Here is a 72,089-nt window from a genome sequence, read left to right on the forward strand (position 1 = left end):
AGCACCATGTCGAGCTAGTGCAGTGTGGATATGGGTCAAACAGCCCAGCATTCTGATCGCTATGCCGAGCTGGTACAGTGTGAATATTGGTCAACCATCCCAGAATACTGATCACCATGCTGAGCTGGTACAGTGTGGAAATGGGTCAACCAGCCCAGAATACTGATCACCATGCCGAGCTGGTTCAGTGTGAATAAGCATCAACAAGCCCAGGATATCGCACTGATACCTTCCTTTATTAACAAAGTTCCAATTTTGCCTTTTTTCCCCGAATGTCAGATATCCTTGAATTTTGAATTCCAAGTCTTGGTCAGTCTGCAACCATCTCTCTGTGATTTCTCTCAAATCACATTCATTTATTTCTATTTGTGCTGGCAAATCATCTATCTTGTTGTAGCTGCTGCGTCCATTCAGATAAAGAGCCTTAAGCTTAGACTTTTTTCCCATTACTACTCATTTTGTTTCTAATTTCTGCTGCAATATTTTGCTTATATTTTCTGCTCCTTCCTGTCACACTTTGATTACTGTTCACCTCTTCACTACCCTGCATCTCTGATCTCTCATTTCCTTTTGATTGTTTTTAAAACTTCCCTTGAATTGAAACCCCCCCACCCCCGTCCCCCGCACTAATTAGTTTGAAATCGAATCTACAACCCTAGTTATACGTATGGGCATATGGGCAGGACACTGGTCCCAGCATTGTTCAAATGAACCCCGTCCCAACGGAACAACTCTCTCCTTCCCTAGAACTGGTACCAGAGCACCATGAATCGGAACCCATTTCTTCCACACCAATCTTTGAGCCATGCATTTACCTCTGTAATCTTATTTACCCTGCGCTATTTTCCACGTTGCTCAGGTAGTATTGCGGAGATTATTGACTTTGTGGTTCTGCTTTTTAATTTAGCACGAGCTGCTCATAGTCCCTCAGCGGAACCTCTTTCCGAATCCTTCCTCTGTCGTTGGTACCTACATGGGCTACAATAACTGGATCCTTCCCCTTCCATTCCAAGTTCGTCTGAAGCCAAGAAGAGGTCTCCTCAACCTTGGCACCAGGTAGGCAACGCAGCCTTCAGGACTCTCTATCTTTGCTGCAGAGAACAGTACCTATTCCCCTAACTATCCTAACCCCTATTTGTACATTTGTCTTTTCTTACCCACTTGAATGGCGCTCTGAACCATGGTGCTGTGGTCAGTTCGCTCATCCTCCCTTCAGCCTGTGCCTTCGTCCACACTGGGAGCAGGAGCCTCATAACTATTGGATATGTCTCCTCCAAAGCTAAATTCTAGATCCCCATACTTGCCTCACTCGCAATCACACCCTCCTGTCCCTAACTGCAGTCCAAAGTTGATGTAATTAATATAAGGGGCGCGACTGTCTCCGGAAGCACAGTGTCCAGGTAACTCTAACCCTCCCTGCTGTGTCACATTGTCCGCAACTCGGACTCCAGCTCATCAACTCTGAGCCGAATGTCCTCGAGCAGCCAACACTTGTTACAGATGTGGTCACCGTGGATCGCACTAGTGTCCACCAGCTCCCACATAATACAGCTACAACACATCGCCTCCCCAGCTATCTCTATTCTAATTAATTAATTTGGATGTTAAATACTTTAAATATGAATTTCTTATCTGTACTCATCATCTGTAATCACGTCTCATCATTTAAACCACTTGGCTAATCAAAACAGGCACGGATGAGATACCCACCAATCACCTACCTGTTTTTCTGAGATGACACACCTCAGCTCTGACAGGTGGAGAGAGATAGAAGGGATTCTCTGCCACAGCTTTTTATCTCATGCCGCCGCTGCCCTTCTCATGCAGGTCCACTCTCCATGTGCAGTGATAGCATACGAAAGGATGACTTGATGTTCGCTGGTGTGATCATGGTCCAGGGAAATTGGGAAGATACGCCAGAGAGTTAGAGCTTAGGCGCCCCAAGGTTCTTTTCAGAAAACAACAACAGAGATTCCATTGTCAGCAGGTTTAATGACAATGTCATGGTTGAGAGAATGAAGTGTTGCAGATCACAGGGACATCGATCAGAGAGAGTAAAGGCGACGGGATTCATTTAATCATACCTGCCTCCATATTAACATAAAACTTAACTATTTTATTCCCTCCATGCCTCCTTAGATTAGATTTAGATTAGAGACGCAGCACTGAAACAGGCCCTTCGGCCCACCGAGTCTGTGCCGAACATCAACGACCTATTTATACTAATCCTACACTAATCGCATATTCCTACCAACCATCCCCACCTGTCCCGACATTTCCCTACCACCTACCTGTCCTAGTGACAATTTGTAATGGCCAATTTACCTATCAACCTGCAAGTCTTTTGGCTTGTGGGAGGAAACCGGAGCACCCGGAGGAAACCCACGCAGACACAGGGAGAACTTGCAAACTCCGCTCAGGCAGTACCCGTAATCGAACCCGGGTCCCTGGAGCTGTGAGGCTGCGGTGCTCACCACTGCGCCACTATGCCGCTTTTCCCTGGTTCTGTCTTTGCTAAAAGTAATAATCTCAAGCATTACATGGTTCTGAAGAAATCGCATTAACGTGCAAAGCTGGTGCTCTTTCTCTCTCCACAGATGATACCAGACCTGCTCAGTGTTTCCAGCATTATCTGATTTCAAGTCTGATAATGCTCGCCTTCTGCTGGTGGTTACAGGTGTTTCAGTCAGCCGACCAAAAACAAAAATCACCATCAGCTGGAGAGTCAGCACGATGTAGTCGTTCTCCCGACTGAGTAACAATTGCACACCACTGATGACGAACTAAAATACTTAGAATTAAATTGCAAAAACACATTAATTTCTGATCAGATTCTCCTGCTCTACCGCCATACTCCGGGATAGTGCAGCACAGTAAAACAACATTGTATTGTATCTAGGAATTGGTGTATATTTAGAACTTGAATCATAATATTGGAATTAATATTGACAAAGACACACATTACAGCTAAAACATGGAATCAATGTTTTTATTAATTTTGCATTATTTCCATTGTACATCAACACTTACATTATAAACTGCAGTAATTTGTCCACATCGAGTAGATGGCGGTGGAGGAAGCCGATACAATAAATGCAGATAAAAGAGACAGACCATTTATTCTTCGACAGACGTATTCTAAACATTCTTTAATAGGATATGAACATGTGAAACGGTTACAGAACGAATTTCATACCAACTCTTTATTGATAAGCAATGGATTTAATCTCTGTGTCAGTGTTGGTAATTACATGTGGAGGAATGTATCTCAGTATTTGTACAGACAGAGAAATGATCCGAAATCAATTCTGTTTGGTATTTTAATTAAACAGATTACACACACTTTCAGAGAAAATATGGAGAAAAGCCAAATCCTGTTATTCCAACACCAAGTAATCTGGTGACTGATGAACGCAAAGTGATGCTTATATCGTGAAGTAAAGCACATTCAGCATGTTCACACTGTTGGAAATGTTCATGCCATTGTTTCAGATTTAACACAGAATATTTTCCACCAGTCTGTGATACACCTTTAGACATAATTTGCTGGATTTGAGGCTGACTTTTCAGCTGAAAGGATAAGAGAAACGACTTGAGAGGGTTACAGCAATGCCAACCATCAAATAAACACATCAAATACAGTATATGTTCTCTACTCAGAATATTTCTGTTTCAATAATCCTCCTATTTCAATAGTAAGTACACAGAATGTTCTCTGCGATACTTTAGAATCACTGACTGCTGAAAACACCATTCATTATCATATTAATATAAGAACCAGCCGGGACTGTACACTGTCAGCACAAATAAATGGAACAAATAATACAGCATTGGTCTTACCGGGTTTATGCAGATGTAAGATGTTGAACCGCACAGTCACTGCCCGTCATTGGTGGAATGTCTGCTGCTGTGAACGTGTCACAGTGAACATCCTCATTGTTTTCAGGATTGGAGGGAACCAGCAAAGCTGTTTCAGTGCGGGTCTGGCAGTTGCATACTATGGAGAGAAAGATGATGGATTAATTATTGAACTAAAAGTGAGTTCAGTGCGGGTCATCTGTATAAGTGTCAATGAGGTGATGGGGACTGGAATTTGAATGGTTTCCAGCTCCATTCACAGTGTTGTTATTTTCCCGCTGGGTGATAGCAGATGAAGTGGATCTGCTGAGCCCGAATCAGGGTGTTTAGATTGAGCACCTGAAGGATTTCCAGTGAATGTGTTCATAACAGAGATAACGTCAGGATGTATTTTCTAAAATAAGTCCAGCATTTACTTTTGTTCAGAGATACAGCACTGAAACAGGCCCTTTGGCCCACCATCAACCACCCATTTTCGAGTAATCCTACACTAATCCCATATTTCTACCACATCCCCACTTGTCCCTATATTTCCCTACCACCTGCCCATACTAGGAGCAATTTATAATGGCCAATTTACCGACCAGCCTGCAAGTCTTTTGGCTGTGGGAGGAAACCGGAGCACCCGGAGAAAACCCACGCAGACACAAGGAAAACTTGCAAACGCCACACAGACAGTACCCAGAATTGAACCCGGGTTGTTGGAGCTGTGGCTGCGGTGCTAACCACTGCGCCACTGTGCCGCCCCATTGAGGAGACTAATTTGCTTTAATCACAACATGAATTTAAATCAACCAGCAGTCTGTGAGATCGCCGATTGGAATGAAATTCAAAGTGGAAACAGAGAGATGGTGACTGTGGGAGTTTAACTCACTGAGAGTGGAGAGATCACCGCCGGCACTTGTCAGTGTGAAGAGATCATCAGGAACACTGTCCAGCAACAAGTGACCATCCTGCGTGTCAATGGCTCCAGTCTGAACATCATCATAATCACCGGGGACCAGACCTGAGAGGAAATAATGATTTTCACAAAAATCACATGGTAACACTGAATATTTAGAATGATATTGTTAGACGCCAATCTACTCAGGCTTGCCAGGTTTGACTGTGATCTTCAGCTGGAATGAGATTTGAGGCTGACGAATGGTAGGACCATGTCGTGCCGCGGCAGTTGAGTCATCATAGGCCCGTCATATATTTTAAACGGCAGCCAGCAATCGATTGAAAGACAGGAGCACTGTGGGACATTGGGTGGGAGGACTGACAACTGATCTGTTTGTAAGATGGCAGCAGTCAGAGCAAGGGTGGAGCCCATGTTTTCTCATGTCTCCCTGTACGTGTTCCTCCAAGCGGCAATGGCAGGAGGGAAGCGCTTTTCCCATCGGAACGGGTGGAGGAGGCCGGCTAGGCTGGCAGGCAGGGCCTGGCAGGAGATTGAGGAGGAGTTGAGCAGACGTGAGGTAGTCCCATGTAAGAGGCTTCAGTGCAGGAACAGGATCAATGCCCTGATGTAGTATGGCAAGGTGAGTGCAGTGCCTTACATTAAGCTGACAGCCTTAAATGTCACACAATATGAAAATGAAATTGGAGGAAGGGTGCCCCCACTCATTGGTTCAGATCCTCCTCCATCAGATCCTCCTCCAGCTCAGTGACCACCTCCCTGATATGGCACAATCTTCAGTGACACTGCTGCTCTGACATTTGCAGGAAGCAGAGCCTCTGATGGTAAACCCACTCGTGGGTAGCATCATCTGCACTCAAGAAGCTGCTTGCGTGCTACTGTGCTGCCCTGCTAATCCACACTCTGTTCCAGCCTCACGATTCCTGTCCCTCGCTGGGTGCAGCAGACCAACCCTGGGGACTGCTGTTCTCTCCATCTCTGATGCTCCTCCACAATGGGAGATCTCAAAACAGGAGTGGATGACACCTATTGTAAATTGCTGCACTCACTTCTCAAACCCTTCATTGTTTTCATTTTTTATACCTATCTTATAAGTCAGAGAGGATGCTCATTCTGAATACCTCTGTTGTGATCGCCAAGATCGGTCAGCCTCCAGATTGCCAATACCGTGATTCAATATCTCTCCCCCTCCCTCCAGTGCCACAATGCTTTTCACAGCCAAAACTGACCTTCCTCTGAACTTCCCCTTGGTTATCGATGGCGAGTCTCTGAAACTGTTAGTCTCGCCCGCCTTTCACTAAATTGTGAATAGTTTGGAAAATTGCCATGAATTTCCTGTTTTCTTTGCTCCGTTATCTGCCCAGTGTCTTAAAGTGGAGCCTCCACCCACGAGATCGGTCGACTCGGGGAATATCACCTAACCGTGTAAGGACGTCAGGTTTCCTTTGCACCGCTATCCAGCGGCATTTTCACTCCCAGACTGTGGTCACTGTGCAACAAAATTCTGCCCTCCATTTAAAAGTCACGTGTATCCCATTGAATCACCCATCCAACATACACGCAAATTTCACATTGCACCGCCAAGACAACAGTGTCAGAAAACATCATGAACTGAAAGTTTCATTCCATTATACTACTGGATACAATCGGGATGATTTTGTAGAAATCCAAATTATTTCTCAATTTTTTAAAACTAAACTCACTCAGCAAATCTCCATGTCTTCAGCAGCATCATTTTCGGGCGAGTGAGTTCTGATTGATTTAATTGTTGATTTTAGATATCAGACAGAGTGATGGATTAAAAAACGTGATGGTAACAAGTAAAAATGTACCCACCCCGAATTCTAGAGATGTTCCCTTCAGGATATTCTGATCCAGGATCCGTGTCACCCAAACTGTAACTGGTGTAATATTCAATCTGATTGAGGGACTCAATGGAATCAGTAACTGTTAAACACAAACATGGATGGTTATTGGAGAGATTGATTGGCACGTTCGAATAAATAACATAATACCGTCATCATCTGGTGACAACGTCCTGGGACTTTGTATCTGACGTGATTGTGGAAAATTCATCACAGGGACTGCAGTGGTTCAAGAGCAACTAGGGTTGGACCTTAAATGTTGGCTCATACAGCGAGCCGTTAAAACAATACGCAGTACAGCCGGTCGGTCAGATTTCAGACATCAGAGCAGAGACAATAGTGTAAAACATAGTCAGTGAGCACAGTTTCTTAATCCAAAATCCCTCCACCCTGTCTCTTTCCCTTTCAGAGTCTCAAACGGCAGGTGGTGGGGCTCCAAAACCGAGCCCCACCCCGGATAATGGGGTAGAAAAGTGTGCAAGGAGGGCAATAACGGATTTGAAATTCGAGTCATAGAGTCGCACAGCATAGAAACAGGCCCTTCGGCCCACAGCGTCCATGCCCACCATAATGCCTATCTATACTATTCCCCCTGCCTGCATTAATTCCACATCCCTCTATGCCTTGCTCATTCAAGTACCTGTCCAGATGCCTCTTAAATGTTACTACTGTTACACTCTCCACCACCTCCTCTGGCAGCTCATTCCAGATAAACACTATTCCTTGTGTGAAAAATTTTATCCCCTTTAAACCTCCTCCCTCTCACCTTAAATCAATGCCCTATAGTTTTAGTCACCCTTAACATGGGAAGCAGACTCTGGCCAGTTAACCTATCTATGCCTCTCATCATTTTATATACCTCTATCATGTCCCCTCTCAGTGTCCTTCGGTCCAGGGAAAACAGACCCAGCCTATCCAATCTCTCTTTATTAATCAAGCGCTCCAAGCCAGGCAACAGCTTTGTGAATCTTTTCTGAACCCTCTCTAGCTTAATCACATCTTCCCTGTAGTGCAGCGACCAGAACTGCACACAGTACTCCTAGTGCAGCCTAACCAACGTTATGTGCAACTGTAACATGACGTCCCAACTTTTGTACTCAATGCCTCGGCCGATGAAGGCAAGCATGCCATTCGCCTTCTTCACCACCCTGTCTAACTGTATTGCTACTTTCAGAGAACTATGTACATGCACCCCAAGGTCTCTCTGCTCAACAACACTCCCAGGGCCCTGCCATTCACTGTTTATCTCCTTCCCTGGTTCAACTTTCCAAAATCCATCATTTCGCACTTGCCTGCGTTAAATATACCATTTGCCAATCCCTTGCTCACTTTTCCAGTTGATCTATATCCTGTTGTAGCTTTAGATAACCTTCTTCACTGTCCACTATACCACCAATTTTGGTATCATCTGCAAACTTACTAATCATGCCCCCTGCATTCTCATCCAAGTCACCAATATGTATGACAGACAACAGAAGGCCCAGCACCGATCCCTGCGGCGCACCACTGGTCACAGGCCTCCAATCTGAAGAACAACAATCCACTACCACCCTCTGCCTCCTATCACTAAGCCAATTTTGTATCCAATGTGCTACCACACCCTGGATCCCATGTGTTCGAACCTTCCGGAACAACCTACCATGCAGGACCTTGTCAAAAGCCTTGCTAAGGTCCATGTAGACAACGTCCACCGCCCTGCCCTCGTCAATCCTCTTGGTCACCTCCTCAAAAAACTCAATCAAATTCGTAAGATATGTTTTCCCACGCAGAAAGCCATGCTGACTATCCCTAATCAGACCTTGCCTTTCCAAATGCATATAAATTCTGTCTCTCAGAATCCCTTCCAATAAATTTCTCACCACTGATGTAATGCTCACCGGCCTGTAGTTCCCTGGCTTATTCCTGCTACCCTTCTTAAATAAAGGCACAACATTAGCTCTCCTCCAGTCTTCCGGTACCTCACCCATTGCTAATGATGATACAAAACTCTCTGCCAGGTCCCAGCAATCTCTTCCCATAGCCTCCTAGGATACACCTGGTCAGGCCCCGGAGATTTATCCAACTGAATGTGCTTCAAAACCTCCAACACCTCCTCCCTTGTAATGTTGATATGCTCCAGGATATCGCTGGTCCCTCCCTTGAACGCATTAGCTTCCGTGACGTTCTGCACGGTAAATACAGACGAAAAGTATTCATTTACGACCTACCCCATTTCCCGTGGCTCCACACATCGATTACCACACTGATCCTTAAGGGGACCTACTCTCTCCCTAGCTACCCATTTACTCTTAATATACTTATTGAATCGTTTAGGATTCTCATTTATCTACCAGGGAAATCGTCTTTGTGTGTTTTGTTGTAACCTCAGAAATTTATCTCAATGGTTAAATCGCTCCCTAAATATATCACAGGACAAAGCTTTCATCGATTTTCTAGTGTTGTTGCCCCAGTATCATGAAGTGGAATTTGTAGATATTATGTTAAGCATCAGAATACAAAGTGTCAGAATAAGTTTTTTTGTAGAAACCACTGATTTCAGGTAAGGAGTTCCTGATGGGAACGTGTTTCTGATCCAGAAATCCAGTCACCTCGAGAAATAAAATCTGAGTCAATGTGACTGTCTCCTCCTGAGAGCAGTGATTATTTATGGTCTTGTTTAAATGGAATAAAATTACATGAAAGTTACAAACAAACTGAAATAACGTTCTTTAACCATTCGCGATGGGTGGGAATCTTCCCAAACCCATTGCTCATCTTACTATACACACTGATATAGACACACTCGCACTGTGATAGGCCACCTTCACAGGGTGATAGTGAACGGATTTCTGACAGTGTTCAGTCAGTAAACTGACCATTAAAATGGGGTATTTAAGTGGAAGTGACATTTGTCTAGACAAAATTCGGTATGAAATATAAAACACAGACCTGAACGCCGGATCTGATAGGAATCCTTGCCAGGTGGAATATTCTCAATCTCTTCATAAATTGCTTGGTATAAACCAGCCGGTGAACCCTTGCCACCAGTGACAGAACCTGTCAGATGAAGAGTAGGGAGATTAAAGTTTAGTTGCAAACCACGAGCGTTTAACAGTAAATTATCTGCGAACACATCCAAATCACAGAGATGCCGATAGTAAAGAGACAAAGCCAGGTATTGTGAATGCAGAGTAGTTTTGTTGTGCATATTTTCGGATAAGTCTATGTATCTATTTTTTTTGCATTCTCATATATTTACCTGCAGCAGACTGGGGACAAATTCAATCAAGTTTGTTAGAAACGATCTCCCCCTGACAAAGCCATGCTGAGTTCCCCGATTAATGCCTGCCTGTCCAAGTGGAGATTAATCTTGTTCCTCAGGATTTTTTCCAATAGTTTCCGTACCACTGATGTTAGATTCACCAACCAGTAATTATCTGGTTTATCCCTGCTACCCCTCTTGAATAATGGTACCACATTCACTGTCCTCAGTCCTCTGGTACATCTCCTGTGATCAGACAGGATTTGAAAATCTGTGTCAAAGCCCCTGCTATCTCTTCCCTTGTCTCACGTAACAGTATGTGGCACATCCTCCCAGGGCAGTACTGTGGCGCAGTGGTTAGCACCGCAGCAACCCGGGTTCAATTCTGCGTACTGCCTGCGTGGAGTTTGCAAGTGCTCCCTGTGTCAGCGTGTGATTCCTCTGGGTGCTCCGGTTTCCTCCCACATGCCAAAGAATTTCAGGTTGACAGGTAAATTGGCCATTGTAAATTGCTCCTAGTTTAGGTAGGTGGCTGGGAAATATAGGGACAGGTGGGTATGTGGTAGGAATATGAAATTAGTGTAGGATTAGTATAAATGGGTGGTTGATGGTCGGCACAGACTTGGTGGGCCGAAGGGCCTGTTTCAGTGCTGTATTTCTAAACTAAGCTATCTCATCTGGGCCTGAGGATTTATCCATTTTAAGCCCACTAAAACATCTAATACTTCCTACCTTTCAATGTTAATTTATTCAAGTATATCACAATTCCCTTCCCTGATCTCTACACCAGCATCATCCATCTCCATGGTGAACACAGATGAAAAGTAATAATTTAAAACCTAATCTATGTCATCCGGCTCCACACAGATGGCTACTTTGGTCCCTAATCGGCCCTACTCTTTCCCTGGTTATCCTCTTTCCATGAATATACTTTAAAAACTCCTTGGTATTGTCCTTTATCTTGCTCACAAGTGTTTTTGCATGCCCCCTCTTCGCTCTCCAAAGTCATTTTTTAAGTACGGCCTGTGCTTCCTATACTTTTTTAGGGCTTGCGCTATTTTCAGCGCTCTGAATCTGTCATAAACCTCCTTTTTATTCCTTATCTAATCCCCCATAACCCTTGACATCCAGGGTTCCCTTGGACTTGTTGCTCCTACCCTTCAACTTTACGGGAATATGTTGGCCCTGATCTCTCCTATTTCCTTTTTGAAGGTAAGAGCCCATGGGATCCAGGGCAATTTGGAAAATTGGATCCAAAGTTGGCTTAGTGCCGGAGGCAGAGGGTGACGGTCAAGGGTTATTTTTGCGATTGGAAGCCAGGGACCAGTGGTGTACTGCAGGGATCGGTGCTGGGGCCATTACTGTTTGTAATGTACATTAATGATTTAGACGTGGATATAGGAGGTATGTCAGTAAGACCGCAGATGACACGAACACTACTGGTGTCATAAACAGTGAGGAGGAAAGCCTTAGATTGCAGGACGATATAGATGGGCTGGTAAGATGGGCGAGGGAGTAGCAAATGGACTTTAATCCAAAGAAGTGTGAGGTGATACACTTTGGGAGGACTAACAAGGCAAGGGAGTATACAATGGATGGTAGGACCCTAGGAAGTACAAAGGGTCAGAGGGACCTTGGCGTACTTGTCCATAGATCACTTAAGGCAGCAGCACAGGGAGATAAGTTGGTTAGGAAGGCATATGGGATACTTGTATGTATTAGCCGAGTCATATAATATAAGAGCGGGGAGGTTATGATGGAGCTGTATAAAATTATAGTTAAGCCACAGCTGGAGTACTGTGTACAGTTCTGGTCACCACTCCAAAGGAAGGATGTGATTGCACTGGAGAGAGTGCAGAGGCGATTCACCAGGATGTTGCCTGGGCTGGAGCATTTCAGCAATGAAGAGTGACTGGATTGGCTAGAGTTGTTTTCTTTAGAGCAGAGAAGGCTGAGGTGGGACCTGATTGAGGTATACAAAATTGTGAAGGGCATTGATATGATAGATAGGAAGAAACATGCTCCCTTAGCGGCGGGGTCAGTAACCAGGGGGGATAGATTTCATGTAAGGGGCAGGTGTTTGAGAGGGGTATTGAGGAAGAAACTATTCACAAAGAGGATGATTGGAGACTGGAACACACTGCCAGAAGGGGTGGTAGAGGCAGTACCCCTCACAAAATTTAAGGTATTTAGATGAGCATTTGAAATGGGATAGCATGCAAAGCTAAGGGCCAAGTGCTGGGTAACGGGATTAGAATAGATAGGTGCTTGATGGCTGGCACAGACACGTTGGGCCGAAGGGAGTGTTTCTCTGCTGCATAACTCTATGACTCCATGACCTGATCTCGTGCTTGTGATCGTTTGCAAACTACTTCCAGTCTAGTCAAGTTACAAGGCTCGATCTTTTCAGCTTTATGATTGTCTTGTTACAGAGGCTGTTCTGGCCGGGTCCTTGGCAGAGATAACAGGTCTATGCTGTCCTAGCTATGGACTTTTTCTTATTCAGAGAGAGAAAGAGAGATTTTTCTATAAGAACTCTATATTATTATGAAAAGTGCTTTTTATTAAGAGGTCCATTTCTTATAATAAATCAGGAGTGGGTTAGATGGGTGAAATATGAGTGCAAGCGTTGTTTTGGAATGTCGAATCACCGCTGGTGAATACAGGAGGTCCTATACAAGTATCACTTGTCAAAATAACCGACAGGCCCGGTTAGACAACTCGCGATTGGATGCCCAGAGCCCGAATCTGAAGGGCAGGAATTGATACCCAATGGATGAAGAAAGATGAACAGTGAAATAAATAGCTGAATGCACAGCCCAAAAAATCAAATTATCTTCCTGATCCATTGTTACAATAAGTAAATTCTTCCAGAGTTTCATGTATTATGTGATGAACTCTCACAGTGAATGTGAACACTTCAAATCACTCTCCGTTTTGAATGTCACATTTTATTCATTCTGGAGCACCTTGAATGGAGAAAACCAGCAAAAACGACTGCAATGTATTTCTAACAAGGTCACCTGACAGTCCATAGAAAGCTGCATTGACCGAAAGTCTTGCAAGTATATGACATGAAATCTGCGATTTTCTGTTTGTTCCACGGTAAGATATGAGCCTCACCTCTTCTGATTGACTTTTTCTGTATAACCACCATCAGTGAGACCAACACACAGATTAGCAGGACTCCGAAGCAGACTGCAACTAGGATGGAAGTAGTTTTATATCCCTGTTCTTAATGACAAAAATAAAGAAAGGTTTAGCACAGACACAGTCCATCTTGTGTGATAAAATATTTGCAAGAAGTATTTAATAATTATATCCACTGCTTCCAGGCAATGAGTTGGGCTGAACATTCCCCATTATGTGGTGCACATTGCACCAGAGGAAAGTGTGAAACAATCTAAATTACAGAGACAGTGCACCCATGTTTCTGATCAGTGCAGGACAGTTCAGGTACAGCCAGAAACTGGGATTAGCGGAATTTAAACTGGACCATTTGAAATATGCGGTGAGGCAACAAAATGTTCCAGTCAATGAGAACGTGCACATAGCATCTTCAGAAAATGACAACAATACCAATTCAACTAATACAAACTCTAATGCTAGCTGGACTATTAATAATGGTAAGTACCTGCAGATGTGGATGGGAAAGCAATTGGAGGCACATCGAACCCTATGGAATATATTGTACAAAATGTTCAGGAGGATGAAATTTCAGCACTTTCCATTTAAACGATAAATACTGTTCTTAATTTCCCGAACTAATGAGTCAATTTAACAAAACAAGGTACCCTAACCCCACTCTCCAAACCCTGCCACCCTCACCGGAACAAATCACACTGGCATCTTCCTTGTGATCACAGTCAGATTGAGCCGGCGATGAGGAAGGACAGTCGGCCAGAGAAGATTCGCTTCCAGTGCACTTCACCTCATCCAGCCAGATAACACCGTCACCCTGAGAAAAAGTAGCTCCTCCAGGGGCCAATAGAGCGTGACCACAACCCAGCTGTCTGCAGACAACATTGGCATCGGACAAATCCCAGGAGTCATCACAAACCGTGCCCCAGCTGTTATTGCACAATATCTCCACTCTCCCAGAGCAGTTGGTGTTACCTCCAAACAGGCGCAACCAATGTCCAGAATCTGGCAAAGAGAATCAATTATTATTGTTGATGTAGTATAAGACAGGAGTACAAGTCAGATAGTTGGTATAATAAAGAGGAAGTAGCACCTGGTGAAAGTACATGTTTACAATCATATTCTCGAATGCAGTCCTCTGATCGATGGAGCTGCTCCTCAGTTACTTTTGCTTCTGTTGAGAAGAGAAACATGCTGACTGTATCAGCCACCAATGTTTGAAATGACACTCACAGATTGAGACGTTTGTTGTGTTACCTGAACAAATAACACCAGCATCCTCCCTGTGTTCACAGTTGTGTTTCCCCCACGGTTCTGTTTGACACTGCCAAAGGAACGATTCGTGTGAAATACACTCCATCCCATCGAGCCAAATGGGTCCAGATCCTTCTCCGAATGACAGAGTGTAATAATCGATAGAACTGAGGGGACCGCACTGTAACTGTTTACAGATCACTTCTGCATCAGGTCCATCAAGTGTATCCGAGCACACTGTTCCCCAGGTGCCATTGTAGAACACTTCCACTCTCCCCTCACAGCGATGCTTCCCATTCACCAGCCGCAGCTCTTTGTGCTCTGTCAATGACACAAGAAATATCCAGATAGTTAGATTGATAACTCGTTGTATGTTCATACTGCACAGCTCAACACATGCTGCACCAGTTGTGTTCACTGATTTCCGGTAAGTATTCAAGAAAAGCGATAGAAAAACACCGGCAGCCCATAATGTATTAAAGAATAATCAACACGGATTGAACAACAGAAAGACAAACAACGTTACTGAATTGTTTTCAGACGTTACAGAAATATAACGGGGATAATGCAGTCGACGCAACATGCATGTTTTTTTCAGAAGGCCTCCGACAAGGAACCACATAGTGAGATCATGACTGGGGTCAGAGCATGTGAAGTCAAGAGATCAGTGGAAGAATAGTATAAGACGAGCTACAAAGCACACTGTCGGGTTTAAATGTGGTAACCCAGAATGGCGGAAGGTGGGAAGTCGTGTTCCACAGGTCTGGGGTCACTGCTGCTCAATATTTACAAAAACGATTTTGACTTAGACAAGGGAGACATGATTTCAAAATTTCAGATGACAGCAATTTGGGGATATAGTTAACACTAAGAACAACAAATACGAAATACGGAAGACGTTAGTAAAAGAGCCGAATGGGCAAACAATTGCCAAATGAGTTGAATACAGATAAGTCTAAGGTGGTCAGTGTTGATAGGAAGAATAAAGAGGCAACGTACTTCTTGTAAAATAAGGATTAAAATGATGTATAACAGCAAAGAGACCTCGGGATATAGGGGCACTAATCACTTATAAAGTGACAGAAACCGAAGCTAGTGATCATAAATATAGGATGATCATGAACAAATCTAATAAGATATTCAGGAGAATTATTTTTTTTAGCTCGGAGTGGTTTGAATTTTGAATTCCGAACACATGCAATTGTTGAAGTGATGAGCGTCGATGCCTTCAAGGTAAAGCTGTATAGGTACATGAAGAAGAAAGAAGTAGGCGGATATGCAAAGAGGGTTAGATGCAGTGATATGGGGCGATACTCGTGGGCAGCATAAACACCACATTGACCAGTAAGGCCGAATGGCCAGATTCTGTGCTGTCCATTGTATGTAATTCGATGTCATATCTTCCCTGTGAAGCCATGTGCACAACACTACGGAAAATGGGCACATGGAAGCACCCTTACCTGAACACAAGATCCTCACATCTTCTTTATGAGAACAGTCGTGGTTACCCCACGATGCTGAGGGACATTCCCAGAGAAATGATTCGTTACCGAAACACTTCAGTTCATCCAACCAAACTGGCCCTGAGCCTCGTTCACAAGATGCCGGAAGTGCCAGGTCCAAGGCCTTTCCACAACCCAGCTGTTTGCAAACCACGTCAGCGTCCGCCAGATCCCAGGAATCATCACAGACTGAACCCCATATCCCATTGTAATAAATCTCCACTCGGCCAGTACATGGGCTTCCACCGTCAGACAGCCTTACCTGCACGTGGTCTGTTGGACAACAGTACAGGAGGATTATACTTTCAATAGACATTCACCTCATCACTCAATGCAACTCATTGCACCATCACCAGCTTTAAAACAAGACATGTTAAATGCGCCTGCGACAGGTAAATAAAGCTATAAAACAGAATATCTGTTTACACATGCTTCTTACACAGAATGTAATGAACAGAAATGTTTCAGATATCCTACTACATCTGGCTTTGACATGTTATGTTCTCCAGTTCCCATTTTATGTTTTGAACGCTGTGTACGTTGTTGTACAGGCGATCACTCACACGAATAACAATTAATTTATACCCATGTTTTATTACTGTATATGTTCGTTGTCCATGTATGTTACCCTTATCTGTTATCTTGGTCAGACATTTACTGTCATCTCCTATTGCCTTTATCTTGAATTGCAAGTGACTTGCATTTATCTAGCGCCATTAACGTAATGCAACATCCCAAGGCGCAGTGCAGGAGTGATATCAAAGAAAATTTAACACAGAGCACCAAAGAATATATTAGGTCACATGACCAAAAGCGAAGTCAAAGAGTTTGCTTGTTATGGAGTATCTTGAAGCAGGGAAGAGAGGTTGACAGGCAGAGAGATTTAAGGAAGCAATTCTGGAGCGTGTGACCTTTGCAGCTTAAGGCACGGCCGCCATGGTGCGCAATTGAAATCAGGAATGCTCAAGAAGCCAGAACTGGGAGCTGTCAAACTGGAGCCGATTGCAAAGAGAGGAGCTGCGAGGCCAAGAAGGGATTTGAAAACAAGGATGAGAAATTTAAAACCGCGCATTGCTGGGAAAAGTAGGTCAGTGAGCAGAGGGCAGATGCCTGAGTGGCAATTGGTCGAGACAGCAGAATTTGCAGAGGTTGGAACTAAGGAAGCCAGCCAGGAGTACATTAGAATTATCGAGTCTGGAGGGAAAAGGGCAATCGACAAGAATAGATCACGGCAAATTCGGGTGATGTCATGGAGGTGAAAATAGACAGTGTTAATGAAGATATGGAGATTTGGTAGGAGGCTCACCCCGGGATCAAATGTAACACCAAGATTACAAGCAGTCTGCCTGAGTCACAGACAGTTGGTGTGGCGAGAAATGGAGTTGGCAGCAAGGAAACATGCGATGGGGACTGATGGTTTCTATCTTTTCAATACTGAGTTGGAGGAATTTTCTGCTGATGCAGTACTGAATGTCAGACTGGAATTCTGACAGTGTACAGGCTGTGGAGGGCTCAAGAGAGCTGAATGTGAGGTAGAGTTGGATACAGTGAGATACATGTGGAAACTGAGGCTCAGTTTGTGGATATCACTGAAAGGCAGCATGTAAATGAGAAATGAGGTATCAATGGATAGATCCTTTGGTGACACTGTAGGTGACTTTGCAGGAGCGGGAAGAGAAGACATTGCCGGTAACTTTCTGACTATGACTGCACAGATAAGACTAGAACCAGCTGAGTGCAGTCCCACCCAGCCAGGGGATAATGGAGAGGGGTTGGAGAGGAATTTCATGATCAATCATATCAACATTTGTAGACAAGTCAAGAAATAGGAGGAGGAAACGTTTAGATTTGTTACAATCACTTAGGATGACATTTGTGACTTTGATAAAAGTTATTCTGGTCTTGTGGTGTGGATAGAAATCGGATTTGAGGAATTGGAACATGCAGTCCATAAAAGATGAGCATGGATTTGGGAGGCGACAACACATTCAAGGACGTTGGCGAGCAACGAACAGTTGGAGCTGGGGCAATAATTTGCATGGACAGGTGGTCAATGGTTTCTTTCTGAGGAGAGGCATGATGACTGCCGATTTGAAGGAGAGTGGGCTGAACATGAAGAGAGAAAGAGAGAATCGTTAATATTGTCAGCTGTCATGGGACCCAGGAAGGGAATGTCTCTGTTCAGTATCTTAGTAGAAATAAGGCGCACACAGCAAGACGTGGATTTCATCAACAGCATAGGTTCAGAGAGAGCGTGAAGGACTCTAGGAGAGAAACAAGAAAAGCGAATTCAGGGTGATGGTGCGGGGTGGGGTTGAACAACTGATAGGAAGTTAGGCCCGGTGGATTGGGGAAGAAAGGTAAGTTGTGGAGGCGACTGAACAGATATTTTTGAACTTTGTGACAAAAAGTCTAGGAGTCCTCTCATTTATTTTTGGAGTTCAGGGTGGACGAGGCAGGGGAGTGGTTCAGGGGGAAGATTTATGATGGAGAAGATATGCTGCGCGTTTCCTTTGCCTTCCTGGATGATCATTGTCTAACGGGTGGTTTTAGCAAAGAAGAGCAGGAACCGATGATGCTTTATGTGATTGATCCATTCAGGATTATATTACCAGATTGTTGGCCAGATGTCACCCAGCCTTTCTGTTTTTTTAAAATTCTTTCATGGGGTGTGGGTGTTACTGGCAAGGCCAGAATTTCTTTTATCCACCCTATATATTACTTCCAATTCATACTGGAGAATGTAACGTCCACAAGTTCTACCCTTGAACATCAGTCTTGCAATATACAGTATCTTCGTGTAGAACTATGTTCCAGGGTCGTGTTGATTATAACATTATCATAAATAGATGTAATATTAATTGCATAACAGAATCACTTACTTTTGTAAGGATGGGACTCTGTATTTGACAATGAAGACATTTGAGTAATTTTAGAGATAAACCATACGTCTGAACAGAGAATATGCAGACCTCTCTGTCCAGACAGGCTGCTGCTATTATGTTCAATGAGCAGACGAAACTTGTGAGGCATATTATCAATTGCTATTGTCTGTAAAATATCAATGATCTAAACTACCAATTATATCAATATATGACTGTTGGAGTGAACAAAGAGGGCAGAAAACAGGATCTCTCTGCAAAATGTTGGACAGGATCAGGAAGTGTCATTGGACAATTGAACTCCAGATGTGTAGACCTCCTGGCTGAGCAGGAAACCAGTATTTAATCTGGACGAGACAAAAATGATTGGACTAATTGCGTCAGGCACTTTGGGGAATAAGAATCAGGATGTGACCCATCAGATAGAGAAGTAGAAGACAAGGAGAAGACACATGGCTTCTGTAGGCGGACATAAATGTTGGGTGGAGCTGAACATCTACCTAACTAAAGAACAAGATGACATACTCTACTCTGTCCAGTGACTGAGTGTGTAAGAACCATTCGGCACTGTAAACTTCTGACGTGAAACGATGGAATGTATTGAATGCCGCTGTGTCCGAAAAAATACTTACTGTAACCAATCGGTATTAAATCTGAATCATTAACTATCTCATATGTTGTAAGTTCCACTCTGTCATATTTAAATAAATGTTCGTTGGAACAACCCCAAACTATCATTAGCGAAATATCAGCACGGTTTTGTGAAGGGTAGGTCGTACCTCACAAACCTTATTGAGTTTTTCTAGAAGGTGACCAAACAGGTGGATGAGGGTAAAGCAGTGGATGTGGTGTATATGGATTTCAGTAAGGCGTTTGATAAGGTTCCCCACGGTAGGCTATTGCAGAAAATACGGAAGTATGGGGTTGAAGGTGATTTAGAGCTTTCGATCAGAAATTGGCTAGCTGAAAGAAGACAGAGTGTGGTGGTTGATGGCAAATGTTCATCCTGGAGTTTAGTTACTAGTGGTGTACCGCAAGGATCTGTTTTGGTGCCACTGTTGTTTGTCATTTTTATAAATGACCTGGAAGAGGGTGCAGAAGGGTGGGTTAGTAAATTTCCGGATGACACGAAGGTCGGTGGAGTTGTGGATAGTGCCGAAGGATGTTGTCGGGTACAGAGGGACATAGATAGGCTGCAGAGCTGGGCTGAGAGATGGCAAATGGAGTTTAATGCGGAAAAGTGTGAGGTGATTCACTTTGGAAGGAGTAACAGGAATGCAGAGTACTGGGCTAATGGGAAGATTCTTGGTAGTGTAGATGAACAGAGAGATCTTGGTGTCCAGGTACATAAATCCCTGAAGGTTGCTACCCAGGTTAATAGGGCTGTTAAGAAGGCATATGGTGTGTTAGCTTTTATTAGTAGGGGGATCGAGTTTCGGAGCCACGAGGTCATGCTGCAGCTGTACAAAACTCTGGTGAGACCGCACCTGGAGTATTGCGTGCAGTTCTGGTCACCGCATTATGGGAAGGATGTCGAAGCTTTGGAAAGTGTGCAGAGGAGATTTACTAGGATGTTGCCTGGTATGGAGGGAAGGTCTTACGAGGAAAGGCTGAGGGACTTGAGGTTGTTTTGGTTGGAGAGAAGGAGGAGGAGAGGTGACTTAATAGAGACATATAAGATAATCAGAGGGTTAGATAGGGTGGATAGTGAGAGTCTTTTTCCTCAGATGGTGATGGCAAACACGAGGGGACATAGCTTTAAGTTGAGGGGTGATAGATATAGGACAGATGCCAGAGGTAGTTTCTTTACTCAGAGAGTAGTATGGGCGTGGAACGCTCTGCCTGCAGCAGTGGTAGACTCGCCAACTTTAAGGGCATTTAAGTGGTCATTGGATAGACATATGGATGAAAATGGAATAGTGTAGGTCAGATGGTTTCACAGGTCGGCGCAACATCGAGGGCCGAAGGGCCTGTACTGCGCTGAAATATTCTGATTCTAATTCTAAAAAACAAACATCGGTCGAGGCTTTCATTCTGCACAATACAACTTCCCCAGAACATATGCCTGCATTGACATGCTGCACAATGGAACTTTCAAGCATCTGGTCCAAAACATCTGTCTACTTTTATACACAGCCTAATGAAACTTACACCAGAACAACTCCCACACAGCTACCTGCTCTTATATACTGTACAATGGAACTGATTGCAAGCTCGACGCCGGATTTGATACCACAGCTGAGAGTCCAATTCTGTATTCTATTTATCACAAAATAGAGATCTTTCACGTCTATCATCATTCACCTCCCTTCCTGCCGCAGCCCATCTGCTGCTGAGATGCTCACCCATGCTTTGCTGTCTGTGGAACAGCATATTTCAATGTTCTCCCGGGTGATAACCCATCCTGCATCCTCCAGAAACATCAGCTCATCCAAAGCTTTGTCGCCTGCCCTCCATTAAGCCCCTCTCAGGAACGCCACTGCACTCACTGGTATCCCTGCTGCCAATGCATCGAGTTTTCAATTATGATCTTCATGTTCAGACACCTTCATGCTCTCCCCCTGCCATCAGTATAACCTCCTCCAGCCTGAATCATTTCGAGAGCTCTGCATTTATCTGAATCCAGCTTCTTGTACATCTCCCACTTCCATCCCCCACAACTTTCAGTCTAGCCTTTAACCATCTAACCACCCAGATGAGAATTTCCACCCCAAACATCTCCGTGTCTCCGCCTCTTCAAATCCAACCATCTGACTAAAAGTTTAGTCACCCACTCGAACATCTCTTTGACTGGCTCTGTGTCAGTTTTCTGTCCGATTACATTCCTGATAAACTCTTTGTGATGTATGTGTTTATTGAAAGTTCTGTGAGAAAAAAGTTCTTGTTGTTTAATTGTGTCCGTGTTCTCTCTCCCTGAACACCACCCCATCCATCCCCAGCTCCCCCACCGCCCACCCTGCTCATCCCCTACCCCCAAATGAAATTACTGATTTGAGACACCCAGGAACAACCTGTATTATCACTTTTCTCAGCAGATTAGACATTTCACTTCTTTGTTATTGTAAAAGCAGTGAAGAATTTGTTTACCTGAACACAGGACCCCAACATCCATACTGTCAGTGAGAGACGAATTCAATGTGAACAAACTGCAGTTCTGGAGCTGCAATTCATTTCCTCCACATTGGACATCATTCACCCAGATGGGTCCTTCACTCTTTCCGTCCTTTGAATAGTTATAAGCGGCTGTCGCTTCACCGCAGCCCAGCTGTGTACAGACCACGTTGGCATCATTCAGGGTCCAGAGTCTGTCCTGCAATCTCCTCCAGCTGCCGGTGTAGTAAATCTCCACTCGCCCATCACACCAGCTTCCCCCGTTAGTCAGCCTTAGTGACCAATTTTCATCTACAATATGAAACACAATGGTGAAATTGAAGCATAATTCACTGCCACCAGAAAAGTTATTAATTTTGATGGTTACTATTTCTGTCATCATTGTTCAGAAGGCGTGTCGGCAGATGTTGCTCACCATCATCTTTTCTCAGTAAATACATTTTGGAGACATACCGAGTCGCTTCCACTGTTTAAACTGGGGGCCAAGGGTAAAATGAACTGGAGGTGAGCGCGGCACATACCGGCAATTGATAAGTGATGAGACCGAAGGGTGGGGCAGGGGCTTTAAATGGCTCCTGACAGATGACAGTTCCTTTCATCCCATATGGAGAGAAACAGACCAGTTTACGTTGCCACAATGCTTCCGATGACATCTCAAGTCGCCTCACAGGCAATGAAGCACTTTTGATTCGTGGTCACTAATGCAATAGGTGACAGACCCGAGGGACTGAAGGTTGTCCTCCTGTCCACATGTACTGATATTTCCTGCTCTCGCCCTGTACTTGAAGCAGCATCAACGTTTCTTCCAATTTCTCCCCCTCATTTTCACATAGTCCATCTTCAACTCTTCCATTCCCTTCCACAACATCTGTGTCTCTGATTCTGGGGACTCTCACAGTTATCTTGTCTATGATTCCTCACACCACGAATACTAGAATGACTCTATCACATTCTTCCACTTTCTCCATCTGCATTGTATCTGGTGATGCAACCGATCATACCAGTGCTTCCAGATATGTCTTCCTTTTTCCACAACCGAGGACTCTCCTCACCTCCTCATCCACCCACCATGGTTGACAGGGCCCCATCACGCCCATTCCATTTCCCATACCTCTGCTTTCACCCTTTCCCCCCTCGCAGAACCATGATAGGATTCTGCTTCTCCTCATCTTCCGCTCCATCAGCTTCCATATTCAACAGATGATCTTCCACTATTTCCACCACCTTTAATGTGATACCACTACCAAGCACATCTTCCCCTTCCCTCCACTTTTAACATTCTAAAGGGACCATTCCCTCTGTGACACCCTGATGCACTCTTCAATCATTCTCAGCAACCCTTCCCACAGGAACTTCCCAGGCAAGCGCAGAAGATGCAACCACTGCCCTTTTACCTCCACCTTTCTCACCGTCCAAGCCGGCAAATACTGCTTCCAAGTAAAACAACGATTTGCTCGTACTGCTTTCTCTTCAGTATACTGTATTTGCTGTATTGACTGATTATGATGCGTCTCCTTTACATTGGCACAGCAAACACAGTCGAGTGATTAATTTGCAGAACACCTTTGTTTAGTCTGCAAACTTCACCTTTATCTTCCTGGTATTCATTGTATACTCCACTCCCACTCTGACCTCTCCCTCCTCTTTCTCATACACAGTTCCAATGAAGGTTAACATAAGTTTGAGAAATAGCAAATTAAAAGCAAAATTCAGCGCGTGCTGGAAATCTGAAATAAAAACAAGAAATGCTGGAAATACTCAGCAGGTCTGGCAGCATCTGTGGAGAGAGAAGCAGAGTGAACGTTTCAGATCAGTGACCCGCCTTCACAACTGACAAATATTAGAAACCTAACAGGTTATAAGCAAGTTAAGTGGGTGTGGGGCAAGAGATAACAAAGGAGAAGGTGTACATAGGATGAGGTTACAGAATAGCTGACCAGAATGACTTGGAGCAAAGATGTGTTAGTGGTGTGTTGAAAGACAAAACGTTAGAACAGAAAGGGTGTTAACAGACTGAAAATTGAACAGCCACAAGTACAAACATAATAAAACAGTGGGTAACCCAACTGACCAAACTCAGATGAAACAATATAAAAACAAAAAAAAAATTAAAATTGGAAAAGAAAAAATAACTCAAAATAAAAGTAAAATGGAGGGCCCATCATGCTCTGAAATTATTGAACTCAAAGTTCAGTCCGGCAGGCTGTGGGGTTCCTGATCGGAAAATGAGATGCTGTTCCTCGAGCTTGCGTTGATGTTCACTGGAACATTGCAGCAATCCCAGGACAGAGATGTGAGCATGAGAGCAGGGGGAGTGATAAAATGGCAAGCAACCAGAAGCTCAGGGTCCTGCTTGAGGACTGTTGGAGGTGTTCACAAATCAGTCATGCAGTCTGCGTTTGGTCTCCCCAATGTTGAGGAAACCACATTGTGAGCAGCGAATACAATGTACTACATTAAAAGAAATACAAGTAAATCGCTGTTTCATCTGCAAGGGGTGTTTGGGGTCTGGAATAGTGAGGGGAGAGGAGATAAATGGGCAGGTATTACACCTCCTGCGATTGCAGGTGAAGGTTCTGTGGGAAGGGGATGAGGTGGTGGGGTAGCGGAGGAGTGGACCAGGGTGTCACGGAGGGAACGATCCCTTCAGAATGCTGACAGGGGTAGGGAGGGGAAGATGCATTTGGTAGTGGCATCACGCTGGAGGTGGCGGAAATGGCGGAGGATGATCCTTTGGATATGGTGGCTGATGGGGTGGAAAGTGAGGACAAGGGGAACCCTGTCACGGTTTTGGGAGGGAGGGGAAGGGGAGAGGGTAGAGGTGCAGGAAATGTGCCAGGCACGGTTGAGGGCCCTGTAAGCCACTGTGGTTGTAAGGACCTCCTATAAGGACTCCATTCCATTCTCCCAGTTTCTCCGTCTCCGACGCATCTGCTCTGATGATGCTACCTTCCATGACAGCGTTTCTGATATGTCTTCCTTTTTCCTCAACCGAGGATTCCCCCCCCCCACCCCCACTGCGATTTAATTGTACTTCTTTCAATGTAATGCACTGCATTCGCAACAAAAACGACTTGAGAGGGTTACAGCAATGCTAACCATCAAACAAATACTCCAAATATATGATCTCTTCAGAATATTCCTGCTTTAATAAGCCTCCTATTTCTTTATTAAATATAGAAAATGTACCCTGATACTCCCTTTTAATCATTCTCAACACCCCTTCCCACAGGAACTTCCCATGAAAGCGCAGGAGTTCCAACCAGTGCCCTGTTACCTCCACCTTTCTCACCATCCAAGCCCCAAAACACTGCTTCCAAGTGAAACAACGAATTACTTGTACTGCTTAATCTTTAGTATAATGTATTTACTGCATTGACTGATCATGATGCGTCTCCTTTACATTGGCAGACCAAACACAGTGGAGGGATTACTTTGCAGAACACCTTTTTCAAGTCTGCAAGCTTTACCTTTCGCTTCCAGTTGCCTGTCATTTTCATTGTCTACTGCACTACCACTCTGACCTCTCCCTCCTCTTTCTCCTGGACAGTTCCAATGCAGGATAACATAAGTTTGAGAAACATCACTTCCTCTTTCCACTAGACTCTTTACAGCATTTTAGAATGAACACTGAGTTCAGCAATTTCAGATCAGATTCCCTCCCCCTTTTTTTCTTTTTTGGACGATATTTGACTTCCAATTTGCACCTCCTCCAGAAATGTGCTTTTTACTTGGCTCTTTCTAACATACTTTTGCTCTGCATTGTTCGTTTTACCATTTCATCTCTCCTGTCTTTCACCACATCACGGAGCGTTCCTTTCATTCTTTCCTTGTTTCCCCCTTTCTTTAAAAAAAACTGTTAAATCTCTAAGTTCTGATGAAAGATCCACAATCTGAAAGGTTGATACTCTTTCTGTCACCACAGATGCTGCCAGAACTGCTGAGTATTTCCAGCACTTCCTGTTTTTATTACCTATATTGTAAATTGTGAAACGTGGGAGCACTTTTGCATTGAGCAATGTCCCACATACAGTGATCAGATAACTGAGCAGATAATCTGTTATATGAGGGTGCTGGCTGAGAGATAAGTATAATCCTGCAAATTGGGAGAATTTAAATTTACATCATGTTTGTGAAATTTTCAAAGACATAGCACATTGGTGAAATAACGAATTATGCCATTCACTATCATTTTATTGCAACCGGTGTGGTGGAACTTAAAATATATCTCACACTATGTATCTTACAACAAGTTCACAGTGTTTTCTATTAAACAGCTGATCTTTGCAGAGAATTCCATGATCATTCATATTTGAACTGCCTACATTGATAACAGTTTCAATGCTCGAGCAACATATCCATTCCATGGCAGTGGTCCTGGGAGCATCTTGCTGATTCTATAGCCCTTGAAAAATGCTCCAGATTTACCCGGAAATAGATATTATATGACGAGAAGTACGACCAACGAGTCATTGTATGTATAAATGTTTACTGGAGTGAAGCTTTGATTCATTTGTAATTTAATTCAGACCAATAAGCCCACAAACACATCTCAGAATCTTAGTGACAAAGGAAGCATGGGATCAGCAAAACGAGTGAATCAGAGACCTGTGGAAATAGTCAATGATGCTTGACAGCAGAGCGGTTGCTGTATTTCAGTTCAATTGACTGAGATGACTCACCCGTACAGATGACACCTGCATCGTTTTCATGGGAGAAGCTAAACTGTTCCCAGGATGAAACAGGACAATCCCACAATCGCGTCTCGTTCCCCATACACCTGTAATTTTCCTTCCACACTGCACCAGTACCCTTTCCAAAGCGGGCTCCTCCCGGGATTGAGTTTACTGCCCCACACTGTAAGTGCTCACAGACCACTTTGGCGTCTTCCATATCAAAGTAAAGGTCACACAGCGTCCCCCACTGGTGGCCATGCAGCACCTCCACCCGACCGGAGCATCTGTCCATCCCACCAACCAATCGAAGTTCAGGTTTTCCTGTATTGAAAACAAATACAAATCCAAATGATTTCTAAATCATCCTCTGCATAGAAACAGCAAAATAGAAAATGGGTAAAAAAAAGGAGAATTTTATCAACACGATTATCCAACCATACTTTACACAAATTATCTATCAAAAAGCAATTAGAATTACTACAGCAACACAAAAGTAAAATACTGCGGCTGTTGGTGATCTGAAATGAAACAGAAAATGCTGGAAATACTGAGCAGGGCGAGCAGCATCTGTGGAGAGAACAAGAGAGTTATGTTTCAGGTCTGTGTACTTTCCTCACAATAATTATTACAGGACCTCTTTAAGAAGTTGGCTGAATACTCAAAAGTTAACAGTTCTTCTTTCAAACGTTAATCGACAGTTGGACTTTATCTCTTGGTACTTGGAATATAAAACTCAGAAGGATGTGATGTTTCTATTGTATCTGTTGTCGCTTTTGGGCACGGCACTTCACAAAACCATCGGCTTTGGAGTAGGTGCTGGACAGAGTCACTAGAATGACAACTATGCTTAAAGCGTTACATTATTGAAGACAAGTTGCATAAACCTTGTTTGCAGTAGATTGCGTTTAGAAGGATTAGACATTATCGAGTTGACGTGTTTAAAATGTTTAAGGGGTTTGATAGATGCGCTAGAGAAGATCAAAAGAATAAATACAAAACAAGGCCATTTAGGAGCTGCTTTTCTTCATGAGGGATGTGGACATCTCTGGCAGTTATTGCTCAAATTTATTTGCCATTGAAACCGTTGTCAGGACCTTCTTCTTGAACTTAATTTGATTGCCTGGGCAATGTTCTTCTGCAAGTTCTGAGCTAGGTAGAGTTCAGTCAAAGGTTTTAAGCATAGTGTGTACCTTTAGCTGCATATGTTACAAACAGAGTGGGAAGTGTAGAATTTGGTAATTAGTGTGAAAGACTGAAATCTAGCCTTAACATTTAGAATTTAACTTGCAATATAAAAAAGCTGCAAGGCAGTTCATGTTAGCAGTTAATCGTGCAAGTCAAGTTAGCAGTAAGCAGTCAATCAGCTGTGATAGTCCGATCTGGGGTAATTACTGTCTGCTGGAAACGGTCTAAACTGTTGCAACTTGAATGTGCCTGCAAAGGCAAAGAACATTAGACTTAATTGCAAGTGGGTTTGAGTGCAGGAACAGGGATGTCTTACTTCAGGGCCTTGGTGAGACCACATCTGGAGTAATGTGTGCAGTTTTGGTCTCCTTATCTGAGAAAGGATGACCTTGCCATGGACAGAGTGCAAAGAAGATTTACTGGGCTGGTTTCCAGGCTGGCAGGATTTACGTATGAGGAGAGATTGGGTCTACTAGGCCTACCTTCACCAGAGTTTAGAAGAACGAGATAGGATCTCATAGAACCCTATAAAATTCGAACAGGACGAGGCCGGCTCGATGCAGGGAGGATGTTCCCGATGGCTGGGGAGTCACAGTCTCAGGATATGGGGTATGCTATTTAGAACCGAGATGAGGAGAAATGTCTTCACTCATTGGGTGGTGAACCTGCGGAATTCTCTACTGCAGAAGGCAGGGGAGGCCAAACCATTACATATTTTCAAGAAGGAGATGGATATCTTTCTTAATGCCAAAGGGATCAAGGGGTATGGGGACGAAACGGATCAAGGTACTGAATTAGATGATCAGACATGATTATTTTTTATTGCTTGGCAGGCCCGAAGGGCCGACTGGCCTACTCCTACTCCTATTTTCCATGTTTCTATTTTTAGACTTCTAGTAAGGCAGAGTGTAACCACAGATTGCAATGTTAACTGAATAAATAATGAACACAATGGGAAGTTAGAGTTTGCTCAGAGTAAGAATTCGGTGCAGAGGGGGAAAAGGATGTTTTTTTTTAATTCTTTCACAGGGAGTGGAGGTTTTTGGCAAGGCCAGCATTTATTACCCAACCCGAATTGCCCTTGCAACGATGGTGGTGAGCCGCCTTCTTGTACTGCTGCAGTGCATGCACTCTCAGTACACCCACAGTGCTGTTAGGAAGGGAGTTCCAGGATTTGACCCAGCGACGGTGAAGAAACATTGATATTGTTCCAAATCAGGATGGTGTGCGTCTTTGATGGGAACTTGCATATGGCGCTGTTACCATCCATCTGCTGTGCTTGTCCTTCCAAGTGGCCGAGGGCTTGGGTTTACAAGGAGGTGCTTTGTTTTGTCTGTTCAGCTTGAGTAAGTGTGTGGAGTCACCGATTTAAGACAGCACCACATCTAGCAGCAGCAGAGCCTATTGGGAGAGGCAGGCACCAGACAAATAGAGGGGAAGCAATTGTCAAGTCAGAGTATGAGGGGATGTGGATAAGTTTCAAATAAGTATTACGTTAATTGGTGAGTGCTCAGTGTTTCGGCATTAGCTAACCAGTAAAATAGCTTTAAAGCTAAAATGCATCGACAAATAATTTTAACTCTAAAATAAAGACAGACTAAGTTATGGCAGATCAGTTATTTTTTTCTGGATATAGGATTTTGTGGATGACGCAATTATCCCGAGGGAACATGTCCATAGCAGATGTATCCACCTGCAAACTCTCTGGCTCTGGGTCATAAAGCTGGAGGGGGAATTGGAGATACCCCAACACATACAGCAGCAAGAGGAATATTGGACAGTTTGCTGCAGATTTCAGTCACAACAGAACAATTATTTAATATCCTAGTACAAGTGGTGGGTACCACCACTTGTTGAAGGTGCGGGATCAGAATGAGGTTGTTGCAGCTTATAGTGCACAGTAATGGAAATCCAGATTTGTTGGTGAACGAGGATATGCAGAAAGTGAATCTATCCAACAGGAACAATGTACTGGCTATTTGTGAGGATAAGGATGAAGACTGTCAGAAGGACAGCCAGAATGTTGACCGTGATACGTTGGAACAGGAAGCTGTGGAAAAGGTGGAGGAGTGGATCATAATGTGATACTTTTAAGTAGTTCAATAGTTAGGGTTTTAGGAGTCCCAAACAGTATTTCCCCAACTTGTGCGAAGTGAGGGATATCCCAAATCAGATTGGGAGAATGCAGGGGAAATATCCTGTCGTTGTGAACCATGTAAGGACCAACAGCATAGGAAAGATGAGGAAAGAGGTTCTTTTCAGAGAGCACCAGGAGCTGAACTAAAAAAGAAGATCTCAAGGATTATAATCTCTGGATTATTATACAAGCCGCTTGCACATTTGTATGGGGTGTGGGTGGGGGTGGATTAGGGTGGTCAACACGTGGTTGAAGGTGTTGATGTTGGAAAGAGGTGTTACTTTTCATGGCACCCACCACTTGTACTGGGATATTAAATAATTGTTCTGTTGGAATGCGCTTCACCAGAACCGGGTTGGGATCAGGGTCCTAGAATGAAGGATAAATAAGGTTGTTACAGGAATGATAAACTAGTTAGTGGGTGAAGGGAGGCTGGTGGGGGGGCGGGGTGAGGGGGTAGAGCACAGTTGGAAATGTAAAATAAATAGGCACCACCGGGAGAGGAAAAACAGAAAGATGCTACATTTGCGTAAGGCAATTTTACGGGTTTTCACCACGTGAATTTGCTCTTAAAACAGCAGTTCTTTCTTGAAAAAGGAGTTGTTAGAAATATTGGCAGACCTCGACATTTTGAGCAGTGTACTGTGCCCATTGTCTGGAGAAACAACTGGAACTAGTGGAAGTTATCGGTTTATATGTAGTGGAGAAAGGGAATATGGACAGGATCTTACTAGTGATAGGTTATTACATGTTCTTGTTCTGGCTGCTATTGGTCTGTTAATTATTTTCTATGATAGGTCGGTATATGCAATTGTCCTTGCTGCTTTTTGTCAGCTACTCTGTATCGTGGCAAGTCATTCCATACTATTGTTCTGGTCGTGTTATGTTGGCTGCAGATCAGGTGATGGTGTGTCTCTTGAGGATAGACAACCAGATATCCACTGAGGAACAGGCCACTGTTAGGGGGACAGTATGGTGTTTTTAGATCTCCATAGCTTCCCTGATGCAATGAATGAGACATGTCTGCCACCGTCAAGTAAGCTCAACTCAATGACCACAGCATTAAATGGTCCAATTCCAAACTCACCTCATCTATTATGGACTGCCGTGCAAGACACAGTAACATGATCAGCATAAAAGAAAACAAAAACATGGAAAAATGGGGAAAAGAGCCCAGATTCTCGTGAATGGCAGATGTAGAAAGAATAGCAAAGGGTGACAAAATAGATCGCAAAAGCTACACAACTTTTACAATCACTTCTAAAATAGGTTGTAAGTAAGAGCAATGTAGCCTCATTAAAATGACAATGGTGATATTATAAATGAAAATAAGGAAATGGCGGGAATTATACATAATTACTTTGCATTAGTATGGACATGGACGTCACTTTTCTTAAGGTTCCTTGTTGCCACAGTTGACCAAAAGCCGCCTTGACGTCGAGGACAGTCACTTTCATCCCACATCTGGAATTCAGCTCTTTTTTCCATTTTTGGACAAACGGTTTAATGAGGCCTGAAGCTGAGTTGTCCGACAAACCCAAACTGAGCATCAGTGAGTAGTTTATTGGTAAGTACTGCTTGATAGCGCTGCAAACAACACCTTCCATCACTTTGTTAATGATTGAGAGCAAACTGCTGGGTCAGTAATTAGAAAATTGCAATTGTTACACGGCTATTTAAAGAATGTTATCGAGGGAATCGAGGGAATTATAGATTGGTTCGCCTAACAGCTGTTGTCAGGAAATTACTAGAGTGTACATTTAAAGATGGAGTGTCTGATCACCTTGAAAAGTTACAACCAATCAGAGAGAGAGCCAGCATGGATTTGTAAAAGGTAGATCATGCCTGATTAACCTGATCAATTGTTTTGTGGAGGTAACTAAAGTAGAGGGCAGGGGAAGCTCAATGGATGTTAATCAGATGGACTTCCAGAAAGCAAACAACAAAATCCCTCATAACTGATTGTTGGCTAAAGTTGCAGCTCATCGGATTTAGGGCAAATTATTGACTACTTAGGACGTGAGCTAAGTGGCAGGAGACAGACAGCAGGGATAATGGGCAGATCATATAACTGGCAGGATGTGATAGCGCCGTCCCACAGGAACCTCTACTATTTATTAATGATTTAGATGGCTGGACAGAAAGCCGTATATAATTGACATACTCAATATTGCCATTGAAAAATATCAACGATATTGTAATCATGCATATTTTAAGCATAAATTTGCAACAACAAAAAAAATAGATTAAGTGACTGTGTAAAACTATTACAATATTGGCAAGTGTGAGGTGTCCAATTTGGAATTTAAAATGTTCCAGTATTTTCGAAATGGTGAAAAAACGGAAAATAGACTTCAGGGTCATGGGCAAGGACAGGAAAAAAAACAGCAAATGGAATGCTGGGCTTTATATCTAGAGGAACGGAATACAAGGGGCTGGAAATGATGCTACAGCTAAAAAAAAATCCTGGTCAGGTCACATCTACAGTAGTGTTCGGCTGTGTGCAAACAAAAAGTATTTTGGGCAGTTAGAACTGTGCAAGAAGTATTGTGCGACAAGAACTGATGCTAGGAGTACTATTGATCATATTTTGCATAAATGATTTCGACTCAGGGAGGGACATACAATTACAATATTCATTAATGACATGTACTTGGGACAATGGTTAATACTAAGGCAGATTGTGATAAAATACATGACGTTAACGAAATTGTAAATTAATTCTAATGCAGATAAATGTACACTTACAGATTAGGGTAGGAAGAATGAGAACACATTTTCCTTGGACAATGATAATCTAAATTGTTTCGAGGAGCAATGGGATTCAGGGGTGCAGATAGAAAAATGAATACAACAGCAATACGGGTTAACAAAGCTGCAGAAAATACAAAAACATTGAGGATTATTTTCAGAGAGATACGTTGAAAGGGGAGTCATACCCAGCACAAGGAAAGATTTGCTGTTGATTGGAGTCGGTTGATTGGGTGCGAACTGGTCAGTGTTTCCCTGCTTTTCTAGGCAGTATGCAACTGGGCAATTTTCCACCGGATCAGTTGGATCCTAGTGCTGTAACTGTACTGGATCAGCTAGGCTCCAGTTGTTGCTAGTTTTAGAGCACTGATCTTCAGCACTGCAGCTGGAGTGTTATCGGGCCCCTAGTCTTTGTTATGTGCAGTGTGCTCAGCCGCTTCTTAATGTTGTGCACTGTCAATTTTAGAATGGACCGAAAAATAGAAAGCATTTGCACAGCAGTAGCTCATTGGCATGGATTGTCACGCACTACTTCTCAACTTTTGCCAGTCTGAATAACTACCTTTAACCCACACTTTGTTGACTGTTTTGCAGCCAGTTTTCTACAGTCTGTCATGATCACCCTTCACATTATGCAATTAATTACCTTGAAACCACATTCACAGTTTTAGGTTTAAAAACTGGACAGACAGCTTCTGACCAGCAAGATGCAACAGTCAGCATATAATCATAGAATGTTTACAACACAGAAGGAGGACATTCAGCCCGTTGTGTCCATGCTGGTTATCGGCAAGAGATCCTCAGCTGGTCCTATGCTTCTGCCCTTTCCCCATAGCCATGCAAAGATTTTCTCTTCAGGTGCTTGTCCAATTCCACATTGAAAGCCACAATTGAACCTGTCTCCATCAGACTCGTAGGTAGAACATTCCAGATCCTAACCACTCGCTGTGTAAATAACTTATTCCTCATGTCACGGTTGGTTCTTTTCCCATCCACCTTATAACAGTGTTCTCTGGTTATTGACCTTTCTGCCAAGAGGAACACTTTCTCTCTCTCTACTCTGTCTATTCCCCTCATGATTTTGAACACCTCCATCAAATTTCCTCGCAGCCTTCTCTGTTCTCAGGAGAGCGACCACAGTTTCTCCAAACGATCATTGTAACTGAAGTCTTTCATCCCTTGAACCTTCCTTGTCAATCCTTTCTGCACCCATTCTATAGCATTCACATTCTTCTAATGTGCCGTGCCCAGAATTGTACACAATACGCCAGTTGAGGTGAAGCCAGTATTCCACAAAAGTTCATAATAACTTCCTTACTTTTTTACACTATACCGCTACTTAAAAAGGCCATGCGCAGGCAACTGCGGGATCTTACAGAGCAGTTATCTTTGTGATTCCCACAATAACTGTGGACCCATTACTTCAGCTCCCCGAGGCTGAGGAAACTCCCTCCCTCCCTCCCTCCCTTCCCTGCTCCCCAGTCTCAGCTTCACAATCTGTGTGATATATCAGATCTGAAGCCAAGCGATCATTGCAGGTTGGCAGCCGGGCGGACAGTACATGCCCGGCAGCGGCTGTTGGGTTGATGAATGGAGATTTGGATTGAGATTGTGACATTTCCAGCGGTTCAGATCATTCACTGCGGATCTGGGGAAAATCTCAATAGAAACTGCTCTGTCTGCATTGTAAATGTGCTGAGTATCAGGTATTGGCTGCTCCCGGTGGAAAATGTTTCTTAAATATAATACTAATAATATAATTTTAAACAGTGATCCTAATATTAACAATAATTCTAACCAGAGATAACTGGAATTATTATCATCTGACTTTCTGGGTACGGACCATCGCGGATTGTTTTACTTTCACTTCTTCACAGAATCTAACAGCCGCGGTGGGAGATGAGAGACTGAGAAAGATTTTTACCTGAGCAGATGACGCCGGCATCATAGAAGTGTGACCAGGTATAGTGACCCCATTGAGCTGACTTACAGTCCCGCAGAGAGGCTTCGGTCCCGCCGCACTTTACATTCACCGTCACAACGGGTCCGGACCCTTCCCCAAAGTGAGCCCGGCCCGGTGCAGAGACTGCGGTCCCGCAGTCCAGCTCCCGACACACAACAGCGGCGTCCTGCAGGTCCCAATCATTGCCATACACAGTCCCCCACTGCCCCCGGTAGTGAATCTCCACTCTCCCAGTGCACCGACTGCCCCCATTCACCAGTCTCAGCTTCACCGTCTCTGTAAAATATCAGAAATATCATCAAGCGGTTCTTGTGTGTTAAACCCACAGGTTCCCAGTGCACAGACCCTCCCCATTCACCAGGTATGAATTGACAGGAATATCAGTCTGCACTCAGAACCCTAATAAAACCCGGAGTATATATTACACATGAAAAAAGGAAAGGGAAATATTAATACACGGTGCAAACGAGCAGGGAACCCGGAGACAGCCGAATATTCCCACCAGCACAGCGGCTCGAAGGAGAACTGGATGGGGACAGGCTCAGAATAGTTTTAACCTGCAGAAGTGGGGAGATGGGCGTGGCTGTAATGATCACATGTTTACGTACTCAGAACTCATTGGACGAACACAGTGAGACCCCAGCACCAGGAAAGAGCAGAGGAAATTGCACCCACACCCAGTACAGCCAATGAAGACAGGGCTGGATGGTGATGTGATCTTGATGTCAGCGCAGATTGGTTAGCTGGACCGTTGGGCCGGCAGCGGTGTCAGTGGAGCTGATCCTTCACACTCTGCTCTTCAGAGACCCTCAGTTATTGTCCCTCTGCATGAAGACAGCAGTCATCTCTCAGCTAGGTAACAGTGTGAGTGGAGCTGATCCTTCACACTTTGCTTTTCAGAGACCCTCAGTTATTGTCCTTCTGCATGAAGGCAGCACTCATCTCTCAGCTAAAATTAAAGATCTTCAGTCACAGTATGAGGGACACCCTCCCTTTCTGACTCTCAACTGGGCAGCGGGTTAATCCGTGATCAAAGAAAATGCTGAGATTTTCGCCCAAGCTTCATATTTAATGGGATGGATTAGAGCAGAGAGATAGCAGATAGTGTGAAAATAAAGGGCGATTACCTGACGGGTCAGCCTTACTGTTCCCAGGTCTGCCTGAAATGAGAAGTTAACAATTAGAGTTCACTGGGGCAAGAAATGAATGAAACTGTCAGAAAGAAAAAACACAAATACAACTAACTGCAGGGTCATTATTCCCGTGCCTTGCAGAAGAAATTATATCGGGATCTGTGATTTCATTCCTTAAAACAGAAAATACAGTTTCTGCACAACATTAATATTGGTAATGGGATAAAATATATCCAGAATTGTTTTCACATATACACACACTGACATCCGGATACACTCTCTCCTTGTGCTGACGGTGGGTGGGCTTCATGTATTACCAGTGTGAAGGTGCCTGAGAAGGCGATGGTGATGGTCCTCTCCCTTATAGAATCTTACAATGAAACAGCACAGAGGGACGCCATTCGGCCCATGGTGCCTATGCTGTCTCTTCGTCAGAGCAGTCTAATTAGTGCCACTCCCATTCCCAATCGCCCTGTAAATTTGTGCTGATGGTGCTCTGATCATTGATGACCCGTATGTAGATACCCTGAGAAGAGGGTAGTGATGGATACCCTTTTAAACCCACACTGATGGCACTGTCAGTGAATTCAGCTTTCCGATCTAAAGTTCGAGAAGGGATGGCAACACAAGTTAAAGATTTTCCGATCCTGCGGTAGATTTCAATGCCTTTCAATTTACTGCAAATTCTTCCACCTGTAACTTTCAAAGTATCTGTAAACGTGTAATTGGGCTATTCTGTCGTTCAATAAATTACATAGCTTCCTCAAACGAAACAAAACAAGATTAACGGTCTGTCAGCCTCCTAACTCCGTGCTGACTGTTTCTCAGTAAGCTCCTGCAGTTCTGATTCTCTTGTAACCTGCCATCACCGACGTGCCCTGTTCTTTTACCCATTAATAATGTTCGATCAATGGTCCCCCCGTTTACTGGTTAAGCGTTTCTGCTTTTCAAAAATTCAGTTACTCGGTTGACCTGAACCCAATCCCCCTGATCACAATGTGTCTCACAGATCTCCAGGTGTTTTTCTATTCTCAACATTATATACTACAGACGGTGTGTTGACCTGATCCCAATCCCACTGATCACAATGTGTCTCACAGATCTCCAGGTGTTTTTCTATTCGCAACATGGGGTGGCACAGTGATGCAGTGGTTTGCACCGCAGCCTCACAGCTCCAGCAACCCGGGTTCAATTCTGGGTACTGCCTGTGTGGCGTTTGCAATTTCTCCCTGTGTCTGTGTGAGTTTTCTCCGGGTGCTCCGGTTTCCTGCCAGAAGACTTGCAGGTTGGTAGGTAAATTGAGCATTATAAATTGCCCCTAGTATAGGTAGGTGGTAGGGGAATGTAGGGATAGGTGAGGATGTGGTAGGAATATGGGATTAGAGTCGGATTCGTATAAATGGGTGGTTGATGGTCGGCACAGACTCGGTGGGCCGAAGGGCCTGTTTCAGTGCTGTATCTCTAAACTAAACTAAAATTATATACTACAGGCGGTGTGTTGACCTGTTCCCCAACTCCCTGGTGAAATTATATCTCCCATGTATTATTGTCTCTTTGTATACTCTGGTGATATATTATAGACAACGGGACACCGATTCCTGTCCTCAGCTGTGCTTCCCGAGTAATTTTGAATGTGTTACTGTTTCCCAACTATATCTCACTGGTCTCTTAATGATCCTAATTCTGGAATGTAAAGAGTGTGTGATTTCCTCCCAGTCCTGGAGCCTGAGCATTCCTACTAACTTTCCCTGATAATAGTCAGTTCCCACAAATTCCCCTTTTCCAGTCACCCAATGACAGACGTGGGGGAGGGGGGGAATAATCTTTCAGTATTTACTGAAAAACGGTTCCAGTCTCAGTGTTTCTGTAGAGTCCGTGAATCGTCTTCAATCCACTCATTCATTTCCCCTACTCTTCATGCATTTATCATTTCAGCCTGTAACCATCCATGTCACGTGGGATTTTTTCTCCAAATAATCCAGTGGTTCAAGGAGAAAGCCCACGAACACCCTCTTAGGGAAACTAGGGATAGACAATACATGGGTGGAGGACAACGTCGCCAACATGACGACAGTGGTTCAAGAAAACACCCCGTCATCCTGTCTGGATAACTAGGGTTGTTCAGTAAATTCTGCCTGGCCAGCGAACTCATATCCCGAAAATGATTTTAAACAATTATAACCGAGATACCCATACTTGTCTATTCGGCCTGTTTATCTCTTGCTGTCTCAGAGAAATGTTCAGTCAATCCCCTTTCTCAATCAATACTATTTTTCCATTTATCTGCACTACTCCTCATTTCTGCTGATTCCTCCATTTTGCTCTCAGATCCTTCCTCGCAGTTTCTAACTGCTCTCATTATTGTTCTTGAAAAAGTTTGAATGCATTTCTGTGTACCGTTTTTCAAATCTCCGATATATGCAGAGGATATACTCACTATTCCAACACTCTTCTGGTCGGCCTCCTACCCTAGGTAAACTTCAGCTGATCTAAAACTCTGCTGCTGTTCTCCTGGCATGGACAGTCCCGCTGTCACTGACTCCCGGATCCCAACGCCTTAGATTTCAGTGTTCACACCGTTACCTTCCTGATGTTTAGACTAATGGGTTTAGTGCAAAACTGTTAGGTTATTTTAACATTTTATACATATGTTAAATTACTATGGTACCGTATTACTGCAAACAGTAATATAGAAATATTAATTATTAATAACAATAAACTCAAAGGAGGTGAACAGAAATGGGACAAACGTTGGATATTCAAATCCCAAAATTTAAACTCTTGAATGTGTTACAAAACCAGGGACAGCGGTGGTTTAGGGGATACAAAATACAGTCAATGCAGAGAGTTTATGAGTACATGCTTCGAATGGCAGATTATTAGATGGGTCAATAATCAAAATAATTATATTATATCAAACTATTTTACTTGAAATTTGAGCTACTTCCACAAATAAATGAGGTATTTTGGATTTCAGAAGCAAATTAATTGATAGAATTACAGTTATTGTAGCTTACACTCACAAGCAAAGCACTGGACAGAAGGAAGTCATATCAAACAATCCGGATTCTGTGTGTCAATACTATTATCAGTAACGTTTAGCATCTATCTCCATAACACATCAACGAGTGTCTGAAGAAACGTTACCACGGTTCGAAATAACCAAACACGCATCGAACCTTTACAGTACCGAGAAAAAATGTTCTGTGCACTGTCTGTTGAATTTCTATATGCAAACAAATTCAGGATTTGTTCCACAAGGTGACCAGAGTATGGCACATGTAGAAGGAGATAAAAGAATTTAATAGGAGTAGGATTAGGCCATACTGCCTACCCAGACTACTCCGCCATTCAGTAAGATCATGGCTGATCTATTGCCCCAGATCAACTTTCCACCTTTTCCCAGAGATTGGGAAACAACTCTGGATCTTTCATTAAACACTGCATCGCACCATATATAAAGTTTGGGATATGTGGAAAGAGATTCCAAAATACGTCTGGATATTAAATACTACATCAAATGTATGAATCATGTAGAAAGAGACTGAGAAACACTAATTATTACACAACACCGTGCATATAAATGTATGAAATAGAAATCATGATTTAATGTCAAAAGACATAGTTTTGAAGATTGTCAGTGACGAAATAAAATTGTTCATCCGCCAAATCGCCTGAAAACAGCAGCATACTTTCTGGAGGGTATAATCGATAATCAGTAAAAATGAAGCAATATGTATTCCACCTCCAGCTAATATATTGTACAATATTTATTGTCCTTTCTGAATATTCCAAATGCTGTACAAACTATTTAATCTAATTCTCTCCAGCACATGGCACTTCACTGAGACATTCCGGGGACAGAAATCTCAATGTGCGATGAGTCAACTGGATGCAGATCCCGGTATTCTACAGTTCTGACTCCCATACACTCGATTGTAACACTGACTACTTTCTACTTCCAGGAGTCTCCGTTTTAAACGTCTGATTAGAATTTTAACTCCAGTCTGCTGCGTCCGTACGAGAGCCATAGGAAACAATATAAAACCAACTCTTGCCGCACTTCTGTTTGATTTTGGTAATAAAACAAAATTTAACTCAAATTATCTCTGGAAATGCAATTAAATATTCATCAGATGACAAATATTAGATCCGTTTTTGCTTTTTGCGACAAAAATGAATAACAGTTCCTTATTTGAATTTGATGAACTTAAAATCAAACAGGACAGAATGTGTTCAATGACAAATTTATAAATTAAGGAAACTGTTTCAATATTCACTTGTACGATTTCAATAAATGACAAATCAAAATAAATATGCACATGCCCCATAAATTGATTTTGATCTGGGGCTAATAGCTAAAAAAAAGTTTCAGGGAGTCAGATAGATTTCATACTTTCTCTCTGTCCTATGGCTTGCAGAAAATATTCTTAAATTACCTTAAAAATCAGAATTTTAGAATGCAATCCCTTTCACAAAACCAAAAGAAAATTAATCATGGAAGTCTGTAATAACATTAAGGGAGCGTTTCCCTGTCGTGAACCTGCATTTGCTGTCGATAGGCATTAACAAATGTCACCAAACCCGCACTGGAAACAGTGAGAAACTGTCATATTAATTATTACTTGACGCTGTTCATATGAATATGTGAAATAAGTTGAGAATTTATAATACAAAGTTCTAAAGTTCAAGGTCATCATTAAGTAAACAATAACAAATGGAAAATCGTCTGGAGATTTTGGAATATTCATTAACATTATCTTTGGGAACGGCACTTCACAATGACAGTAATAACTAATGCTAATTGAAATAATATTGGTTCTGCTACAGTTAATACATTATACAATATTTATAGATCATGTACAACACTCGAACGTGGAACAAACTATTTAAATCATTTCAGTTCCACTCAGTATATCACACAGGGTCAGACAGCACTTCTACTGTGAAATAACTGGGACAGAAATGCCCGCGTGGCTTCGGTCAGCAGTAGATTTAGCTTTGACTGCTGTTCTATAATCCCTGCATTACCATCGACCCCACACCCCGAGACCTTCTATTCTCACTGTGATCACTTTCTACTGCTAGATTGCTGTTGTTAAATAATCTGCTTAGAATTTCAACTTCAGTCAGTTGTGTCGGTACGAGTGCCGCAGAGGACCAAATAACACAAATTGCCACGATATTTGTTTTCAATTTTGCATTTAAATCAAAATTCTGCACATGTCCCACTTGGGAATTTAGAAGACGTGTTAATAAGATGCAAGATATTATAAAAACAATGTTTTTTGATCGCAAAAGAATGGATAATTGTTCCCTATTTAATATTGATGGAATGTAAAATCAAACCAACAGCCCAAGATTCGTATTCAACGTGAATTCTACAAATGAGATAAACTATTTCAATATTCGCTTCATATGATCGCAATGAATCACAGTGTTTTTTGTCATAAAGCATGCCTGCTTTTTAAAAATGATTCTGAGCAACTAGCGATTGGAGAAACGGATACAGGGAGTCATGTGCAATTCATTGTTTATCTTTTCTGTGGCTTGAATACAATTTTCTTTAAATAATCCACAGAACAGGCTTTTACAATCCAATTAGTTAATATTCACGGAAATACAATTCGTTAAACACATCAAGTATCTGATAACACTGGGACTAAGCTGGCCTGTCAGTAAACCAATAAAGTTTGTAACAGACAGAGATTGATAAATGTAACCAAACACACACGGGAAATAGTGAGAAACAGAATGGAATCATCAATGGAATAAAACAACAAATATCGAGCCGTTGGAACAATCATAAAGAACAATATCGCTAACTCTTTACACACAACATGTCACTGTGTGAAAATATGTGATTGGGAAAACTTAACTATCTTCAGGCACTGTACAAAAAAATGGAGGCAATAGAATAATTAATTTAATATAAAAGATACTAATTTTGAAGATCATCACTAACTGATCAATAATACAGAGCAAATTCCCCAATGATTTAGGAACTTACAGTGACATCATTTTTTGCAGAGTGCTCTTGATAATTATACTAATCATGAAAACGAATTGAAAAATATTGGTTCCACCTCCAGTTGAGTGGTTATTATAGATTGAAGGTAACACTTCAACATTGAACAAATTATTTTAAAATATTTAGTTTCATGAACTGTATCACTAGGAGAGCAGACAACACTTGTGTTGAGAAACATCTGTTTCAGAAATGTGTGTGGCGGTTCATGGTGGCAGTAGATGTAGTTTTGACTGGTGATCTGCACTCAGTGAGATAACTTACACCTGACTCTGATACACTCTATTCAAACAAAGACGGCGCTCTACTTCTATCAGACTCGCTTTAAATACTCAGATTAGAATTTCAATTCCAGCTGGCTGTGTCAGTATAAGAAACACAGGGGGAAATATAAAACAAACTCCCGCAGTCTTTGTGTTCGATACAAATTCAACTGGGAATTTAAAATACCTGTTAATTAGATGTAGAATATTCCAAACTCGTTTACTGTAACCAAAACAATATTACTGTCAGCAATAGCTCAATTGCTAGCACTCTCGCCTCTGAGTCAGGAGATGGTGGGTTCAAGTCTAATTCCAGAGACTTGAGCACAGAATCTAGGCTGCCACTCCAATGCAGTGCTGAGGGTGTGCTGCACTGCCCAAATTCTTTCCATCGGAGGAGACGTTAAAGCGAAGCTCCGTCGGCCCTTTCAGGTACACTATTTGGAGGAAGGGTAGGGGTATTATCCCCAGTGCTCTGGCGAATGTTGATCCCTCAATCAACATGTCACACACAAAAAAAGTATTCTGGTCATTATCACATTGCTGTTTGTCGGCGCTTGCTGTGTGTAAATTAGCAGCCACGTTTCCTATATTACAGTATGGACAACACTACAAAACAATATCGAATTGACAGCAAAGCCCTTTGGGACGTCCTGACGGCGTAAAATGCGCTATGTAAGCGCAAGGCATTTTTATATAAATGGGGGTTTATTCCTATTTGTAGTTGAAAGAACTTAAAATTGAAACATTCAATCCAAAATTTGTAGTAAATGAAACTACTACAAATTATATTACACAGTATCCATTTCATACCATCCCAATGAATGACAACTGAAAATAAAATAGATCCGTTTTACGTAAATTGATCTCAGACACTGACATATTCTATTCTAACAGCGAAGTGTCTCTTTTTCTAACAGACCCTGCTTAAATCGACCCATGAGATTTTCAACGCCAGTCTGCTCTGTACGAGCGGCTGGTAGAAGGCAATAAACAAGTGCCAATATTTCATTAAACTCTACACAAGAAAATTAAAATGTATAAAGCATTATTTACTTTCTACATCTCCTGAATGGGTTCTGTATTAAAGATGATAATTAGATTAATAATATACATCTTGTAATAATAATCAGTGTATCAGTAAATAACATAATGCATTCAAAAATCTGTAACTTACAGTTCAAAAGCTGCAGTAGAGACAGGGTCAGGAAGGTTTGCATCATGGTTCTGGCGCTGGGTACAGCGATGAGAACAGAACATTACCCGAACGCAGTTCTCAGACACTAAGAGCTCCTTGCAGCAGCTTCTGAAACTCTGGCTGTTGTGGAAATTAATTCTTTGACAGAAGTTTCTGCAGAAAAAATGTTTTCTTCCAAATAACCAATAGATTTTGACTTGTGTGAACCGTGAATTACAAGCTGGTAAAATACACCAATGAGACGAAATGTGACCATAAATGGATAAAATGAACCCAGGTTCCAACTACCAGCCTATCCTGCGAGGATAATGACGTGTGACAGTTTGAAAAGTAAATGAATCACTGATCTGGCGTCCAGATCATAGATTCATAGATGCACAGGAAAGGCCATTCGGCTACTTTAGTCAGAGTCGTCCCTTTGAAAGAGCTGTCTAATTTATTGTCACATATGTAGCTTTTTCACGTAACCTGGAAATTATTCCATTGCAAGCACTTGTTTAATTGTCTTTATAAATTCCTCTGGAATCTGATTTCATCACTCTTTCGGGTCGTGCTTTCCAGATCTAAACAAGCCTTAGTGTGAAGAAATGTCTCTTCACTACCTTTCTAGTTATTCTTCCGGTTCGACAGAAGGTCTCGGACCCAGGCCCATCTCTGGAACCGCAGAGAAGAGGTAGGTGAGGCGGTGTCACCAGAGCCAGTACGCAAGGCCCCGGCGAGAGGGCCTGTGCGGTTTTCTTGTGCTGCAGGTGGAGGGAGGTCCCAGGGAATGAACTGGTTCCTGGTGGGGGTGCTCTGTGCGTCACAAATTGGCCATGAAGGAGGCAACGCCCCACCGCACCCACAAGGCCACAGGGAGAATGCTTCGTTTTACAAGGTGTCCTCTCTATATGGTGGAGGACATCGCTGCTGGTAAGATCCCAGCGGCGGTGGAATGATCCCATAATTGTCCCTTAATTGGCCACTGAAGATCCTCAATCTGCCATTGGGCGAGAAGGCTCTTGTCGGTCTATGCTGCCTCCAGGATCACTGGACGATGGGGAGGCGCTGGGATCCCCATCCTGCCAAGTCCCTTGTCACACACCGCTTTTCTCCGTGCCCCCTCCCCACCCCTCCCGGCTTCCAATCACGCCTCTGGGGGCCAGTAAAATCCTGGCCATGATCTCTGATGACAAACGTATTCATGAGAGGAAATAAGTTCGCATTCTTACTCTACCATAACCCCTCATTATTTTGAACTCTGTTAGATCTGGGATGGCGGGACTGGCGTATGAGGAGAGATTGAGTCGGTTAGAATTATATTTGTTGGAGTTCAGAAGAGTGAGGGGGAATCTCATTGAAGCCTACAAAATTCTAACAGGACTTGACAGGGTAGATGCAGCAAGGATGTTCCCGATGTTGGGGGAGTCCAGAACCAGGGGTCACAGTCTAAGGATGCAGGTAAACCTTTCATGACAGAGTGAAGGAGAAATTGCTTCACCCAGAGTGGTGAGCCTGTGGAATTCGCTACCACTGAAAGCAGTTGAGGCCAAAACATTATATGTTTTCAGGAAGGAGTGAGATACAGCTCTTGGGTCCAAAGGGTTCAAAGGGTATGGGGCGAAAGCGGGAACAGGTTACTGAGTTGGATGATCATCCATGATCATAATGAATGGCGGAGCAGGTTCGAAGGGCCGAATGGCCTACTCCTGCTCCTATTTTCTATGTTTCTATCCCACTGAACTTTCCCTGCTCCAATTCGAAAAATCCAAGCTCCTGAATTCTGTTTAGTTTTTTTTAGTTTAGAGATACAGCACTGAAACAGGCCCTTCGGCCCACCGAGTCTGTGCCGACCATCAACCACCCGTTTACACTAATCCTACACTAATCCCATCACATCCCCACCTATCCCTATATATTTCCCTACCACCTACCTATACTAGGGGCAATTTCTAATGGCCAATTTACCTATCAACCTGCAAGTCTTTGGCATGTGGGAGGAAACCGGAGCACCCGGCGAAAACCCACGCAGACACAGGGAGAACTTGCAAACTCCACACAGGCAGTACCCGGAATTGAACCCGGGTCGCTGGAGCTGTGAGGCTGCGGTGCTAACCACTGCGCCACTGTTCTCTCCCTGTAAATGAATTCCCTCACCCGTGGTGCCTTCTTGATAATCCTCCTTTGTACGTTTTGCAGGGCCTTGAAATTCTTCCAAGGTATTCGTGCCCGGAATTGCACACAGGACGACAGCTGAGTCATAACAATTGATCTATTAAGTAGCAGCTTGATGCCCTTTATGTTTGAATTCAATAACCCCATTTTCAAATCAAATATCTCGTACACTTTCTCAATCAGCTTCTCTACTTGCCCTGCAATCCTTAAAGATTTATGAACATGCATTCCCCTGTCCCTCTGTTCTTGCACCTCCTGCAAATGGTACTATTTATGTTATATTGACATGATGCTGTCACAATGAACATCACTTCTGACTTGACCACAATAAATTGCATCTACCGTTGATCTGCCCATTTCAGCAGACTGTCTACCCTGAAGTCTGCGATTATAATATTCACGATTTAATGCAGAGCCATGTTTTTCACCATCCACAAATGTAAAAATTATACATTCTAAACCCAAGTCTATGTAACTTGCATGAAGAAAGTAAGAACAATAATCTTAAGACGAACCCCCGGGCAACAGTCACTCTCGCCTGTCAGAAGAGCATCCATTCACCATTGTTCCCTCCCTCCTATCTCTTACCCAATCGACTACTCGAGCTGACATCTTCCCTTTAATAATATGCATTCCCATTTTCTGAATAAGTCTGTTATGAGGTACTTCGTCAGCATTGGATGCCCAAATACACAAGGCCTACTTCAGTCTCTGACTTGATTAAAGAACTCAATCAGTTAAGTTACACGCGATTGGCCTTTTATAAATCCGAGATGTTTTTCTCATCTTACCTCATGCTTCTGCAAGTGAGAATTAATTTTGTCCTTGATGAAGGCCTCTAGTAGATCTCTCAACTTTCACTGTGGTTAGACAGATTAGCGTGTAGTCACATGGTTTACCCTCTGCTCTCGTTTTGAAAAGGAGTCTAACGTTTGCCAAATTCCAGTTCTTTGGCCCCAGTGCGATGTACAAGGAGTATTGAAACATTGTGGTCAGACCTGATCTTATCTCCAACCCAGATTCCTTTATCTCCCAGAATGCTTCCCATCTGGACCAGGGATGTTGTCGACATTTAGTGACAAACTGTTTAGCAACGCGTTCCCATCTATTTTATCCTATGCAGGATATCTGCATCCCTCTCCTCGATTGGGACATTAATTTCAGCCTCTTCTTTTTTGAAGGCAGTTGCAAATTACTCATTCTGTACCTCAGTCACGCCCTCTGCCTCGACAGGAATATTTATTTGCTTCTCCATAATCGGCTGCACCGTTCCTTTATTTTTACTTGTATATGTTTGACAAGATTTCTGAACCCCTTTACTCTTAGCTGCTAATCTTTTCCATGCTTTCCCTTTGTCCTTCTTGTATTCTTTTCCAATTCTCCCTGTGCGCTCTGCTTTCTATTTGTTTTGAGATTATATTCTTGATTTGGAATTTGTAATGAATCTCTTCTTTCTCTTTTCCTTTAACTGACAATTCATTTTTCATCCAGAGAGTGCAGCATTTAATTCCCCATCTTCACCTCCAGATTTGAGTACTCCAATGCATTCGTGGCCAAACTCCCTGTTTGCATCCTCAGTCATCCTGAGGACATCCAAACCTCTGCTGCCTACATACAACTCTCGCAAGGAGACGTTCATCCATCACCTCTACACTCACATTAGCTTCTGGTCACACACCTAAACAATATTGAAATTCCCACGTTTATTTTATAATCTCCCCATGAGCTCTTCTCTCCCTATCTCTGTAATCTCTTTTAGCCCTATAAGATATTTGTCCTCCTTCAATTCCGGATACCTGAGCATTCCCAAATTTAATCGCTCCACCGCTGCCAAGATCCGAAATTCTGGAATTCCCACCATAAACCTCTGCCTCTCTACATATTTTTCCTCCTTTAAGATGCTGCTTAAAACTTACCACCTTGACGAAGCATTTGGTCATCTGACTTAATATCTGTTAACGCTGCTCGCTATCAAATTGTGTTTGATAATATGACTTGGAAATTTTAACTATGTAAGGACACCTCATAAATAAGAAGTTGTTGATCTTGTTTTCCACCTTCTCCTTTACTCTTCTCCAGTTAGAAGTGTGCTTTAGAATGAAGTGTATTTAGCTCTATGCCACCGTGGCTGAAAGGGCCTTTGAACCTCTCCATTCCAGTTCCACTATCATTCCTTCCATCCTTCCTTAACCATAATGAAGTTGCGCTTACCCTCAACTTTCACTCCACCAGACTCTACATTCAATGAAATATCCTCCATCACTTCTGCCAACTTCACCACAATGCTCCCACCAGACATCCTCTGCTCTATTTTCAGCATTCTGAAGGTACAGCTTGACCCACTCTTCCTTCACTCAAAACACCCACTACTCTTCCAATGTCACCTCCCCAGGCAAGTGTTGGTGATGCATGACCTGCCCTTTCACCTTCTCTCCTTCAACTGTCAGGACCACAAACAGTGATTTATTTGTATTTTTGTTTTTGTTTAATCAATGCATTACTTCTTAACAATTGTCCTCAACACCATGGAGATGAAGCATACATTCTGCAATTGCTTTGCTGAGTTCTTCCATTATGCCCAGTAGCTTCCATTCACTTGCCATTACAATTCCCTGTCCCACTCAGAGCTGACCCATCTGTGTTCAGCCGCCCACATTGTTTCAATTTTTCTGACTCAGCATCAACTTCAAAAATAAACACGTGGGAACTACTGCCCCCATTTGTTTTTGACAGCAGGTTCTGGTAATGATTCTGTTCTTCATTTAATCACGACTGCCTTCCACCCCATCACAGTTTCTCTCTTTATCTCCTTCCTCTGTTCCCATTTTCCCAGCCTCTGTCCTTACTGAAACACTGTTACAGCACAAACCTTTCCTGTTCTGAAGAAAATTCTCTTTCTCAAAATGCTACCTCGCCTACTAAGTAGTTCTAACATTTTCAGTTCATGATTTAGATTTCCAGCATCTGCAATATTTTGACTTTTTAAAGAAGTTGATGTCATAGAGAAATGTGGTTAGGTTGCAATTGAATATAAATACATACACACAATAGATAAATAACTTCGGAGAGAGTGGCAAATGGGAATATGATGGGATCAGGAAAGTAATCTTCTTCGGCAGACACTTGGTCAAATGTTGACTTGTTGCCCAGGGCAGCCACCTCGATTACCATTACCACCATTACCAGCAAAACAGCAATCACTGCTTTTCTGCTCAGTTTTGCTGTATTTGCCCACTGTAGAACAGCAGAGTGTATCTGAGACATTCCTCTCAAAACTGCTGCACTCCATATAAGGACTGTGCAGCTTTATTGGGAAAACTGCCAAATATTTGAGGAAATGTGATCTCTAATTGAGACTGTCGAGAGACGCAGAACACACTGAGACACTGAGTGGTCATCATAAGTTGTGAATGTTCACCATCGTTGAACTATACAGGGAGGGATGTGATGTGTTTCCTCTAAAACAAAGGAATCTGTTTTCTGGAAGGTGATCACTTGGAGTCAGGAACAGCTTTCCATTGCCGAAATATGTGAAAAGCAGCTCACAGTCTGCAGAACCTCAGAACAGCCACTGTGTGTTTTTCTGTTCTGTTGAAATGAGAGGAAGCACCTGGCGTTGTGGTGATTTCTCTGCTTCCGTTTTTCTTGCCTGCTGCTCTGTAATGTCAAGATACTGCAGCAGCATATTAAAACTCGGAATCTGAAATTACGTTGTTTAAAATCCAAAAGGACAAAGTATCGGGGGAAGAATTTCTGGGCAATATCATTAATTCATTGGAAATATTTGACAGCTTAGTGTCTGCAAGTAAACGTACCTCTTATCACAAAAACTGAATCACAGCACAGAATATCTGTAATCTGTGTACAATTTCCAAATGTATAACACACAATATCAACAGGCCATGATAAATCACTCTGAGTCCAATTCAATCAGCAAAGTCAGATACACCAAAGCATCAATTCTCGCTGAGGTTTTAATTTAAAATAGAAGAACCCATGTGATGTTGCCTGTCCAGGTTCATGAAGCAGGAATACTGTTAAGAATCAAATACAGTCAGGAGGATTGAGCCTGTGTTAATGTAAAGTGTTAACTCGCTGCGATCCGATCACTGGAAATGCAGCCTGTGTCAATGTCAGTAGTTAACTTGCTGTGATTCAATTCAAAGAGGGGATCTGAAGGTAGACAGTTGCTTCAATAAATTGTCCACTGTACCTCAATAAATAACATTTAATGTCAGCCTGATTTCTCTGGGAATGAAAGTAAATCTGGGTAATGAAAAGAGTCTGAAGAACTAAAACAGATCAATAAATGAACACAGCTGAGCAGCCACTGTAAAGTTATCACAGGTAGAAAATGTTCAAATGATTAATTCCTCCGGATCTCACATAGAATGAAACAAAAACTCCCCAGAAATGGACATTTAATAAAATAATTCCACAAACTGCATTGTCAATCTGGACAAAAATGATTTGAAACGAGGTAAATCCCCCATAACATTGCCACACACTCTTTGGTTTCTGAGGATGTGTCAGGTACTTTCCCAATCTGATAGACTTGTCCCCCTGAGGTGTGTTTTGCAGATATCACAGACTGACAATTTCAGTATGAGCCATGGGTGTTGACAGCAACTGGTTGTCAGAGAAACTTGAAACACATGCACAGAATGGTGGGGATTGAAGATATTTGGGTCAATATCTTGTATCTGTGAGGAGCTGATCGATCCTGTAAACAGTGGCACTTACACATGAACATACTGAGAAATGGTAGCGCTAACCAAGGAACTTGCAGTAAGCACTGATACTCAGCAAAGAACCTATATAAATTATGTTATACATGCAAGATCTCCTCAGACTTTCTCAAATACTTAAGAGAACGCAGTATGAAAGTAAAGATCTGAGGATCTCTCTGCCAACACTGTCATTTTCTGGGGTCACTGTTAATAATGTGACACTCAGGCAACCTAATAAACACTGACCTTAAATCAGAAAGTGCTGGAAATACACAGCAGATCTGATAGCATCTGTGGAGACGGAGTTAGCATTTCAGGTCTGAGACCTTTCATCAGAACTGGAAAAGGTTAGAAATGAAATAGTTTTTATTAGAAACTGAAAAGAAGGTGGCAAGAAGAAATAAAATTAAGATGTGTGATAGGACGGAGGGCAGGAGAGATTGTTGTTGTTTTTATTATTATTCATTCATGGGGAGTGAGCGTCCCTGTCTAGACCAGCATTTATTGACCATCCATAATTGCTGCACTCCTTGGGGTGTAGGTACACCTACAGTGCTATAGGAAGGGAGTGCTAGAATTTTAATCCAGCGACAGTGAAGGAACGACTGTCTTGTTATTTTTCTGGATGGTGAGTGGCTTGGAGGGGAATATTAAGGTGGTGGTGTTCATATCCATCTGCTGCCCTTGTTCTTCTAGGTAGTAGGGGTAGCGGCTTTGGTATGTGCTTGGTGTGTTGCCACAGTGTACCTTGTTCTTGATACACATTGCTTCCACTGTGTGTCGGTGGTGGAGGGAGTGAATGCTGGAGGTTGTGAATAGGGTGCCAATCAAACGAGTTGCTTTCCTGGATGGTGTCGAGCTTCTTGTGTGTTGTTGGAACAGCACCCATCCAGGCAAGTCTAGAGTATTCCATCATACTCCTGACATGTGCCTTGTAGATGGTGGACAGGCAATGGGGAGACAGGGTATGAGTTACTCGAGGCAGAATTCCTAACATCTGACCTGCGCCTGTAGCCACAGTGTTTACCTGGCTGGTCCAGTTCAGTTTCTGGTCAACGGTCACCCACTGGATATTGATAGTGGGGGATTCAACAATTCTAATACCAGTGAACATCAAGGGGAGATGCTTAGATTACCTCTTGTTTGAGATGGTCACTGACTAGCACTTGTCTGGTGTGAATGTTACTTGCAACTTATTAGCACAAGGCTTGATGTTCTCCATGTCTTTCTGCATATGAGCACAGGCTGCTTTAGTATATTCTGATTCACAAATGATGTTGAACATTGTGCAATCAGCAGCGAACATCCCCACTTCTGACCAGATAATGGAGGGAAGGTTATTGATGAAGCAGCTGAATATGGCTGTGCCGAGCACACTGCCTTGATGTTCTATGGCTGAGATAATTGAGATCCAACAACAACAACCAACTTCCTTTGTGCGAGGTACTACTCCAACAAGTGGAGAGCTTTCCCTCTGATGTCCTTTGATTCCAGTTTTTCTCGGGCCTCTTAATGCCATGCTCAGTCAAATGTTGCCATGATGTCAAGAGCAGTCACGCTCCCCTCACCTCTAGCGTTGTGCTCTTTTGCCCATGTTTGGACCAAGGCTGTAATGAGGTCAAGAGCTGAGTGCCAGTGAGCAGGTTATTGCTGAACAAGAGCTGCTTGAAAGCATGGTTGATCACCCCTCCCATTACGTTGCTGATGATCGACAGTAGACTGATAAGGCGATAATTGGCCAGGTTAGATTTGTCCTGTTTTTTGTGGACAGGCCATACCTGTGCAATTTCCCACATTTCCATGTAGATGTCAGTGTTGTAGCCGTACTGGAGCAGCCTGGCTCAGCGTATGGTTAGCTCTGGAACACAAGTTATCAGTACTATTGCCGGAATACTGTCAGGGCACAGAGCATTTGTAGTGTCCGGTGCCTTCACTATTTCTTAATATTTCGTGGAATGAATAAGATTGGCTGAAGACTGACATCTGTGATGCTGGGGACCTCAGCAGGAGATCGAGATGGATCATCCACTCTGCACTTCTGGCTGAAGATGAATGTAAATATTGCAGCCTTGTCTTTTGCACTGATGTGCTGGGCTCCACTATTAGTCAGGATGTGGATATTTGTGGAACTTCTTCCTCCTGTTGGTTGATCATTTGTCCACCACCATTCGTGACTGGATGCGGCAGGACTGCAGATCTGTTTCAGTGTTATTAGACCTGCACTCATCCAGGAAAGTGAGTGGGGACAGTATGAAGAAAGATTTTTCAACTGTGAGCTTCTGGGTTTAAGAGAGCACACAAAGCTTGTGGGATGGGAGAGGAGGAGTTTTATATGAATTGTGGGAAAATTGAGTTCATCGACCAAAAGACTTACTTGTTTTTTCTACAAGTTATTTTATCTGGTGTGTCATGTGGCTGGAAGCCTTGCCTGATTCAACAGGCTGAAATTTTCAAGCATTTTGGAGATGGTCTGGGAGTCAGGACGGCTGGCAATACTGGTGGGGAAGACATCGAGTTGGGAGCTGATCTGTGTGTTGTGGAATTGTTTAACTCTGTCTATCACATGTTGCTTCCACTGTTGGGTATGCAAGTAGTCCTGTGTTGTAACTTCACCAGGCTGACACCTCATTTTTAGGTATGCTTGTTGCTGCTCCTGGGAAGCCTTCCAACACTCTTATTGTACCAGGGTTGATCCCACGGCTTGATGTTAATGGTCGAGTGGGGATATGCCGTGCCATGAAGTTAAACATTATGGCTGAATATAATTCTGCTGTTGCTTCTGTTGCCTATGGAACAAAGCGTCTCGTGGTTACCCAGTTTAGAGTTGCTAGATCTGTTTGCAATCTATGCCATTTAGCGTCGTGACAGTGCCACACACTACAATGGTGAGTATACCTCAATATAAAGACAGGGCCTTGGCTCCAGAGGGACTGTGCGGTGGTCAATCAGAGAGCCATAGAGTAATACAGCACAGAAACAGGCCCTTTGGCCCAACGTGTCTGTGCTGGCCATCAAGCACCTAACTATTCGAATTCCATTTTCCAGTACTTGGCTCGGACCATTGTATGCTCGGGCGTTTCAAATACTCATCTACATAATTCCTAAATGTCGTGAGGGTTCCTGCCTCTACCACATCTTCAGGCAGTTCGTTCCAGACACCAACGACCCTCTGGGTTCAAATTCTTTTCCTCAAATCCCCTCTAAACTCCCTGCCCCTTACTTTAAATCTATGCCCCCTGGTTATTGATCCCTCAGCTGAAGGAATACGTTTCTTCCTATCTGACCTATAAATGCCCTCAGAATATTGTTTCCCTCAATCACGTCCCCCCTCAGCCTTCTCTGCTCGATGGAAAACAACCCGAGCCTTTTCAGTCTCTCTTCAAATCTGAAATACTCCAGCACAGGCAACATCCTGGTGAATCCCCTCTGCAATCGCTCAAGTACTATTACATCCTTCATATAAGGTGAAGGCTAGAACTCTACACAGCACCCTAACTGTGGCCTAACTTATATTTTATACAGCTCCATCATAACCTCCCTGCTCTTATATTATATGCTTCGGCTAAAAAAGGCAAGTATCCCATGCGCCTTCCTAACCACCTTATCTAACTTTGCTGCTGCCTTCAATGATCTATGGACAAGTACACCAAGGTCCCTCTGACCCTTTATTTCCTAGGGTCCTACCATCCATTTTGTATTTACTTGCCTTGTTATCCCTCCTATGCATCACCTTTGCAGGGTTAAACTCCATTTGCCACTGCTCCGCCCATCTCACCAGCACATCTATATCGTCCTGTAATCAAAGGCTTTCCTCCTTCACTATTTACAATATCATCAATTTTAATGCCATCTGCAAGCTTACTAATCATACTTCCTATATTCACGTCTGAATCATTAATGGACACTACAAACAGCAAGAGTCCCAGCACCGATCCCTGTGGTACAACACTGGTCACACGTCTGCTCTCCCAAAAACAACCCTCGGCCATCAGCCTTTACCTCCTGCCACTAAGCCAAATTTGGATCCAATTTGCCAAATTACCCTGGATCCCATGGGCTCTTACCTTCTTAACCAATCTCCCATGCGGGGCCTCAGCAAAAGCCTTACTGAAGTTCATGTAGACTACAGAATCCACTTTACCCTCATCTACACATCTAGTCACCTCCTCGAAAAATTGCAATCAAGTTTGTTAGACAGGATCTTCCCCTGACAAAGCAATGCCGATTACCGCTGATTAATCACTGCCTCTCCAAGTGAAGATTAATCCTGACCCTCAGAATGTTTTTCCCAATAGTTTCCATACCACTGATGTAATTATCTGTTAGATCCCTGCTCCCCTTCTTGAATAATGGTACCACATTCAGTGGCCTCCAGTCCTCTGGTAACTCTCCTGTTTCCAGAGAGGATTTTAAAATTTGAGTCAGGGCCCCTGCTATCTCCTCTCTTGCCTCATATAACAGCCTGGGATGCATCTCGTCTGGGCCTGGGGATTTATCCACGTTAAATCCCACTAAAACAGCTAATACTTCCTCCGTTTCAATGCTAATTTGTACAAGTGTATCGCAATCCCCCTGCCTGATATCTATGCCTACATCCTCCTTCTCCATCGTCAAAGCAGATGAAAACTAATCACTTAAAACCGTACCTATATCCTCCGGCTCTACACACAGATTGACACTTTGGTCCCTAATGGGCCCGACTCTTTCCCTCGTTATCCTCTCGCCCTTAATATACTTATAAAACGCCTTGGGCCTTTCCTTTGCCTACACATTCTACAGGCTTGAGGGGCAGAATAGCCTACTCCTGCTCCTATTTTCTATGTTTCTATTCTCCTCCATGGCCGCCACTGTTTTCAGCGCTCGAAATATGCCACAAGCCCCCTTCTTTCCTGATCCAATCCTCGAGATCCTTTGACGTGCAGAGTTCTCTGGGTTTGTTAGACCTCCCTTTCATCTTTACGGGTACGTGCTGGCTCTGAACTCTCACTATTTCCTCCTTGAATGACTCCCAATGGCCTGATGTAGACATTCCTTCTATTAGGTGCTCCCAGTCCACTTTAGCCAGATCCTGTTTTTCATATTGATATTGGCCTTCCCCCAATTCAGTACTTTTATTTCCGGTCCCTCCTGGTCCTTTTCCATAGCTGCCTTGAATCCTACAGATTTATGACCACTAAGCCCGAAATGCTCCCCCACTGATACTTCTATTACTTGTCCAGCTTCATTCCCTCGGATTAGGTCCAGTACTGCCCTTTGTCTTGTCGGACGTTCTACGTACTGGCTCAAAAAACTCTCCTATATGCATTTTAAGAACTCCGCCCCCATTCAGCCATTTCCACAAAGAATATCCCAGTTAATATTGCTGGAACATGAACTCCCCTACTATAGCCCTATCAGTGTTACACCTGCCTGAGATTTGCCTACGTATCTGTTCCTCTATCTCTCCCTGACTGTTTGGAGGCCTGTAGTACACTCCCAGCCAAGTGTTTGCCAGTTTTTTTGTTTTGAAGTTCTACCCATATACCCTCATTTGAGGATCCCTCTAAGATATCATCCCTCCTTACTGCAGTAATTGACTCCTTGATCAACAGTGCAATGCCACCTCCTCTTTTACCCCCTCGTCTGTCTCACCTGAAGATTCTATACCCTTGAATACTGAGCTGCCAGTCCTGCCATTCCCAAAAATATGTTTCTGTGATAGCATTAATATCAAAATCCCATGTAATAATTAATGCCATCAAATCATTTGCCTTGCTAGTAAGACTCCTCGCATTAAAAAAATAGATGCAATCCATCCTTGCATTATTCGCTCGTGCCTTAACAGGTCTGTATTTGCTCTGCCTTCCAAACTGATTTAGATGTTCTTCTTCATTTGACAGTGCATCATCCCGACTGTACCTCCAGTCTTATATCATTGCGCTGCCAAATTATTTCACCCCCAACAGCAACTCCACCCCCCAACCCCAACAGCACTAGCAAATCTACCAGCAAAGAGGTTGATAAAACACACACACAGGCACACACACACCGATCAGACCCCAGGCGCTGAGCGAGACAGCTATATAACCACATACACAGACTGACAAAGAGAATCACACACACACACACACACACACCGACCAGACCCCACGTTCTGAGCCAGACAGATATACAAACACGCATACACAAACAGAGACACACACAAACACACACACACACAAACACACGGAGGGATGGGAACCTTTGCAAAGAGTCAGAGGAGGGACGATCAAAGACAAGGACAAAACACAGTAAGAGGAATAGGAAAAGTGAAAGCCAGAGAAATCAAGGGCCAGAATCAAACATGGCCACAGTGAAAAATAGTGGGAAGGGGCCAACTAATGTTTTAAAACAAGCCTTAAGGCTGTGTGCCTTAACACGTGGAGCATTCACAATAAAGTGGATGAATAAATCGCGCAAATAGATATAAACGAGTATGATGCAGACGGGATTATGGAGACATGGCTGCAAGGTGATCAGGGATGGGAAATGAACATCCAGGGCTATTCAGTATTTTGGAAGGACAGACAAAAGGCAAAAGGCGTTGGAGTTGCATTGCTGGTTAAAGAGCTTTTTAATGCAATAATCAGGAAGGATATTAGCTCTGACGATGTGGAATATGTATGGGTAGCGCTGAGAAACTCTAATGGGCAGAAATGGTTAGTGGGGGTTCGATATTGATCCCCAAACTGTAGTAGTGATGTTCGGAATGGCATAAAACAGGAAATTGGAGACGCATGTATTACGGGAACATTTGTATTTTCGGGTATCTTTAATCAAACTATAGAGTGGGCAAATCAACTTAGTCACAATACCATAGAGGAGGAATTCTGGAGTATAAACGGGATGTTTTTCTGGACCAATACGTTGAGGAACCAACTAGGCAAGAGGCCTTCCTAGACTGGGTATTGTGTAATGACAGAGGAATAATTGACACTCTGGTTGTGCGAGACCCCATGGGGAGGAACGACCATAATATGATAGAATTCTTCATCAAGATGGGGAGTGACATAGTTGATTCTGAGACGAGGGCCCTGAATCTTAGTAAAGGAAACTATGAAGGTATAAGGCGCGAATTGTCTATGATAGACTGGGACACGTTACTTAAAGGGACGACGGTGGAAATGCAATGTCAAACATTCAAAGTTTGCATGGACGGACTGAAACAATTGTTTATTTCTGTCTGGCGCAAAAGTAAAGCAGGAAAGGTAGCCAATTCATGACTTACAAGGGAAATTAGAGAAAGCATTAGATCCAAGGGAGATACATATAAATTCGCTAGGAAAAAAGCAACAAACCTTAGGATTGGGAGCAGTTTCGAATTCAGCAATAGAGAACCAAGGGATTGATTAAGAAGGGGAACATGGAGAATGAGAGCAAGCTTGTGGGGAACATAAAAACTGACTGTAAAGGTTTATATAGATATGTGAAGATAAAAAGTTTAGTGAAGACAAATGTAAGTCCCTTACAGTCAGAAACGGGGAATTTATTATGGGGAACAAAGAAATGGCTGACCAACTAATTGTATACTTTGGTTCTGTCTTCACAAAGGAGGACACAAATATCACACCAGAAATGTTGGGGAACACAGGGCTCAGAGAGAGATGGGAAATGAAGGAAATCAGTATTAGCAGAGAAATGGTGTTGGGAAATTCGTGGGATTGAAGGCTGATAAATTCCCAGGGCCTGATGGTCTGAATCCCAGAGTACTTAAGGAAGTGCCCTAGAAATGGTGGATGCATTGGTGGTCATCTTCCAAGATTATATCGACTCTGGAACAGTTCCTACAGATTGGAGGGTATCTAATGGAGCCCCACTATTTAAAAAGGGAGGTAGAGAGAAAGCAGGGTATTATAGACCAGTCAGCCTGACGTCGGTAGTGGGGAAAATTCGAGAATCCATTATCAAAGATTTTATAGCAGAGCACTTGGAGAACAGTGGGAGAATCGGCCAGAGTCAACATGGATTTAAGAAAGGGAAATCATGCTTGGAAAATCAACTGGAATCCTTCGAGGATGTAATTAGGAGAGATGATGAGGGGGAGCCAGTGGATGTGGTTTATTTGGACTTTCAGAAGGCATTTGAAAAAGTCCCACATAAGAGATTAGCATGTAAAATTAAAAGGCATGGGACTGGGAGTACTGTACTGCGATGGATAGAAAATTGGTTGGCAGACAGGAAAAAAGGAGTAGGGATAAATGGGCCTTATTCTGAATGGCAGGCAGTGACTAGTCGGGTACCACAGGGATCGGTGCTTGGGCCCCAGCTATTCACAATATATATTTATGATTTAGTTGAGGGAACTAAATGTAATATCTCCAAATTTGCAGATGACACAAAACTGGGTGAGAGGATGAGTTGTGAGGAGGATGCAGAGAGGCTTCAGGGTGATTTGGACAAGTTGACTGAGTGGGCAAATGCTTGGCGGATGCAGTATAATGTGGATAAATGTGAGGTTATCCAATTTGTCAGCAAACGCAGGAAGGCAGATTATTATCTGAATGGCTACGAACTGAGAGAGGGGAATATGAAATGAGTGCTGTGTGTTCTCATACATCAGTCGCTGAAGGCAAGCATGCAGGTCCAACAGGTGGTAAAAACTGCAAAGGGTATGTTGGCCTTCATAGTGAGAGGATTCGAGTACAGGAGCAGGGATGTCTTGCTGCAATTATACAGGGCCTTGGTGAGGCCACACCTGGAATATTGTGTGCAGTTTTGGTCTCTGAGGAAGAATGTTCTTGCTATCGAGGGAGTGCAGCGGAGGTTTACCAGATTGATTCCTGGGATGGCGGGACTGACGTATGAGGAGATATTGAGTGGGTTCAGATTATATTCGCTGGAGTTCAGTAGAGTGAGGGGGGATCTCATAGAAACCTATAAAATTCGAACAGGGCATCACAGGGTAGAGGTAGGAATGATGTTAACGATGGTGGGGGAGCCCAGAACCAGGGGTCATAGTCTAAGGATACGGGGTTAACCTTTCAGTACTGAGATGAGGAGAAATTACTTCACCCAGAGAGTGGTGAGCTTGTGGAATTCTCGCCCACAGAAAGCAGTTGTGGCCAAAACATTGTATGTTTTCAAGAAGGAGTTCGATATAGCTCTTGGGTTTAAGGGGACCAAAGGATATGGGGCGAAAACGGGAACAGGTTACAGAGTTAGGTGATCAGCCATGATCATAATGAATGACGGAGCAGGGCCGAATGGCCGAAGGGCCTACTCCTGCTCCTACAGACATACACACACCGATCACACCACAAGCACTGAGTCAGACAAATTAGACGCACACACACATGCACTGATCAGACTCCAGGTACTGAGCTGGAGCCATATGCAAACACACACTCACAAAGAGACAGACAGACACAAATACACAGCACACACACATACATTAACACACACACACACGCACAGGCACACACCGATCAGACCACAGGCACTGAGCCAGACAGGTTTGCATATAAACACACACGCACACAAACACAGATTAGAGGACAAGCACTGAGCCAGACAGATATACATATACACACAAACACATACACACAAACACTGATCAGACCCCAGGCACTGAGCCAGACCGATATACAAGCACATAAAGTCAAACACAGACACACACCACACACCCAGAAATGCACACCGATCAGATCTCAGGCACTGAACCAGACAGATATGCAAACACACAGAAACAGGCACACGCACACACACACAGATCAGATACCGGGCACTGAGCCAGTCCAATATACAAACACACATACACACACCCACACACCCACACACCCACACACAAACAGTGTGCGGCACAGTGGCGCAGTGGTTAGCACCGCAGCCTCACAGCTCCAGCGACCTGGGTTCAATTCTGGGTACTGCCTGTGTGGAGCTTGCAAGTTCTCCCTGTGTCTGCGTGGGTTTCCTCCGGGTGCTCCTGTTTCCTCCCACAGCCAAAGACTTGCAGGTTGATAGGTAAATTGGCCATTATAAATTGCCCCTAGTATAGGTAGGTGGTAGGGGAATATAGGGACATGTGAGGATGTGGTAGGAATATGGGATTAGTGTAGGATTAGTGTAAATGGGTGGTTAATGGTCGGCACAGAATCGGTGGGCCGAAGGGCCTGTTTCAGTGCTGTATCTCTAATTCATAATTCTAATTCACACCGATCAGACCTCAGGTACTGAGCCAGACCGATATTCAGACACACAGACGCAGGCACAAACATAGACAGACAGACAAATATTCACCAAAGATACACCAATCAGACCACAGGCTCTGAGCCAGACAGATATGGAAACACATACACATAAACACAGACACACATATACACAATCGCGCACACACACTTATCAGAGCCCAGGCACTAATCCAGACAGATAATCAACCACATACACACAGACAGACAGAGAGAGAGACACACACACACACACACACACAATCACACAAATCAGAACCCAGCTGTGAGCCAGCCAGAGATACAAAGACGCACACACACATTCACACACAAACACACACAGACACACACCGATCAGACCCCAGGCACTGAATCAGACAGATATACAAACACATAGACACAAACAGAGCGAGACAGGCTCACACACAAACACACACACACACACACCGATCTGAACCCAGGCAGCAAGCCAGACAGATCTACAAAGACAAACACACACACGTGCACACAGACGCAAACACAAACTCACACACACACCGATCAGACCCGAGGCACTGAGCCAGACAGAGATACAAACACAGACACACGCCACACACAAACATGCACCAACTCACACAGGTCAGCTTTGATTAACGCCCAACCTGCTGCTGTTGGGGCATTGGTTTCCACAATCCCTTCCAGCCTCGAAAAGTATAGAGGCAGCATTGACAGATTTAGTGATTCGAATGGAGAGGAGATTTGGTCGGATCACTGATGTCCTTGAGTTTTCTCTCATGCAGATCACTGAGAGATAATGTACAGCCCCATGGGAGCAGACTGGCGCAATGGGAGCTGCAGGCGGTGTCCTCTTTCAAGAAGGAAGTGCATCTGCACCCTTGACAGGCCCTCGTTCGATGCCCATCAAGTTAGTCGAGATGCATCAACCAGAAGTCATTCACTGCTCTCGGTCGCACTGCCGAAAATTCCGGTTGTAAATATCTGCAGTGCCATTTTTACTACTGCAGTCAGCGTCCACCACGCTGAGGTCAAAGGGGCAGCTCTAGAATTAGAAAACACGCAGCCTTCAGGAAAACACAATTAGGTGGCCCATGAATGAATATTAATTTGAGTGCAATTTGTGAACGTAATATTAGTCAAACGTTTATCCATGTCAATTTGTGCAGATTGTTTTGTTAATAACTTTAGTTCCTTCACAGTGTGTGGGCATGTGAATGCCTCATGCAGGGATGTTCTCTGTCCAGGTGCAGTGGAGATCTGAGCTAAATGGAAGAGAAGAATGATGTTCGTGGATCACGGGGTGCAGGGGTGGGAGGAAGGGGGATGGGTAGCATTTCAATGCAATCAATGTTTAATAACTTGTTCTCAGACTTCTCATGTTACTCGCTGCTTCACCATGCAATGCCAGGCAACGCATGGTCAGCTCTCGGTGTGGTCTCCAATTCTGCCTGCACGATGACAGTGCAGTGACTGGCACGACAGAGCCATCTCTCAGTGTGGGCTCCAGGTCTGGCTGCTGAGACAGGGCAGTGGGAGGGAAATATAAAATATCTGTCAAAGAGGAGAAGTGCTTTTGTCATCCCCCAATGTGATGTCCCTGTCTCACTGCAGTTACTGTCCCCCTCTCACCATCTCCATCTGCTGGTGGCCCTGTCTCACTGCAGTCACTGTCTCCCCGCTCACTATCTCCATCTGCTGATGTCCCTATCTCACTGCAGTTACTTTCCGCTCCCACCATGCCCATCTGCTGGTGTCCCTGTCTCCCTGCAGTTACTGGCCCCTCTCACAATTTCCATTTCTGGTGTCCCCGTCTCACTGCAGTTACTGTCCCCTCTCACCATCTCCATCTGCTGGTGTCCCTGTCTCACTGCAGTTGCTGTATCCTCTCACCATCTCCATCTGCTGGTGTCCCTGTCTCACTGCAGTTACTGTCTCCCCACTCACTATCTCCATCTGCTGGTGTCCCTATCTCACTGCAGTTACTTTCCGCTCCCACCTACTCCATCTGCTGGTGTCCCTGTCTCCCTGCAGTTACTGGCCCCTCTCACCATTTCCATTTCTGGTGTCCCTGTCTCACTGCAGTTACTGTCCCCTCTTACCATTTCCAACTGCTGGTGGTCCTGTATCACTGAAGTTACTGTCCCCCTCTCTCTATCTCAACCTGCTGGTGTCCCTGTCTCACTGCACAGTGACATAAAACCACACCGTATCTATCTATCCATCCATCCATCTATCTAACTATCTATCCCTGGGTATTGTCTGTACCAGTACATCTGAGGGATACTGGTCCCATCCACGGTGCATTTCAGCTTCACCTGCTCTCCAGGAAATTTGGAGACAGCGGTGGGAGTCTGGTGGATAGTCTATGAGTTCACATCTGGGAAAGAGACAGTGAGAGGAGGAGATCAGTAAACAGGGACAATCAGTCCAGTGGAGAGAGTTAGTGAAAGAATGAGAGAAAGTGGGAATAAGTGAAGAATTAAGTAGAGCTATTGTTGAAACAAACCCCTTATGATGAAACTGGGTGATCAGAGCCAGTAACAAATATATCTTTTATTTTAAGCTGCCCTCTGAATCAGCAAAGGGGAGAGAGCAGGAACGATGAGTGTTGTCAATAACCAACCCACTCGTACAAGTAATTGGGAGGAACAGGAAGAGCATTAGGAAGTGAGGCAGAGATGGTGACGTTCATTTTCCACGTCAACAAATCAGAATGCAGAAGATTGTCAATGCCTCTCTTTGTCTCCTTCTTTCTCGTTGTTTCTGATCGCGAACTTGTGGGAGTGAAAGGAAGACTGGGAGAGGAAAGGAAAGTTATTAACAATATTATTGTACGTCACACTCACTTACAATGAAACAGGATGATCAGACCCAGTAACAGATACATCGTTCACTTCAACTTGATCTCTTAATCGACACAGGAGTGAGAGCAGGAGCTTAGAGTCTTGTGAGGGTCCAAATTCACTCTTTACAAATCATTGGAAGGAACATGAAGATTATTAGGAAGTGATATAATGTTGGAGACTCCCATTCCTCGAGGTCAACAAACCAGAATTGAATTGGTTGCCAATCTCCTTCTCTCTCTCTCAGCTTACCTTCCACTCTCTTGCTCTCTTGCACTCTCTCTGTCACTTTAGCTCTCCTCATGTATCTGGAGTTATGCCGCCCACTCTCGCCCTCTCTCTGACTCTCTTTCTCTCTCTCTATCTCAGTCCATGTTCCCTCTCTTTCTCTCTCTGACTCTCCCTCTCTCGTGTATTTAGGGTTATATCTCCCACTCTTTCCTTCTCTCTGACTCTCCCTCTCTCTTACTCTTGTTAACTCTTCAGTTCTTTCTCTGTCCCTGCCTCTCTCTAGCTCTGTCTCCCTATCTGTCTCAGGCTCTTTATCTCAGTCTCTCTTTCTCTCCTTCTCTCTCTCAGTGTCCTACTCTCTCTCTCTCATTGTGTGTCTCTTGCTGTCTCGCTTTCGTTCCCTGTATCTCTGTCTCCCTCTCTGTCTCAGTCTCTTTAACTCTGTCTGTCATTTTTCCTTTTACTGTCCTCTCCCTCTCTAGATCTCTCTCTCTCTCACACACACACTCTCTTTCTGTCTCTGACAAAGTGGGTGTCCTTGTCCTGTTGATGTGTATCAAGCTGGATCTGCATGAACTCCTGCTCTTTCAGTTTTCTCACTAAATCCTTCTCGAAGCCATTGTTCGTTCCCAGGTCCTGAAGCCCCACTCTGCTGTCCGTGTGGGGAAGGAAAACACAGGGTCAGTGCACAAAAACCCATCTTATTGTCATTGATTCATGATAGTTACAATCTCAGTTCTAGTGGCATCCTGATGAATCGGTCTTTGCCCCTTTCTCCACTGCCTGCATCTCTAATCTCTCAGTGCCACTCTAACCTGTCTTTTTTTTAAGGCATGACGTCCTGTAGTTACCTCCTGCATCCGTTCCCCCTCACAAAATGTGAAAACCAGACCTCCCCCGCACCCCCCCCTCCCCCCCCCCCCCTCCCCGCCCCACATTAGAAAACGGATAGCTCGTTTCAGCTTTACCTCGATGGGAGGATGCAGGGAACATTTGTATGGAGGATAGGAGAAATGTGTGGGTGTGCTGGATCCAGAGGGGCTGAATGGCCTCCTCCTGTTTACTGTGTTCCTGATAATCACTTTCCTCATCCCAGGGAAAGAAGAAACTGTGCCAATGGATAGCATCCAAATCTTTTTACTGATATCCTCCCCTGATAGTTAAAACCTCTCAGTTCTAGCATCATCCTTGTTAATCATTAATAGAAAGATAGAAAACTTACAATACAGAAGGAGGGCATTCCTTGCATCTTCGCCAGTGTATCTGCATTTAGTTTCTGAGTTTTATCCTAACCGTCTTGTATTGTCACAAAAACGGTCGCCCTGCAGCTCCCAGTCCACTGATGGCCCGCGTATATATTTCTCATCCTCAGACTCAAATGCCTCATTGGCTTCGGCATTCACTAGCTGTGAACCACCTCCAACCAAACACCCCTCCGAGATCGTGTCTGCATGTTTGTTGGTGTGTCTATGTGTGCATATGTGCATGTTTGTGTGTTTTTGTGTGTCTGTACTGAGGGAGCGCTGCACTTTAATATGTTGGCACTTTTCCAACGATTTTCCAAAGTTTATTTGCCCACTTGTAAACGCCTCTCATTGAACCAATCAGTCACCAGATCAATAAAACCTCAGTGATATCAGCAAAACACAATTGGCCCTTTTACCCCTTCTTGTTTGCTGTCACCAATTAACTCAGGCCTTGTTAACTGTTCAGGGGCCATACTTAGAGAGCACAACACTCTCGGAGGGATAATACTGAATGAGTTATGTTGAGAGGAGCGCTGTAAGGGGGCCTGGGGAATTAAGGCCCCCTCGACAAATAATATATAAAAGGGGCCTGGGGTATGAAGGCTTCCTTTAAAAACAAACGGGGTTAGATACAGAATAAAGCTCACTCTACGCTGTGCCGATAAAAAAGAAAGAGAAAGCGGGGTTGGCTGTTGCTTGATTGGATGTGCTGACTGCTGGTTGCTGCAACGAACCTCAGCGAAAGAAGAAAGAAGGGGCGCTATACTCAAGTGGATCTGGGCCCTACTGGGAGATTACAGCACCATCGGAGGTGCAGTAAGGAGACGGTGATGTACTCTTGGGAAGCAGTTCTGAGGGAGAGCGTTACTATCGGAGCATCACTCTTCCCACACAGCAGTTGTACGGCGTCCTGGAGTACTGTGTATAGTATTGGTCTCCTTATTTGGGAATGCTATGCTAGCATTTGAGTGAAGGTTCACAAGGGTGATTCCTGGGAATTCGGGATTATTTTATGAGCTGAGGTTGAGAGGTCTAGGTTTATGTTCCCCATAGTTTAAAAAAAATGAGAGGATTTCTCATTGAAACAAAGACAATTGTTAGGGTATGGTGGATGCGAAGAGTACCTTTCCCCTGGGGATAGAGACTCCAGATCCAGGGAGTCACAATTTCAGGATAAGGCGTCGGCCATTTGGGAATGAGATGAGAAGAAAACAATTCCTCACTCAGAAGGTTGTCAATCTTTGGAATTCTCTACCCCTGAGAACTGTGGATGTTCAGTCGTTGAGTACAGTTAAGAGCTAGATTGATAGATTTTTAGATTCGTAGAGAATCCAGGGATATGGGGATTGGGTGAGAAGGTGAAGTCGAGGTTGAGGATTAGCTGTGATCCTATTGAATGGTGAAGCAGGCTCGAGGGGCTGAATGGCCTGCTCCTGCAGCTCTTTAATGAGTTATATGCTCCCCTGCCCATCATGCTCTCTATTTCTCTACTGCCCTCCACTTTTCCATTCCCCCTCCTTCTCTCACTCCTCCCTCTGCTCTGTGTGTGGACAGTGAGCGGGTTCAGTGACGGAACCACTCCTGAGCTCAAATGTTGAGCTTAATCACGTTTGGTCTGGAAACCATGAGAGCAAAGAGTTTCTCCATATCTGCTCAAATAAATCCACCACTCATCCAAAACACCTCAATTAGATGACACTTTATTGTTTTATATTGAAGGGAATGCCAGTCTACTTTCACCAAAATGTCCTGATCATTGAACTCCTTCTGCTCAGGTATCATTGTAGTGAACCTGGTCTGCACCCCCTCCAAGGACGATGCTTTCTGAGCTCTGGTGTACAGAACTGAATGTAGTTACTCCACATGGGGTTCAGTCAGAGTTTCCCAGAATTGTATTGTATCCTTGACCCCTTTACATCACAGCCCACTTGTGATTTAGAGAGTGGGGGGGGGGGGGGGGGGGTGGATCTGCACAGGTTTATTGTGGCAGCGGTTAAGTCAACAGGAGTTGAACTGAAATCGTTGCGTGTTTGTCACCCTGTCAGACGGACAGTGAGAACATTGGACTGCCAACTGTTGGTGGTTTAAGCAGAAGAGACTGATCGGAGGTAAAGTATAAATTATAATCACAGTGCGAATCGGTGAAATATTTCATGGTGCCAGCTGATCGTAGATGACGTTGTTTAAAGACATGTAGAGAATTGTAAAAATGTATTTTTGGGATGTGGGCATCGTTGGCATGGGGGCATCACTCGCTCAGTACTAACCCTCCGACTGTGCGGCACTCCCTCAGTACTAACCCTCCAACAGTGCAGCGCTCCCTCAGTACTGACACTCCAACAGTGCAGCACTCCCGCAGTACTGACCCTCCGACAGTGCAGCACTCCCTCAATACTAAACTTCCGACAGTGCGGTGGTCTCTCATTACTGCCACCGCAATAGAGCGGCCCTCCCTCAATACTAACCCTCTGACACTGCGGTGCTCCCTCAGTATTGACCCTCCGATAGTGTGGCGTTCCCTCAGTTCTGACGCTCCGACAGCACAGTGTTCCCTCAGTACTGACCCTCTGACAGTGTGGAACTCCCCCAGTACTGACCCTCTGATGGTACAGCACTCCTTCAGTACTGACCCTCTGACAATGCAGCACTCCCTCAGTACTGACCCTCCGACAGTGCAGCACTCCCCCAGTACTGACCTTCTGACAGTGTAGCACTCCCTCAGTACAGACGCTTTGACAGAGAATCACTGCCGCTGTACCAACTGTGTAGCAAACTCCTCCTGTCCCTTCTATCCTCCCGTTCTCTGTAACTTCCTCCAGCCCTTGCAACTCTTCCTGCCTCTGTAATCTCCTCCAGCCCCTACAACCCTTCCTGTCTCTGTAACCTCCTCCAGCCCCTACAACCATTTCTATCTCTGTAACCTTTTCCAGTCCCTACAACCTTCACTCTCTCTGTAACCTCCTACAGCCCTTATGACATTCCCTCTGTCTGTAAACTCCTCCAGCATCGACAGCACTCCCTACCTTGGTGACCTCTTCCAGGCCCTACAATGCTCCCTATCTCTGTAACCTGCTCCAACGCCTACAATCCTCCCTATCTCTGTTGCTGTTCCCCTTCCTGTCGCTGTAACCTCCTCCAGCCCAATACAACCCTCCTTATCGCTGTCACACTTACAAGAATTGCACTGATTAAACATTATGGGCTAAAATTGAGGAGTTATAAAAACCGGACGTTGCTATTGTTTAAAAAAATGGACAGTGTGCAAAACATCGCTGCTTGTGTATTCAAACATGGCCACACTGTCTGTTTAGAATGAGGAATCCCTTCAAACCGAGCCATGTCAATTACACCCATCCTACACACTCCTAAAACATTCCAGAATAGAATGGGTTCTTCAGAAATAAAGAAGTGGTGAAGTAGTCATTGCCAGTCACTACAGGGTAGGAAATCCCTCTTTCCCAGCAGTGGTGAGAGGTAACAAACATTTACCTTAAAAAGGCAGCTCTAGAAAGAGTCTATCTCTGTCTCCCCATCTGTCACTTTTGTCTGTCCCTCTCTCACTCTACCTCTCACTTTCTCTATCTCCCTCTCACTCTCCCTCTCTCTCTCCCTCTCTCTCTCTATCTCTATCGCCCTCTCTCTCTGTCGCTCTCTCGCTCTCTCTCCATCTCTCTCTGTCTCTCTCTCAGTTTCCATCACGTGCCTTCATATGCAAATTTGGCGGTTTTAGTTTAATAAACAAAAGTCATCACGTGAAACTCTCCGCTGAACAACCGCGGTGGAGGGGTGCCACCACCACCCGGTAAACAGGACCTGGAACAAGCAGAGATCAGCAGCCGCCAGCCTTCTATCTTTCTCTCTGTATCTTTGTCACCCTCTCTCTTTCTCTGTCTCACTCTCACACTGACTGGGTTTTCAATTGGACACCCTGTCCCTTTGCTGACGTCATCCCTTTGCTCACTCTTTCAGGATTTGGAGTGTGCTGGCAGATCCCACAATGCAGACTCTCTGCCTGTTCATGTTGGTGCTGTTCTGGATCCCCGAGTCAAATGCTGCTGCACTAAATGAAAATGTCTTGGCTGCAATTGTCTCACAGTAAGTGTATTTAATGTCAGACTTGTTCAGGCAGCTGGGAGAGCTTGTGACTGCTCCCAGGCACAGGGATCAGCCTCACCCGCCTTGCCTCGGGTAGGCTGCAACTGAAGTGGAGAATGACAGCTGGTACACGGGATGGTCTGGAGCTGCGACAACGGCCCCGGTCTATTATCCTCTGATGATATGTGATGAGGGGAGCAGGGCCGGGTCCAGTTAAATTGAAAGACGATTGAGCAACAGAGAGGGGAAGGTGAGAGAGAAAGGACTCAAAGTCGTAATCAATAATCTTACTCACTGATCCCACTCACTGACCCCACTCAGTGACTCTGCACACCGATTCCGCTCACCGTCCAAGCTCACCGACTCCACTCACAGACGTTCACTCACCGACCCCGCTCGCCGACACCACTCACTAACCCCCACTCACCGAGCCCACTCACTGACCCCACTCATTGACCCCACGCACTGACCCCACTCACTGACAAAACTCACTGACCCCTCTCAACGTCACCAGTCACCGACGCCCACTCACTGACCCCAAACAATGACTAAACTAGGGCGGCACAGTGGCGCAGTGGTTAGCACCGCAGCCTCACAGCTCCAGGGCCCTGGGTTCGATTCCACGTACTGCCTGTGTGGAGTTTGCAAGTTCTCCCTGTGTCTGCGTGGGTTTTCTCCGGGTGCTCCGGTTTCCTCCCACAAGCCAAAAGACTTGCATTTTGATAGGTAAATTGGCCATTATAAATTGTCACTAGTGTTGGTTGGTGGTAGGGAAATATAGGGACAGGTGGGGATGTTTGGTAGGAATATGGGATTTGTGTCGGATTAGTATAAATGGGTGGTTGATGTTCGGCACAGACTCGGTGGGCCGAAGGGCCTGTTTCAGTGCTGTATCTCTAATCTAATCTAAACTCACTGGCCCCACTGACTGACACCACTCACTGACTAAACACACTGACCTCACACGCACTGACAAAACTCACTGACCCCACTCATTGACTCCACTCACTGACCCCACTCACATACGCTCACTCACTGACTAAACTCACTGGCCCCACTCACTGACACAACTTACTGACCAGACTCACTGACTCGACTCACTGACACCACTCACTGACGAAACTCACTGACCACATTCACTGACCACGTCAATGACTCCACTTACTGATCCCACTCACAGCCTAAACTCACTGGCCCCACCCACTGACGCCACTCACAGACCCCACTCATTGACGAACATCACTGGACCAACCCACTGACCCCACTCACTGACGCCAATTAAATACCCCACTCACTGACCCCACTCACAGACTACACTGACCGACGCCCACCCACTGGATAAACTCACTGGCCCCACTCACAAACCCCACTCACCTACTCCACTCACGGATGCCCACTCACTGATTCCACTCATTGACCGGGGGCTGCCCGGTATGAGGTGCGATGACCTCTCGCACCGACAAAGGCAACCCGTGACGCCCAATCTCTATGCCAGCTGAGCTGGATTTACAACCCGTAACTGTTGCCTTCTGTGTTGTTTCGGTCGCTGTGAGGCGACTATGGAATGACCTCTCCATAGCGCATGCCTGGGCGAATGGATGGACGTTGTGAGTTGCCCAAGCGTGAAAACCCCCTCTCAGCCTTTCTGGTGGGGAACAAAGGAGTGCAGGCCACGACGTTTGGCACCAGTATGGCTGCAGGGACTGCCAGAAACATGCCAAAGGTGACACATGACCGCCTGCGGGGTTCCGCTCCGGATCTTCTGTTTGGGTTTACTCCTTTAGCCTTGGACTCTCCCGAGATGCCCACAAGGCAGTGGGGCTATGAGGGCCCCTGCTCAGGGATAGGTGGATGCCGGTAGGAGGAGGGGATGAGAGGGGGAGGTGTGATGTGAATGGTGTGTGAGGCGGAGCTGGACAGGGGGCAGTAGAGGGCTGGGGTGGGTACAGCCGATCGGGGTGCAGTGGGAAGATGTTGCGAGAGAGGAGCTGGGAAGGGGTTGCGAAGGGGGATGGGGTGGGGAAGAGGGTGCGTGTGGTGTGAGCTGGGAGGGGGGATCTGGGAAGGGGAAGAGGGGGGAAGGGGAACCTGGAGGGTCAGGGGAAATATAAAGAGATTTTCGAGATTACAAATGATTCTGCAAATTTCTGACTGCCACTTCCCTGTCACCACGAGAACAGGCCTGGCCCCCACACACTCATCACCAAGGGAACAGGCTCAGCCCCTAGTCTCCCGTCGCCATGGGTAACGAGCTCCGCCTCCATTCTCCCGCCACCATGGGAAACAGGTATCGCTCCCACCCCCACCCCCCCCCCCCGTCACCATGGGGCAGACAATCCTCCCCCACTCTTCCGTCACCTTTGCTTCAGGCCCGCCTACTCGGCTGTCTCCATAGCGACAGACACTGCTCCGGTCAGTCAATATAGCGATAGGCTCAGCTCCCCGCTCTGTCACCATAGCGAGACCCACGCCCTCCACTTCGTCACCATCGCAAAGTGCCCCACCACACTGCCCTGCCAGCACAGCGACAAGCCCTACCCCCGCTTTGTCACCATATCGATAAGCACAACCCCCGCACTGTCACCGCTCTGTCACCATAGCGACAGGTCCCACCCCCGTTATGTCACCATCGCGACAGTCTCGGCACCCGCTCTGTCTGCACAGACAGTCCCTGCCCCCCGCTCGGTCTGCATGGCGTCAGGCCCCGCCCCCCCGATCTGGATCCATAGTGACAGGCCCCGTCCCCCAGCTGCTGGAAATAGTCAGTGATTCAGTGCCTGTCATCATTGAATGAGTTTAACAATTGCAGGAAAGGGTTATTTCAGCACATTCTTCAACTGATCTCTGAATTTAGCCTGGGTCACGGCGTAAATCGCAGTGTTTGTGCAGCAACTGAGGAGCTGCAGCATGAAGCCCGATTCCTGCAGAAACACAGCTAGATAAGCAGACACAGACCCCAAGTACCCGATCCTCTTCCATATAGAGTACAGCATTAACAGTGTCCATAACAGAATGAAATTTGCCGAAATAACTAACAGTAAAATGATGGATTTCCTTCGGCTCTCCATCTCTGAGTCTCTGCGACTCTCTCCACTGCTGTTAGCCCGGAGTCTTCTGCGTCCTCTGCTGCTCATTAAAATGTGCCTGACGGTGAGAGCGTTGAGCAGCAGAATCACCACAAATGGGAGCCCCGGGGTTAGAATGTAATGGACCAATTCGATTGTTCCCCAGACACGAGATTCCGCACCATTCTCTGTAACATCACAAAACCAGGGCAGGTTCCCCAGCCGATACTGACTTGTTAACATAAAATACCAGAAGATGTTCTTTAAACAGCTCAGCACTGTCACTGTTCCCAAAACCACAGCAGCCGTTTTCTCTCTGCAATATTTACTTTTCAGCTTCTGGGAACAAATGGCCACAAATCGATCAAAGGTGAAAGTGACGGTGAACCAGACAGAACAGTCTGTGGCTGCATAAAGCAGGACGGCGTGAATATTACACACGGGGATGAGCAACAGG

General features: G+C 44.3%; 1 protein-coding gene and 1 long non-coding RNA gene across 2 annotated transcripts; both read right to left on the reverse strand.

Annotated features, from left to right (window-relative positions):
* Positions 1-3,006: 3,006 nt before the first annotated feature.
* Positions 3,007-4,821, reverse strand: LOC137361873 (uncharacterized). The gene is made up of 3 exons (XR_010972325.1): positions 4,733-4,821; positions 3,841-3,997; positions 3,007-3,570 (listed from the first exon to the last, which is right to left on the reverse strand). It is a non-coding gene; the product is annotated as an uncharacterized lncRNA (long non-coding RNA).
* Positions 4,822-15,086: 10,265 nt separating this feature from the next.
* LOC137361860 (deleted in malignant brain tumors 1 protein-like) lies at positions 15,087-43,202 on the reverse strand. The gene is made up of 7 exons (XM_068026463.1): positions 43,069-43,202; positions 35,595-35,627; positions 34,429-34,743; positions 26,438-26,752; positions 21,732-22,046; positions 15,727-16,035; positions 15,087-15,127 (listed from the first exon to the last, which is right to left on the reverse strand). The coding sequence occupies exons 1-7, from the start codon at positions 43,112-43,114 to the stop codon at positions 15,087-15,089; spliced, it is 1,374 nt and encodes a 457-aa protein (XP_067882564.1). The 5' UTR covers positions 43,115-43,202.
* Positions 43,203-72,089: the final 28,887 nt, after the last annotated feature.

This window comes from Heterodontus francisci, unplaced genomic scaffold (assembly GCF_036365525.1).
Source record: "Heterodontus francisci isolate sHetFra1 unplaced genomic scaffold, sHetFra1.hap1 HAP1_SCAFFOLD_101_1, whole genome shotgun sequence".
In the NCBI taxonomy this organism is placed as follows: domain Eukaryota; kingdom Metazoa; phylum Chordata; class Chondrichthyes; order Heterodontiformes; family Heterodontidae; genus Heterodontus; species Heterodontus francisci.

Coding starts and splice junctions, on each gene's coding strand:
- LOC137361860 (XM_068026463.1), bottom strand. CDS start 43,114: ATGATGCAAACCTTCCTGACCCTGTCTCTACTGCAGCTTTTGAACT. Junction 35,628..43,068: donor TCTACTGCAGCTTTTGAACT/GTAAGTTACAGA, acceptor TTCTCATTTCAG/GCAGACCTGGGAACAGTAAG. Junction 16,036..21,731: donor TGTTGGGGTCCTGTGTTCAG/GTAAACAAATTC, acceptor GTTGTCCAACAG/ACCACGTGCAGGTAAGGCTG.